The sequence below is a fragment of the Oculina patagonica genome, chromosome 2 (assembly GCF_052425735.1).
Source record: "Oculina patagonica isolate OP01 chromosome 2, crgOcupat, whole genome shotgun sequence".
Lineage (NCBI taxonomy): Eukaryota > Metazoa > Cnidaria > Anthozoa > Scleractinia > Oculinidae > Oculina > Oculina patagonica.
In genome coordinates, this window is record NC_135759.1 from 906,605 (window position 1) to 974,113 (window position 67,509).

Here is a 67,509-nt window from a genome sequence, read left to right on the forward strand (position 1 = left end):
GGAATAGACCTCTTTAGCTACGTATTTTAATTGTCCATTTCAGATCATGTGATGCTCTCCAGAGAATTGTACCTTTGTCCATCTGGAAATTTTTCATTCATTTCCACGTTGATTTGTTTGAAGTTTTAAAGAAATATTAAATTCTCAATGGTAGCATCACGTGGTCTGAAATGGGTCACAATCAAACGAAGCCAAAGAGATCTTCTAAAACAGGAAAAAAGGCTAGTTTCTCCTTAAGAGTTGAATACAAAGTGAAACGTTCAACAATAAAGTAACTTATGGTGAAGGGAAAATTGATGAAAATACAGTGCAAGCTAAAACTTGATGTAACAAAAAATCTCGAGGAATTAGTCTTAACCCAAATAAACGTTCTGATACCGAGAATGTTTGTGTATATCAGGTTTGCATTGTTCGATGAAGTTCTCCCCGTAAGTATAAAAAGAAATGTATGGAGGTAACTAAGGAGAATTTGCATTTAACATCAGAGGGTTAGGTAAAGGTTGAAAAGAGCAGTGCTTGCCATGGATATTTTAGAGGAATTACATAACTGTAAACAGATTCAAACTACTATAATAAAGGTGCTGTTTATTGGTGTGAGATATGTTTCTTTTTTCTACGTAAAGGTATATGACGTTATAAGAACGTTATAGACTAACCCGCTTTCAAAAATCTATAGTACGGTACGACATTTATTTTTAAACTTTTCATTTGAATAACGCCTTAAAATTCTCAAATGAATCAACCATTCGGTGGTTCTGTGGCACAACTGTCAGCCATTTATTCAATCTCTAAAACCCAAACACGTCGTAGCAATGATCCATGACGAGAGCTGGACTGTTCAAAAGAAGTTTCGTTCAATTCATTCAGCATACCCGGCAAAGTACCACACTGATCCAAATTGGTGAAATCAGTGGAGCACACCGACCGAAACCAGATTCAGTTGTTTTTAGCATGGAATTTTTTTCAGATTTTAGTTTCAGTAAACATGAGATTCAGTCTGCGTTTGGGCTTAGACACCCATTAGACGGGAGCTTATCCCGGTTTCTGTAGCATTAAGCGACTGGGAGTATTTATACTCCTTGCTGGATGGGATGCTAGCCAATCGTAGAGTTACCCCTAACATTAAGTTCGCCGCTACCTATTCACCCCCGAGTTGAGAGAGTCACTGTGAACACAACGCAGTGACTCCGGCCCAGGGCCGGGTTGTTCGAAAGGCAATTAACGCTAACCCAGGATTAAAAGATGACCGAAGTTTTAATTTCTCTTATTAAGAAGGGTTTTCCATAGTGAAGTTTGAGATTGGTCCACGTCAAAACTGGGGGAGAGATAATATAAACAGAAAGCCTCAAAGAAATGTTAAAAAATTGACCAAATTTCACGCTAATCTTGGATTAGCTTAATCGTGCTTTGAACAACCGGGCCCAGGTTACCACCTCCCACAAGCATGAAAACACGAATAGCCTGAATCGCCTCGATATATCGTAAGGAAGAAAGGTACGCATCTTTGAAAATAGGCGCCTCATTGCAAGCAGCCTCCTCTCTACTACTTACAGTGTACGCGTAATCTCATTGTTTTATTGAAAAGCAACGATTCTATAGCTTTTTGCTCCTATTGAAATTCAAAGACGACATAAACAACTTTCGTATTTTCCAGAACTTGATTGCATTTAATGCTCTTTCATTTTGCGTGGGAGTCATAATTAAAAAACAATTTTATGTCATTTGCATTTGAAAAATATTCCCTTCATTAGCTACATTAGCTTACATTACAATCTGATCCTTGTGCAACATTTTCAACGGCAATTTTTTATATTTAAAATTACCTTTTCGCTTCGTTTTCGAATTTTTTTTCACTGTTCCAACAATGATCCCATCAAGTCTCTTGTTTATAATTATTCGGCTTAACCATTGTTTTACTCAATGGCTTAATTTTCTCAGCGAGATTTAGGAGTAATAAAGACGCAATATTTTATAGTCTTTACCAAACACCGACGTTCTAAGTTAATTTCCCCCGAGACAATTACGGAACATTTATCATTGCTTTTGACAGGTTTTTAGAAAACAAACAAAAGGACCGCGATTTTCTGGATCATTAAGTCTTGAAAAGAGCGTAACCAAGGGTCGTTCATATTACGATTGCTTTTGTTGTTATCATTGAAATTCGCATTGTTTTTACGCAAAAACGGAGGCAAGATATTCCGACAAGTATTGTAATAACAAAATATTTCTCTTCCTGACGCGGCTAAAAGTTAAAGCGGAATTTTGTCATCATGAATAATTCGCTTGAAGTGACAAACATGGCGGACGGACCGGGGAAAAGTAAAATTCGAAAGACTAGTCTTCCACTCGCTACCACGCGAAGCTTTTTCGTCAAGAAACCGCCACAAGCTCCTCTCAACCAACAGCAAGGATATGAAGGTGTAAGGCTGAAGAGTGGAAGTTCTTTTCGAGACGAAGAGTTTTTAGAAGAGTTGGAGCACACAGGCCAAACGGATCAAAGCGTTGTGTTGGAAAATACGTATCGCGTTGGACCCGACCCACTAAAGAAATTCTCGTCAGGTTAGTTTAATACTCATTTAGTTCGTGTAGTTAAACGTATTTATACAGAATATTTGTCTGCAAATACAGATGGGGTTTGTTTGTTTTTCTCAAACTTGTTGTGTAAATTCGGTACTGAGTGGTGCTAAGAGGGCGATATTGGTTTTCCTACAGAATTAAGCTTCCGCAATTTCCTCATTAAATTGCTAATTATAACTTTGAGTTCCTCTTTCAAAGTTATAGCGCGGGTGGGAAAGATCACATGATTTTCCTTTGTTTAAACTCCTGCAAAATTCCGCTTTCGCAAAACAGATAAAGATGTAATTTAACGCGACGGATTTTAATACTTTCCTGCACTTTTGGGTGGTTGCCAAGGAGACCAAGAATTAATTTCTCCTTACAGTGTTAATACATTATCAAGAAGAAAGGTGCTGAGAATAAAAAAGTCATCAGCTAGAGGAGATTGTCTTGTTTAACATCCAAAGACTATGATTCGTGATCAGTAAGGAAAAGATGTATTTCGGGTTTGAACTGAAAAAGTCGAACCATCATTAAACAGTCGTATTTTTTTGCGAATACGCTCAGTCTTTGAACTAGAGGTCTGGAGCCAATGTCTAAACTGAGAGGTGCTTAGCGCCTTCGATAAGCGATTGATTAACGATTTTAGAGCAAACAATTCAAGGACTGTTTGGCAGTCTAAATGATCATTGACGACTCTCGTGCCCTCTTCCAAAATTGCTCCGAATATCCTGAGAGTACGTCTGAAACTGAGTTTTCGCTCCTTTGGCCGGTATAAAATCTTTCTTGCTTTCAGCTCTTTTGAGTCTATACCGGTCTCGTCCAATCTCATCTCTCGTCACTCCACTCGTTCTCGTGAGTCTGTCGGGGTTCTCGGAAGTCCTCGGAAGCTCTTCGTTAATCTTCGACGATCTACCGAATACAGCACTTGTTCAACCGAATGTAGTTTTCCATAATTATTTTTGTTTTCAATGCAATAAATTAAGGTTTCCTTTATAATACTGTCTCTCGTCATTCGTAGGTGCTGTTAAGAGAATCGCGGAGGAAATCTTGGTCAAAAGACTCACCGATGTAAGCTACGAGCCGAAGTTGTGCCGAGATCTAACTGTTCAAATCTCCGACGAAGTCAAGTCCCAAGTCAAGCTGCTCGGCTTCGATCGATACAAGATCGTGTGTGTGACGCACATCGGCCCGAAGATGGGTCAGGCCATTCGTATCGGAAGCATGTGCTGCTGGGATGAGAAAGCTGATAACTTTGCAGAATGTAGTTTCATAAACAACTCGCTGTTTGCAGTCGCTTTAATATTTGGCATATACCAAGAGTAAAAATAAATTTCTACTAAATTAATTGATATTAAGACGGTATCCACCAGGACTTCGAGTATTAAACAAAATTATGTAACAGAATTATTTCATGTTATCTCATCAAAAGAAATCAATTCTAATAACACCAAACAACGAAAGCAAATTTGAAAGTTCCACTGTATCGCTTCATTAAAAGACGATTTTACAAAATAGCTTCACGTGAGATTTAACCTATAGTTTACAGGGTTCTTGTGAACTTTGAAATTCATTTTCTCAGGCTCTGTTAAGAAATTGTTGTTGGTGTTATCACGGATAATTACTTACATCTTTTGCTTTTAAAAAGGGTAGAAAATAACGCAGTAGGATTTAAATTATTCTAATACTCGATTTTTGTCCATCTAGAAATTAATATTACTCGATTTCCTGATGGATTCCGTCAAAAACGCAATGAATAACGAATTGGAGTTTTGACTGTCTCGTTCCCAGGCGCGCGCATTTGGTCGGTAAAGAGCGGGAAACAGGGAGCGGGGAGATTGATGAGAAGGAGGTGTACGGCGTTCAGGTGACAGAAATATGCGACTCCAACAGGCGACCCTGCCAAACACGAGGCAGAATTTTTGTAATACTACTACTCTAGAATGTACTGGTATAAATTGTTAGTCTTGTAGAAAGTGGTAACATTTAAGGCATAACGTTTCGTTTTGACCACAGAACAAGATTAAATCAATCTTCGAGATCTTTTGCTAGTGACCAGTTTTCTTGTCCGCCTGGCGCGGACAATGGCCTTGGGAGCTACAGGATACGCAATGTAAAAATGGGTTTGTAAACTCCTTTAAAAAAATAGAAGTTAGAAGTTGACGCACGAATAAACATCTCAGACACCATATGAATGAAGACATTAATTTATTTTTGTCGACAAGAACGTTCCTCTACAAGAAACATCTTTGCACGTCGATGAATGCAGTGATCTACTTGTAACTAAAGGCGATGCCGAATAAATATTTTAGGTATATTTAATATTTTGTATACTGCTGTGTTCCCGATCAAACTTTGAAACTTCAAAATGTAATTCCCCTGCACGAGACGTCTGATGCTCTAAGTACTGTGTAAATCTATAGTTTCTCCGGAATGGGATCAAATATGTTTTGGACGATTTTTCCCTTAAAGTGTATATGACACGAAATCTTTTATTGGCTTTTTTCTTTCGTTGATATGCTTAGATAAAGGATTCATAGTTAAAATTTGTCCAAAAAAATTATTCCGTCATTTTTTCCTCCGTAATGTCGCACTCTTAGCCATCTTGAAAACAATTAGACGTCACAAAGGTGACGTGACGTACCTTTTGTCATAGCGGCGCGCGGCCAAAACGTACGTCACGTCACCTTTGTGACGTCTACTTGTTTGATGAATTTTCAAGATAGCTGAGAGTGCGACATTTCGGAGGCAAAAAATGACGGAAAAAAGTTTTAGACAAATTTTAACTATGAATCCTTTATCTAAGCATATCAACGAAAGAAAGAAGCCAATAAAAGATTTCGTGTCATATACACTTTAAAGAAGACGGCCTTCTTTTTGTCGTCACGTCATGGGGAAAAATAAGATTGCGTGACACACGTAGGGGTCATGAATGGTTCCTAAAAATGTCGCAGTGCTCGCAATGCTCGCAAAATTTTAGTGGGTGCTCGTTTGCTCGTGCTCGCATTTTTTCACAAGTGCTCACATGCTCGATTTTTAGTGGAGGTAGGTTTTTAAAAAGTGCTCGTTGCTCGCAAGGCTAATTTTTGTCAATGCTCGTGCTCGCAAAGAAAAACGCTGTGCTCGCATGCTCGCAAATGCTCGCAAAGACCATTTGATACCCCTACACGTTGCTGCAACTTCCTAAAGGGACCTGTAAAGGTCGGGACACACTAGGCGTCAGGTCACTGCGACAAGTCGCTTCGTGTGTACTGCTTCAAAACAAGTCGCTTTCTCGGAGCACACGCAGCAAATTTGGAAAAGTGGGAATGTGAAATAGTTTTCCAAATACATGACGCTCTCTCATTGGTTAATTTATATTTTGTCGCAGAAGTGCGCACACGCTGTGACAACGCTAGCTGCTTTCACTCATTTTGTCGCTGCGATCAGTCGCACGAATTCAAACTAGTTTGAATTTGTGCGACTGATCGCAGCGACAAAATTATATCGCAGCCACAAAGATTGTCGCGACTTGCCGCCTAGTGTGTCCCGACCTTAAGATGAACTAAGATAAATCAATCAACCTTTTTATTCGTTCAAAGGAAAGGGGATGTGAACTAAAGAAACCCCAGAAAATAAAGTTTCGATCTGATTGGCGCATTCTACAAGGTGTTTATTACATGTCCTATGAATCGTGCTGCAGTCCAGTAGGTGCATGCGCAGTTCACCATTTGTAACGATCAGGTAAATTGTTTAGCCATTCTTCCTCCTCAGGAGTGTTCTCTCTGCCCAGAAATTTGTTCCTCTGTGGAAAACGTCCAAACTTATCCACTACATCCTAAAAAAAAAAAAAAAAGAAAGAAGCCGGATTAAAATAATTTTCAGTTAAAAAAGCCGATTGCTCTTTCCTACTCCAGCACTCCTCTTGTTTCTTTGTGACTTGTTCCAGGCTCCCAGATTGTTTGCTTGAACTCTGGCGAAAAGGAACAATTGGATAGCAGACTGGGGCGAGAAAGTTCGAGAGCCAACCTCACCCACTTGCTCCTCATATTTTCCCCACCGGCCTAAAAAGGGTTTTCATTTGCAAGAGAGGTCTTAATATTTGTTTAATAAGTGATGCAGTGTTCACGCTCATGGGCCCATCACAGAAATATGCACACCTTGTGAAGAACAGCAAACCGATGCCAGCCTTTTCCACTGGCCTCCTCTTCACCGCCAACGGTGTCCTTCTCTAACTGTGCAAACAGTTGAAGGCTCATCTCCTGCAAAGGACAAAAAAAATTCAAACACGAAATTCAAGTTTATAAATGACGCATGATTTTTTGATTGAACTGATTAGAGTTAAGCGGTGACGTTCTCCGAAATAGAGCGGTTTTCACTTGAGTATCGAAATTAAAGTTATGTGCATTTGCTGTGGTTTTGAATTACTACACTATAACATTCCATCGCTTTCTCGTTCAATCCTGACTTGCTCGAGCACGTTTTCCCGCGCTTCGCGCCGGCTACGTGTATTTGCTTCGAGTTTGGATTGAATCACTGGATTGCTTGCGTCTATTGTGATTGGCCAGAGTGATAACTATGGTTTTGAACGTGCTTTTGATATAGAAAAAAACTACTCTTTGCTACCTGAAGGTTTATTAAGGAACGCATCAAGGTCACCATACCTGATTGTCTCTGTTCTCGCTGTGTTCAAACGGAAGGTAAATGAAAGCTCTGGCAGCTGGGCTGAACTTCAAGTGGTCATGGGTCTCGCGTTGTATAAACTTTCAAGGAACAAGAGTAATTAAGTAAATAAACAAAAGAAACAAACAAACGAACAGTGCGCTTCAGTGGTTAGATAATGTAGCGTAGTTGTGGACAGTGAATGGTTGAAAACCAGTGGCGGATCCAGACCTTCAGTTAAGGGGGAGAGGGAGAGGGCTTTTTTGTTTTTGTGTGTGTGAACCCAGTACATTTTAGCGGGAGGGGGAAGGGGGGGAAGGGAGTCATTAAAAAAAATGTATTTTAGAAAAACGAAGGAGGGGCTCGGGGCCCCTACCCTAGATCCGCCCCTGGAAACTAAAGTTAAGATTTTGAGTTCAAGGGGCATAATAACAAGAACTGCGCATGCCCGCCGTTTGACTTACCTTTTGAGAGAGCTCTACACAGTAAGGATCTCTGGAAGTCGAAACAGGGTTGCCCTAAAATATCCAAAGCAATGTTAACAGTCAATGAACAGTATCTATATTAAAAATACGAATAAAGCAGTGGCTAACTAGCAAACGTGCAATTTGATTGGCTAACAAACAGACACCCTACACCACTCACCGAACGAAACCTCGCATTTTCGAAAGCTTAGCTTTCTTGATGTAAGGAAAAATGACGCTTACCCGCCCACTATATAGCCCTTTACCTTCCTCGATGAGTCGTTTTCCCCCTTCTTCCATCCCATCCTTGTTCATTGTTTCCCCTCGCTCGTCCGTTCTTTGGTTCGTTGGTTGGTTGGTTGGTTCGTTTGTTTTTTGGTTCGTTGGTTCGTTTGTTCGGTCGGCGTCGGTCGTTTAGTCGGTATGATAAGACAGTCACTTTAACTTTCTTTTCTCACAAACCTTGTACAGACTGCGAAGGAACTGATCCTGTAATAAAATCAATGCTAGAGTTGCTTTTGGATCGTTCTCCCAGTGCTTGAGTTCGTCGTTTCTTGCTTTCTCTGCCTGTAAAGAAAATAAACAAAACATAAATATATGTGTCAATTTCAGGATTTCAGCACGTTTACAGCTATAAAATTCTTTATTCAGATATTTTCAGGTGATGAATTTTCCCATTCTACCAAGCTAAACTACAAGATGTCGAAAGTTAGCAAAACGACCCCATTTTGTGTGGCTCGTTCCTCCTGCGAAACTGTTTTGTGTGTGGAAGCGTGAAAACCTGCTTTTTGTGTGTGAAAGTGGAAAAATGCGAACGAGACAAGGTGAAAACAGTGCCCTGTTATCTGTCCTTCTTCGTAACCGGTTTCCCAGTTCAAGATTTTTACGCCAAGAGTAGAATGCGGAGGGGGATGATTTTTCATTTCCTATGAAAGATTTTTATCAGTATCAGCTATCCCAAGTCAGTTATGAAGTTTTACACTAAGCATTATAATCATTGGCTTGTCACGCAATTGGGGAGGAGGTCCGTGGAGAGGGCTATACCAAATGTAATCTCATGCGAACTATAACAAAACAACCAATCAGAACAGGCCATGTATAACTGTCATTTTATAGCGCACAATCTTCACTTACCAACGCTCCAAACTTGTCTCTAATTTCTTTAGCCGCTTCTTCACCGCCTCCGAACCAGCGTGGTCTCTTTGAACGGTCCCCGCCTCCAAACCAGTAGTTTAACACTTCATTTGCTTCTTTATAAGACATTGTAGCTTCAAAAGAAACGAAACGAAAAGAGCATGAATTGTGCTACTTCCTAGGAATCACAAAACGCGGTAAGTTTTTATGTGGCTTGCGTGAAACAACAACGTGATCGATGCGGCCGCCTGTCTATTTACTACGTTTTTAAATATTTGAGGCAATATACCAATTCGTGACATTTATATGGGTAAATGCACTGCAAGATTCTGCACTGTCACAGCGAAGGATTAGTATCTCATTGTCTTATTGCCTTGGGTCATTGTTATTGGCTTCAGTAAAAGCCTGTATCCTTGCTAACCCTCAAAAATCGATTCTAACTTTTTGTGAAAAACATAAAAGAAAAAGTTCACTGAAAGTAATGCATTATGACAAGTGATGTTGACAAGTAATAATTATTGAGTGTGCAGCAGGCGTTCGCCGCCAATAAATGCATTTCATGTTCTTAATTAAGATGCGATTTTATTCCTTCTTTGTAGGGTGTAGTTTCTCTGCAGCTCAGTAAATTATTTCTGGTATATTAGTCATCTTGATCTCAGAATGCCGACTATCTCCTGTCTTCTTATCAAATAACAAATTTACCACTGAAATGGATTCTTTAAATTAGCAAAATATTTTTGTCGGCACTCATGCATGCATCTCTTCCCACGTTTTCTTATAGAATACAATTCACCGTGTGAACTTCAAGAGGAAAGTGCTAATCTCAATTGGCCTGGGGATGAATAATTGAGATAGGCTTTCAAAATTGATTCCGCGAGATTTAAGCAAGAAACATTGCGTTTGTGAGCTTATACTGGTAAAACTAGTAAAGTACATCTGATCTGCATAATTAAAATGTGGTGTAGTCTTGTTTATATTACTTACAACTATATTCGTACATACAATTTACACGCACGAAAACTGTACAAATGTTCCGAATTACGAGGCATACACCGTAAAAAACTTTGTAGATCTCAATTATTATATATTTTAACAATATCAGTGGTAACTTTTTCTATTCAAAACGAGAAAACCAAACGCTTTTAATAAACAGGGCGGAAAGCCACAAGCTGGCAAACGCGTTCGAAATAATTATTTTGAATCTTTCAAAGCGACGAATTTAGCAGCCTTTTATAACAAAATTTCATCAATACCTTACCGAATTTTGGAAGTCCTTGAAGCTGCAAGTAACCTGTAGATATGTGAATTAAGTCATAAGATAACCGGCAAAGGAAACGCTTTATGTTATCACCGGCTGCCGTTCAATGTTTCATATGTCGATGGGCGCGAGAGGTTTCCTGGGTGTCACGCAAACATTGTCACACCGCGGGGTGTCACACACGCAAGGCAAGAATTTAAAACATGGCGTCCATAGATCATAAAAGAAGCTAAACGAGCGATACACGAAACCTTTCAAGCTTATGAACGTCAAAACATGGCGAGTAATCAAAAAGGGAGAGTGTTTTCGTGAAACGAGTTGCTGAACTAAGAAATATGCTGAACAAAAAAAGGAAATAAAATATCATCAATCAACTCTTCAAATTGTTCAATTAAGGGAAGGAATCAAATGGGATGGTGTAACCTGTGAATGAAAGGAAATTAATAAAGGGACTACAGTGGCGGATCCAGACCTTCAAATAAGAGGGGGGAGGCGATCATACAGACCCTAGAATAAGGGGGGCCCACTCTCTAAACTGTGTGAAGCCAATAAATGTTTGTATGTACTTAGGGGGCTTAAGAAGAAAGGGTATAATCAAGACGAAATTGAATTCCTTTTCAAAGCAATCGTCCTCTCCAAGGTTTTGTATGGCCTTCATATATACGGAGCAAGTGAAGTCGATCTGAAGACTATACAACTCTTTTTGAAAGGTGCTTTAAGAGACGCTACACTTCTACCTCGTAAAATGTTCATAAAATTTTAGAGCGGTATGACAGAAAACTTTTAAAAACAATAAGTAGCGACTCAGCTCACCCATTATATACCAATTTACCCTCGGAGAACCAGGGGCAGTGAGTCGGGCGACAGGCAGCTCTTTTTGTAAACTTTCGCCCGAAAATCCCGTCGCCCCGATGAGCTGCCCGTTGCCCCGACTTACTGCCCCTGGGTCTCCGAGGATGCCCCGGACTAAGCAGTCATTGATAAGGATATGGAGACGTGGTGGACAATTTCCGAAAATAAATACTAAACGTTATAAAAATACTTTTTTAATCGACTTACTTTTTAGATAAGATACAGTAATGCAGTATTTTAATCACTAGTCCATTTCCGAATTAACTTTTGCCTCATTTTCAAAACGAGTCATCGTGCAAAACCATTCAAATAAAAATGAGTTTGATTTCCATGAAAATGGACGGGTAATTGAAACACATTTACATATGAATAGTTCCGCAAGAAGACTCGTTTTTAAACAGAGAGGCAAAAGGTAACTCGGTTTAAATGTTCTAATTAATTCTACTTTGTAACTTTGTGACACGTATTTTTATCAAATGAATAAAGTTCATCATCATCATCATACTCACCTCCATCATCATCATTCTTGGTTCAGTGGTATTCTGTGCATGCGCAGTTCACCATTTGTAACGATCAGGTAAATTATCCAGCCATTCTTCCTCCTCAGGAGTGTTATCTCTGCCCAGAAATTTGTTCCTCTGTGGAAAACGTCCAAACTTATCCACTACTTCCTGGAAAATGAAGAAAGAAGCCGGATCAAACACCTATCAATCATAATGCCGATCCCCTTCATGCTCCAGCACTCCTCTTGTTCTTTAGTGACTTGTTCCAGGCTCCCAGATTTCTCGGGCGAAAAGGCACAGTAGAAGGGAAGACTGGGGCTAGAAAGTTCGAGTCCTTACTTTACCCAATGGCTTACACCGGCTTTAATAAGGTTTAATTTGCAAGGGAGTTCTTGATTTTTGTTAATTAAATAAGTGATGCAGTGTACCCACTCAATCACAGACATATGCGCACCTTATGAAGACCAGCAAACTGATGAAACTTTTTCCAAAAGGCCTCCTCTTCACTGCCAACGGTGTCCTTCTCTATCTGTGCAAACAGTTGAAGGCCAAGCTCCTACAAAAGACAAAAAAATTAAAAACCACTACTGCGCCAAAGGCCAGTTTAAGAAATGGCGCTCGAAATTTTCGGTGATTAGAGTTAAGCCCTGGCGTTCTCCCAGATGGAACGATTTTCACTTGAATGTAGAAAGAAATTTGCATTTGCTTTGGTTTTAAATATCTACGCTTTAAACTCCCGCCATTTTTTCGTTCAATCAGAAGAACCAATCGTAACTCGCTCGCGCACGTTTTCCCTTGCTCACGCCGGCTACATGTATTTGCGTTTAGTTTTGATTGGTTCAACGAGGATCGTAGAGCGGAGTCTTTGATACGGTTCACGGGCGGAAAATAGCGAATCACGGATCACGGATGTCAAAATTTCACTTTGCCGAATCACGAAAATAAGCAAGTAACGTGTTTCTTTTCCTGCTCTAACGCAAAGAAAAGTGGCAAAGGAGGAGCGTCTGAAAAAAGCAAAATAAAGAAAGTCAAAAGAAAGGCTTCATATTCCTTTATGCCGACTTTCTCATTTTCTTTTCTTCATTAATCTTCCGGAGTTCTGGCGACTCAAAATAACGTGAAATGGAATTATGAAATCACAAATAACAATTATTAATGAAAGTTCTTCTCGGGTCACACAGAACCTTTAGGCCACGGATCACGAAGAATAATTTATTCAATTCACGTTTCATGAAAATAATTTCAGCTCATCACGAATCACGAGATACCCCTGTACGACCCTCTTCAATGGATTGCTTGCGTCCTTTGCGTTTGGCCATAGTAGTTACTATGATTCTGGGCCGACTCTATCCACTCGTGTTAGGAATCTATAGAACTCAGGTTTTCCATGTTTGTCAATGGCATTCAAGGTTTTTTAACCCTTTCACTCCCGAATCCCCCCCTCAAAAAAAAAACTTTTTACACTGCAGCAACATTTTAATAAAGATTCCATGTAAAAATGTACAATATTTTTTTACTTTGGTGCGTGCGCATAAGCCAAAATTTGGACTTCTTTTTTTCTGAACCGTTCCAACTTGTTTTTGCTCAATCCTTTCGCTTCCGTTCTTTATCGGCTTTCTTATTTCGTTACTTTCTATCCTTCATATTCTTTCTTCTGGCTGAAAAAGTTTGGACGTTATCATTGGAAAACCCTGAAAAAAAAACCTTAATCAATTACAGGTGTATTGGCCTGTTTTAGCAACGATCGATTTTGCACCAATAAACGGATCGTGTTTTTCTTTGATTAGCCCTGTCAGAATGCAAACGATATTCAAAATGAACAGTCCTGTAAAAAGGTCAATCCAAGCTCTATCAGATACTTATCCCAAAAATTCACTGACGTGCTAATTGATGACGTCACAAGTGGTTCAATGTGCGTTTGGGAGTGAAAGGGTTAAGGAAGCATCAAGGTCACCCTACCTGATCGTCTCTGTTCTCACTGTGCTCAAATGGAAGGTAGATGAAAGCTCTGGCAGCAGGGCTGAATTTCAAGTGGTCGTGGGTCTCGCGTTGTATAAACTCAAACAAACAAACAACAAAGAAACAGTGCGCGTCAATGGCTAGATAATGTAGCGTGGTAGTGAACAGAAAAAGAGAGGACAACAACAACAACAACAACAACAACAACAACAACATATCAGAACTGCCTCGCCGTTTGACTTACCTTTCGAGAGAGCTCTAGACAGTAAGGATCTCTGGAATATGCAGCAGGGGTGCCCTATAATAACCAAAACAATAGTAAATTGAATAGGTAGGGCTTTCTACCAAAGCGCTAAAGAACGGTATCCACATTTAATTAAAAACCAGTGACTGACTGGCAAACTTGCAATTCGATTGTTGGCTAAAAAGGCACTACATATTATTGGCAGTGAAACTTCGTGCTCGTAATCAGATCTAAATGAGGACAACGATGGGCCTTTAACTTTTTTCGTTCGTTCGTTCGTTCGTTCGTTCGTTCGTTCGTTCGTTCTTTCTTTCTTTCTTTCTTTCTTTCGTTCATTCATTCGTTCGTTCGTTCCTTCGTTCGTTTGCTCGTTCTTTCGTTCGTTCCTTTGTTCGTTCGTTCGTTCGTTCGTTCGTTCGTTCGTTCGTTCGTTCGTTCGTTCGTTCGTTCGTTCGTTCGTTCGTTCGTTCGTTCGTTCGTTTGTTCGATCGCTCGTTTTGCTCGTTCGCTCCCTGGTTCTTTCGTTCGTTTGTTCGTTCGTTCGTTCGTTCGCTTTTCTCACAAACCTTGTACAGACTGCGAAGGAATTGATCCTGTAATAAAATCAATGCAAGGGTAGCTTTTGGATCGTTCTCCCAGTGCTTCAGTTCGTCGTTTCTCGCTTTCTCTACCTGTAAAAATATAAAGAAAATAAAAGAAAGAAACAAAAAAACAACAACAAATGCGTCAAATTCAGGTTTTCAGCGCGTTTAAAGGTAAAAGTAATCTTTATTGGAGAAATAATGAATCCCCCCTCCCTCTAACTAAACAACAGGACCCACGTTAGCGAAAAAATTACGCTATTTAGTGTGGCTGGTTCTTTCCGCAAAACTCTTCTTTTTGCGTGTGAAAGTGCAAAAAAGTGAACAGTGAAAACCTGTTATCTGTCCTTAATCGTAACCGGTTTCCCAGTACAAGATTTTGGCGCAAAAAGTAAGAATGATATATAGTAAAAATATATTTCTATATACCAATATTAAAGGGTAATGTATGTATTTTAAATCGCGTTTCATTCACTAAACCTGAAAATGGCTGGTGTTGGCCAGCCGAAATATTTTGTTTACGTCTTTTACAAGTTGTCTGAACAGTCTTCGCAGTTTTTCTATAGTTTCTCAAAACCCAAGTCAGTTGTTGAGTTTTACCCTAAGCATCACCTTAGCTTGTCACGCAAATGGGGAGGAGGTCCGAAACAAGGTGTGTTGGAGTAGGCTATACCAAATGTAATTTCACGCTGACTATAACAAAACAACCAATCAGAACAGGCCATGTATATCTGTCATTTTATAACACACAATCTTCACTTACCAACGCTCCAAACTTGTCTCTAATTTCTTGAGCAGCTTCTTCGCCGCCTTCGAACCAGCGTGGTCTCTTTGAACGGTCCCCACCTCCAAACCAGTAGTTTAACACTTCATTCGCTTCTTTGTAAGACATTGTAGCTTCAAAAGAAACGAAACAAAAAGAACGTAAAAAGTTAGAATTCCTAGGATTTAATTAATTAATTTATTTTTTTGCAGTTCGCCAGAAATAAAAACCTGATCACTGTGACAACCTGTCTATTATGTTTGAAAAAGTATTTGCTGCAAATAAACTTATTCGAGACAATCAAATGCTCTGCAAGAACTCGCTGTTAAAAAAGCCTGCGTTGTCGTGGTTATGTGCGCTGGGCATGGGGAAGGCGATGAAGCCGCGAGGGGCCTAGGGAGGAGATCTAGAAAGCGCCTATTGTTATCTCGAAGTTTCCAAATCCCAGTCTCAGATCTATTGTTTTTTGTTTGTGATTCCCAGTCTCAGTGACCCAAATCTCATTTTCCCAAATCCCAGTTCTCGTTTTACTCCTTCAGGCCCCTCTAGTTAATTTCAAGAGGAAAGCTTGCAAGTGCCAATCGGAACTGCGAAATGATAAAGATAGGCTTGCAAAATTGATTCCCGGAAGATCCATACAAGAAACATCGCGTTAAAGTACATCTGATCTGCATAATTAAAATGTGGTATAGTCTTTTGTTTACATTTAATCCAAATTCGTACATGAAAATTTACACGCTCGAAAACTGTACAAATGTTCCGAATTACGAGGTATACTCCATAAAGAAACTTCGTAGATCTCAGTTATTATTTATTTTAACAATATCAGCAGTAACTTTATATATTCAAAACGAATAAACCGAACACTTTCAATAAAGAGGGCGGATTGTCTCGAGCTGGCAGACGAGTCCACAATATTTATTTTGAATTTTTCAAAGCGACGAATTTGACAGTTTTAATAAAAAGATTTCATCAATACTTTACCGTATCTGGACGGATGTCCTTGAAGCTGCAAGTAGCCTGTTTTCTGCTAGAGATTTGAATGAAGTTATAAGATATATAACCGGCAAAGGAACCGCTTTATACACTGGCTTTCCTTGTTCAGTCGATGGGCGCGATCAAGTCGCGACAGGTTTCCTGGGTGTCACGCAAACATTGTCACACCGCGGGGTGTCACACACGCAAGGTAAGAATTAAACATGGCGTCCATAGTTGGTAAAAGAGCAATATTTACGAAGACTTTCAAGCTAATGAACGTCAAAACATGGTGAGTAATTAGAAAGAGAGAGTGTTAAAAAAATGATCCATTGTAAAGTCATCTTCTGTTAACGTGAATTCGAAATAGCCGGACTGCAAATTAGGCCCGGTTCAGACGCCGAACTTTTCATGAGCCGAACTCAATTTGAATTTGGACCAACCCAAATTGACAAAAGTACGCCTCTTGATTCAGACGCCGTACTTTTTGGCCGTTCCGAGGCCGTTCCTAATACAGTTTCAATAAAACCAGTCAAAATACATTATAATAATTTATGAATTAGGATCGGCACATGAAAAGTACGGCGTCTGAATCAAAGCCGTTCCAAAGGCGTTCCACAGGCGAAATTCTCGGCCAAGCCAGGCGGGAAGAACGGGTGAGCCGTTCCAAATTGAAATAGCCGTTCTAATTTGATTCAGACGCCGATCTTTTCATGTACTTAATTCAAGGAATTAGGTTCGGCTCATGAAAAGATCGGCGTCTGAACCGGGCCTTAGGAAAGCTTACTGGCCGCCCCAGGGTTTTCTCCCTTATAAGGGCTTATTTTGTCTTGAACGGGGTATATATTTCACCCATTTTTGTTCTTAATCACATGGACTAATGCCTTAAACAGGATAGGCTTATATGCCTGCAGAGGCGTATTAATTTTTTTACAAACTTAGCCACAAGATGAATTTTCACAAATTCTTCCGTATTGCTGACTATCGTTGACGATCTCAACAAAGCCAGTTAGGTACTTGTTTATGTCTAAGGCGGGGTAACAAAAATTGGCCAAAATCAGAGGTTCGTGTCCAAAACAGGGTCAGGGTTTAAGAGGCCCGGTCGCACTTGTGATTATGTCGAGTAATTTTAGAGCAGTATGACAGAAGACTTTTTAAAACAAAAAGTGGTGGACATTAAACACTGAACGTTATAATAATACTTTTTTAATAGACTTAGTTTTAGATATGAATCAGTAATATAGACTTCTCAATTTTATCTCATCTTATACAATTTAATGTAGTATTTCAGTCAATTTTTATATTGTAAGCGCTTATTGAGATATTCTAGTAAATTCTACTTTGTAACTTTTAATATGTATTTTAACCAAATGAATTAAGTCATCATCATCATCATCATCATCATTATCATCATCATTATCATCATCATCATCATCATCATCATCATCATCATCACGACTCGTGCTGCTGTTCAATGGTATTCTGTGCATGCGCAGTTCACCATTTGTAATGATCAGGTAAATTGTTTAGCCATTCTTCCTCCTCAGGTGTGTTCTCTCTGCTCAGAAATTTGTTCCGCTGTGGATAACGACCAAACTTATCCACTACTTCCTGAAAATGAAGAAAGGAGCCGGATTAAAAACCTGTCAATCACAATGCCGCTTCCTCTTCATGCTCCAGCACCCCTCTTGTTGCTTTGTGACTTTTTCCAGGCTCCAAGATTGCTCGGGCGGAAAGGCACAATCGGAAGGCAGACTGGGGCTAGAAAGTTCCAACCCTGTTAACTTTACCCAATTGCTTTTGTTCTCATTTCCCCGGCATCGGCTTCAATAAGGTTAAAATTTGCAAGGGAGTTCTCAGGTGAGTTCTTGATATTTGTTAGATAAGAGGCTGTTGGCAGCTCTCTATTTTTTCGTATTTTTTTTGATCAATGAGCGCGGGGAAAGAACGGCGAGAGAACTTGATGCCAGTTCGCTTGCTCCCGCCCCCTTCCCCGCGCTTTGCGCTCAAGCTCGCTTCGCTTTCCGATTCTCTCGCTTTTTGACGTTGAAAAATAGAGAGGCTGTGGAGAATCTACAGACATATGCGCACCTTATGAAGACCAGCAAATCGATGCCAACTTTTCCCAGTGGCCTCCTCTTCACCGCCTAACATGTCCTTCTCTAACTGTGCAAAAAGCTGAACACTCAGCTCCTTAAAAAGACAAGGAAAAAAGTTATTAAAAGTTAACCCTATACCGCGCCAAAGACAAGTTAAGAAATGGTGATCGAATGTTTGGTGAACTGATTAGAGTTAAGCCGTGACGTTCTTCCAAATAGAGCGGTTTTCAGTTCGCGTTTGCTTGGTTTTGCATTACTATAGTTATTGATATAAACTTGCGCCACTTTCTCGACCAATCAGAAGTAAAACCAAAGGCAATCGTCAATCACTCGCACACGTTTTCCCGCGCTTCGCACCGGCTACATGTATTTGCTTCGGGTTTTGATTGGTTCACTGGATTGTCTGTGTGTTTTGTGATTGGCCAGAGTGATTACTTTGGTTTTGGTTTTACGATACTTAATCACTGCAAAAATCACTCTTAACTCCCGCCACTTTCTCATCTAATCAGAAGTGAAACCAGAACCAATCGTGACTCGCTCGTACACGTTTTCCCGCGATTCACTGGCTACATGTATTTGCTTCGAGTTTTGATTGGTTCAACAATGGATTACTTGCGTCCTTTGTAATTGGCCAGAGTAATTAATAAATTACTATGATTTTGGTTTAACGACACTCAATTAAAAACTGCCGGCTCCATCCACTCGTGTAAGCAATTTATGGAAACAGTGCACAGGTTTACCATGTTTCTAAATAGCATTTAAACGTGCGTTTGGCAAAAAAAGAAAAGAAAAACGTGTTTGCATCCTCAAACTGCTCTCAAGGTTTATTATAAAGGAACGCATCAAGTTCACACTATATACCTGATTGTCTCTGTTCTCACTGTGTTCAATTGGTAGGTAAATGAAAAGTCGAGCAGCATGGCTGAATTTCAAGTGGTCGTGGGTCTCGCGTTGTAGAAACTTTCAAGAAGAAAAAAAATAAACATATAAATAGGTCTAAATAAACAAACAGTGCGCGTCAGTGGTTGGATAATGTAGCGTGATTGTGGACAGCCATGCACTACATTTTATTTTTATTCTTCTTTGTATTGTAAATATAATTTAATTTAGGGGTGCCGATGATAAAGAAAATGGCTGCAACAAAAAGGGAAACAACAAAGGCAAAATATCAGAGCTGTCTCGCCGTTTGACTTACCTTTCGAGAGAGCTCTAAACAGTAAGGATCTCTTGAAAATGCAGCAGGGGTGCCCTAAAATAACCAAAATAATGCTCAATTTAACAGGTGGAGCTTTTCACCACAGCGCTAAAGAACAGTATATATATTTTGTTGAAAAAAGGTGGCTGAGTGGCAAACTTGCAATCCAATTATTAGCTAAATAGGCATCACATTGATCAATAGAAACTTCGCTCTCGTTATCAGAACAACGAGGGGCTTTTTTTCTTTTTTTCGTTCGTTCGTTCGTTCGTTCGTTCGTTCGTTCGTTCGTTCTTTCGTTCGTTCGTTCGTTCGTTCGTTCGTTCGTTCGTTCGTTCGTTCTAATTCGTTCGCTCGCTCGCTCGCTCGCCGCTTCTTTCGTTCGTTCGCTTTTCTCACAAACCTTGTACAGACTGCGAAGGAATTGATCCTGTAATAAAATCAATGCAAGGGTACGTAGCTTTTGGATCGTTCTGCCAGTGCTTGAGTTCGTCGTTTCTTGCCTTCTCGACCTGTTAAAAAAAAAGAAAAAGAAAAACAATACGTCAAATTCAGGTTTTCATCACGTTAATAGGTATAAGAAATCTTTATTTGAGAATTAACAAATTTCCCCCTGTCCCTAAGTTAGTTAAAATGACCCCATTTAGTGGGGCTCGTTCTGTCCGCGAAACTCTTCCTTTTGCGCGTTTAAGTGAAAAAAAAAGAAGAAAAACGAACAATAAAAACAGTGTCCTGTTATCTGTCCTTATCTGTTATTCTTCTTCCAAAGGAAAAAAATTATATATATTTTTTATCTCCTAATGAGGGCACATGTATGGTTGTTTTTCAAAACATAAGTCAGTTGTGGAGTTCTTCACTAAGGATTATATTGGCTTGTCACGCAATTGGCGAGGAAGTCCACAACAAGGTCTGTGTTGGAAAAGGCTATGCCAAATGCAATCTCACAAGAACTATAAAAAACAACCAATCAGAACTTACCAACGCTCCAAACTTGTCTCTAATTTCTTGAGCCGCTTCTTCACCGCCTCCACACCAGCGTGGCCTCTTTGAACGATCCCCGCCTCCAAACCAGTAGTTTAACACTCCATTTGCTTCCTTATATGACATTTTAGCCTAAAAAGGAACGAAATAAAACGCGCGTGAATAGTTAAAACTCCTAGTTTTTTTGCGGTTCGCGTGAAATATACCTGATCACTGTGGCGACCTGTCTATTTATATGATTAAAAAAGTATTTGCGCAAATATAATTATTCAAGACAATTGTATGTAAATGCACCTACAAAAACAGTTTGGATGCAGGGGACCACGCAACGAAGAAAAAAAAAAACTGCTTGGCTTGTCTGCTGCCGGATCTCTTGTTCAAGAAATGCTCGTACCAGACGTCACTCTAAGTGCTAATAAAACCAGATTGATTGCAAAGCTGGTACAACGGCAGGAGGGCAAGATTTATTGGCCAATATTTCAACTAGCAGAGCTAGTCTTCTTCAGGGCCAGTACTATAATCAAAGGAAAATGTACCAGCCTTGCAATCAATCTGGTTTTAAATGCACTGCAAGAACTTGCTGTCATAGCGAAAGATTATTTAAGTCTCTCATTTAGCCTGCGTAGCTGGCGGTTTTGTTGGGGTTACTTGCGCACCTTGGTTCGTGCGCGCGGAGTAAGGGAGGAACTTGCCGTGAGGGACACATCCCTCTGTGCTCGCCTACTTGCCTTCTGGCAAGTAGGCGAGCACAGAGGGATGTCTGAAATTCAGGCTAGTGCCAATCGGAATTGCGAATGAATGATAAAGATAGGCTTGAAAAATTGATTCCCGCAAGATCCATTCAAGAAACATCAGGTTTGCGAGCTTAATACTACATCTGATCTGCATAATTAAAATGTGGTATAGTCTTGTTTACATTTAAATCTAAATTCGTACATACAATTTACACGCTCGAAACCTGTACAAATGTTCAAATTACGAGGCATACTCCGTAAAGAAACCTTGTAGATGTCAGTCCTTAGCGTTAACTTTTAATATTCCAAACGAGAAAACAAAACGTTTTTACTAAAGAGAGCGGAAAGTCTCAAGCTGGCAGACGCGTCCAGAATATTTATTTTGAAATTTTCAAAGCGACAAATTTAGCAGCTTTGTAATAACAAGGTTTCATCAATACCTTACCGAATTTTGGAAGTCCTTGTAGCTGCAAGTAGTCTGTTTCCTGTTAGTGATTTGACTAAAATTACAAGATAACTGGAAAAGGAACCCCTTTATATATTATCTGCCGTTCAATGTTTGAATGTTTGCTTGCGATTGATCGGGCGCGAGAGGTTTCCTGGGTGTCACGCAAACATTTTGTCACTCCGCGGGGTGTCACACACGCAAGACAAGAATTAAACATGGCGGCGGCGTCCATGGTTGGTAAAAGAGCGATGTACACGAAGCCTTTCAAGCTTATGAACGTCAAAACATGGTGAGTAATCAGAAAGAGAGAGTGTTAATAAATAGTCCCGTTGTGAAGTCATCTTCTGCTAACGTTGAATTCTAAATGGAAGTGCTGGACTGTAAGTTAGGTAAGCTTACTGACCGTGCTCTTGTCCAAATATTTTGTCATTTAAGACATAACTTAAAAGTTATAAACTTAAATGTTGCTTATTTCTTTAAGATAGTGCCATATTTTCTTGAATAACGCATTTATGTAAGTTAAACTATAATAATAGCCGGAGGGCCTCACGAACTACAGTAGTTAAAATATATACTGACATGTAGTTCAATTAGAACTCAGTGTTTATGGACCATTCCATTTTATATCCCCCCTATGAGGTAATTTAAAATTTCCCCCTTAAGAAAAATAAAAAGAACAAAGTGCCAACATGGTGCCACTATTAAAAATAACCCGATTTTTCTAAACCCAGATTTTTCAAAAGCCATGCAACTTTTACCTAAACCCCTCAGAAACATTCAAAAGATCAAAGAATGCAGACATGCAGGGCTTAACCCCCTCAGAAATGACTTTCTCAGCCCCTGTAGAGGAGTGGGGGAAAGGGGTGGGGGGAGGGGTGGGGCTTAAAATGGAATGGCCCCATGGGGTACACTCTTTGTGTGACCTCTCACGCGAAAACGTTCCTTAGGACTTGCCATTTTGACATGGATAGCTGCGTGTTCGCCGTAGCCATGTGAACGGGATGGGATGCCGTTCAAGCCGTGCAAGCTATTATCTGTGCAGAAAAATTTGTCAGCCGTTCAAGTCGTGTAAGCGTTTTGTACAAACAAATTCGGCAACCATTCGAGCCGCACAACCTGCCATTTTCGTTTCTGTTGAGCGTACGTTTCTATCTTGTTAAAAATAATAATAAAAATGCCATGTTTGCAAATTATTATTACATTTTCAGGGTTACATGTGGCAGTGCTGCAAGGATAATTTTAAGGTCCCTATGTTCTGGTGATGCCTCAGACCAGTGGAAAAGTGTCCTTGATTACTGGTTTAGTCCAGGAGCGGAAAAGAAGTGGTTTCATGGTGGACTAGAAGTTGATGAGGAAATAAGGAAGAAGTTTGGAACTATGGTGAGTGAATTACAGTTAGATTAATTTGAATACATTTGTGAACTGTTTTTCTTAGGGGAGGGGGGGGAGGTCGAGGGGTACTCCCTATATACTTATATGGTGCAGGCAAGCATGTTAGCTAGTAACATGTTTCTTTACGAGTATACCACTTATTTTAGGGTGTTCCATTTCAATGCCTGTTATGATCTGGCACTTTGTGAGTGAGCGAGCGACCTTCTTTTGGAAATTTTCTAAGCCTATTGAAAAAAAGAGATAATTGCTAGGGGGTAACCTTACATTATAGCACATTATAATATTTATCTTTGCCGCTTAGAATTTTTAGCTTTTGTTTTTGTAAACAATTAATAATCTGAGTGATTCAATTTGCAGGTTGAACAAGCTGTCCAAGGAGAGCTGAAGGAGTGGGAGGCTGAACCTAAACCATCTTTAGCTTTAATAATACTCACTGATCAATTTACCAGAAGTATTTTTAGGGTATGTTCAATATTTTATTAATGGCATTTATAACATTTTTTCTTTTGCTATCCTCTGGATGATGAATGATGGAATATGCAAGCAAACAATTTTTATATTAATTATATAGCTGTCAGTAAATCCTATATTGTCAGCGCAGCTATTTTCCCTTAATTTCTGAGAACTGTCCAATTTGGGATTAAATTTGGATAGTTTCGAATAGGACTTTCAGGTAAAATGCACAAACTGTCCAATTTAAGAAAAATTGGACAGTTTTGTCTCAGCCAATCAAATCAAAGGAAAAGCGACATGTGACGGATATCAGCCAATTAGCATTAAGAATAGCGTCAGCCCGGTAAACTTGTCGCATTGTTAGTCGACAATGGCGGAATTTTTAAGGCAAGTTTGCTACGTTTTTCCATTCCTTTTGAGCTTTCCAGCAATAGTAACAACAAAGAGAAATTTTCTACGTTGTCAGAGGAGGAGCTAGCTACACTAAGAAGCAAAAACTAAGAGCAAAACGCCTCTAATAGTACAAAACTTGGGTGAACGTTAGTGCAGCGAAGGGAAGCAAGAAATCTGTCAGATATTCATCGCCACGAGCTGGATGCAATTCTTTGTCGTTTATGCTGAAATTCGAAAAGAAAACACGGCCATGAAGTATGAACGAAATAGTGGAAAGGAGTATGTCAGATTCAAGAAGTTGTAAAGCTCTTCGGACACTTTGTTTACGACTTTCGTTGATTGATGCAGTGTTTTCACTCACTTTGTAGCAAGCTTCGCAAACTCAGGTGAATAAAATTGCACTGTTTTGTTTAATTTTTATTCGTGAAGACAATGCTTTGAGTGAGTTGCATGTGCTGTGTTATGCCTACTATTGTTGAATGCTTTTCCTGTTCTGGACATAAGTTTATTGTTTACGCTGGATTGACTGACTACAAGCTATATAATTAATATGTAACCGGACTACATGCTTGTCCAATTTGGAAATAATTAGATTCAAAAAATTCCTCTGACAGCCAAATTGGACTCGGCCTCTGGCCTCGTCCAATTTTGGCTGCCCTCGGAATTTTTTTCATCAAATTATTTCCAAATTGGACAGCATGTAGTCCAATTACGTATACTAATTTGTACATTTGTACACACAGCCTGAATATGAAAATGTTTACATGCTTGCTAGCCTCAACATTTTAAGGCATATTTTAAGGCTGAACAGTGGCTGATACAGAGATGATTATAGGGGCTGGGGGAAGGGGGCGGGGTATCCAGAGGCAGAGTGCAGGTGGACCCATTTTTCGCCCAATAAGGGGTGTGGAAGGCCCAGAAAATATTGTGCCCTTTAATTTTACAGCAAATTTAAGAGGGGAGAGGGTTGGGAGGTATGAAACCACTGGGTCTCTTGCCTAAAACCACCACTGTATAGACAAATCACAATAATTTATTTTTAATAGGAAAATTTGCCAGGAAAATGATTTAATTGTTATGAAATAACAGTAAATATAGATTCATATTCCTTTTAAACAGAATACTGCCAAAGCTTTCTCTGGAGATGTTAGGGCCAGGACCATTGCTAGAAAAGTGAGTCACTTTGTTAAGTCCTGCAATTTGAGTTATTTCTGCAGGCATCTTGTAAAAAATGTGGAACTTTTCTTTTGAAGACTCACCTACAAGTGGCAAGACAAATCTTACAAATTATTAAGTATGGAGCTTTTACTTTTGGGCAACACCATACATATCATCCTCAGAGACCCAGGCCGGCAAAAAATCGGTGAAGATCGCTCTTGACTTTTCTTCGCCGATTTTTTCGCCCATATACTAGGCTTTTCCCTGCCCCCACTAACTGCCCCTGGGTCTCTGAGGATGTGTACATATTGTCATGAAAGATCTGTTGATTAACAGACTCTAACCACAACTTGGGGTGATGCAAAAAGATTTCAATACACCATACAATTTTTATCAGACCCTAGCCACACTACACCATATAATTTTTATAATTTGATGGCATCGAAAATGGTGGATCTCACAGATTTCAAGATGTGGCTGCATGGCTATATAGCTAGGGTCCTTTAATGCCCTACAATTAAATCACACATTTTTAAGTGCCTTAGTGGGAGCAACTGAATTATTTCTTTCACATTAAATTTTGTTTTAGTTTATTGAAGGAAAAACTCACAACCATTTGGATCTACCTTATGCTGAAAGAAGCTTTACCTATCTGCCATTTGAACACAGTGAGGACAAGAGAGATCAGGTGAGTGGTGTTACTGTGCAACTGATGGACACCCCACAGGGAACCCACCATGGTTTTGGTGGAATGCAGGACTGCTGCTGGGAAATACTGTTGCCCAAAGAGATTCTTCACAACTATCATGTTTTCCAAAACTTGTGTAGAATTTTTATACATGCACTGGTGTACCTGATGGGAAGTTTTTCCTTATTATAGGAAATTAACCCTTGTGTTAATTAAGGTATCTGAAATTAACGGGACTTAAATTAACGCGAATCGAAAGAAAAATTACTTCCCAATAAACACGAAAGAGGAGGTAACATTTCAATATGAAGGAAACGTACACAACAAAAAACATTTGTTGAGACAACAGGAACAAGTTTATCTCAACACTTGGCGTATACCCTTTACCCAAGCGTAGGGGGAATCTGACCGCTTTGATCATTCTTCGCAGTTTCGGTGATACTGGTAGATTTTCACCATGATGAAATAATGCCTTTTCCTAGAACGGTCTGTTCTATATCAAGAAACTGGAGTCAAAATAATGGAAATTAAGGTCACGGAAATGTATGCTTCACTTAATTAACAGCGTGGGGATTAACGTTAACAAAAATTAACGCGAATTTAAAAAATTCGCGTTAATTTCATGGAATGTTAATTTCCTATAATAAGTTGTACAAATTCTACACAGTTTGGAATGGCCAAATGTTAGTCTGGGATGATATGACTCATAGTTGATTTCTTATTTTCTGGCCCTTATAAATTTCAATGAAAATGCACTTCCCGAGATTAAAGCCATGACTTATTATTCCTTTAGGAATTGTCAGTGAGTTTAACATCCAGTTTGGTAGAAGACTTCAAGGGCACAGATCATGAAGAAATGGCCAAGATGAACCTGGAGTTTGCCATAAGACACAAGGTAAACAAATCAGTTGTTCATAAATTAAATTTCAATTGATTTAGTGGTAATGAATGGGATAAAAAAATAACTTGTGCATTTCTGGTCATGGGTGGGGTAAAAAAAAGTGGTATACCGTAAATTCTGGTTATAAGCTCCCCCCCCCCCTGCTTATAAGCCCCTCTGGTTATAAGCCCATCTACCTGGAAACAAAAGAATACATCCCATTATAAGCACCCCCCCCCCCCCGGATATAAGCCCCCCTCTCCCAGATGACAGTACTAAACTAAACAGGGCTAAATGTTGCTTTATTATTCCTTTTTAACTTAAAAACGTATTTCGATCAACACTCCCGAGGTTCGTTTCGAAACGTTTTTTTCATTCCACTTATAAGCCCTCCCGGATATATGCCCCTCCGCTTATAAGCCCACCCAAAAACTGTTATGGAGTTGTATAAGCCCAGGGCTTATAACCGGAATTCTATGGTATTTTTAAGTAGTTCAGATATGGCATTATTTTTATTTATATACCTGATGAAATGTCTTGTCTTGTCTAGCTGTTTTTCATGTAGGTCTTGGGCAAAATGGAGTAACCTCCCTTCCACCTTGACTTCCAAAGCACTGATGCTCTGCAAATGACCGAAACCACTTACAGTCCTGTGCATGATGAATTTGACAATAAATTGCCAAATTTCTACGTTTTGGTGTGCTCTCCTACAGTGTATGGGCCAATAAATTATTTTGTCTCGTGGGTGTAAAACCCGGTCACAGTAGACCCAGTCCATAGGGTGGGGCCTGACTGCTGGCATTTTCAGTAATTGTGCCTGGTTCTTAGACTTTCTCAAAGACGCTTTATCAAAAATGTTCTTCTTGACAGGAAGTCATAGACAAGTTTGGAAGATATCCACAGCGGAACAAACCTTTAGGAAGAGAAAACACGGCAGAGGAGGAAGAATTTCTTAATAACATTCCTGATCGATACAAGTGGTAAACACAGACAGACGGTGAACATTACATGTAAGGCAAATTTATGTACAGGACACCACGGTGAACAGTAGCCATATATTATACAGGACACCTTGCTGCTGGATACCCTGTTTTGCAAAGAGACCCTGCTTTTATGAACACTGAAGTCCTGGTGGCTTTCATGTAACAGGACGGTGATCATGCAGTTTATTTAATAAATTGTATTTTATGTACTGTATATAAAAACATTGAATAAATTGCTGCAAAATTGTATTCACTTTAGTAATAAAAGATTGGTCCAAAAGAATAGACATGGTTATATAGTGGACAATAGTTATCATTGGAATTTTTTTGCCAAAGGAACAGAAGCCTTACTTTGTTCCCAAAAACGTTATTACAGTATTACAGTGGAACCCCGATATAAAGATATGCTAAGGGAGCAGTAAAATATATCGTTATATCGAAGTATCGTTATATCGAAACTCCCGATATAACGATATGGCCGTGTAATAGCCGAAAATATCGTTTTATCGGGGTAAAACTAACATGTACTTTTTCACTGGATACAGAGGTTTAGAATAAAGTATCATTTTTGTATACCATCGTACAAAGCTGTTATCAGAAACGTTAGAGATTACTCGATTACTGTTATGCTACTGGATTAAGTTCGATGTTTTGCTAAATTGTTGACTGTGTACTGATAATATCGTTATATCGGGGAAGATTTTCCGTTCGGTACGCTAAATTCTCATCGTTATATCGGGAATATCGTTATATCGAAGATCGTTTTATCGCGGTTTTGTCCCATACATTTTACTGTAACTTTTGCCGGGACATAGAATATTCATCGTTGTATCGGGAATATCGTTATAGCGAGGATCGTTATATCGGGGTTCCACTGTAGTACTGAACAGAATATAAATAAAAAATTATACATCAGAATTTTCTAAATTCTCTTGAGTGTTGCCGTGTAATGTGAAAATATTTTTTCACCCATGAATACCATTCCCACAGCCAAAGGAGGTCTGTATTCTCATAAGAGGTTGTAATTTTTGCAGATATTTTCAGCTGTGTTTTGAGGTGAGCAGCAGTACTAACAATGGGCTGCATGGCGGGTGGTGGGGAGAAATGTAGGGAGAGTGTAGCCTGCTCTCAGAACTAAAATCCCACAAGTAAACAAAAGTGAACTGCTAGTATGTAATCAGCTTATACACAAGGATTGCATGCCAAACTCAAAACTTGATAAATGTACCGCAATTGGTTATTGTATGATAAAGACACACACAGATACAGGCAGACACTCAGACAAAATTATATAAGTTGAAAGAAAAAATACTTGGGTCATTAAAATCTTGGTAAAGTTGGAAAAGGACAATTTTGAAAAGGTTTCCAAAACTAAGACGGAGGGTCCGACAGACAGACAGACATAATGATTCTGTTCCTGCTTCATTTATTTGGATGGTTTCAAGCTCCTACACGATTTATAAACAGTCCTTCAATCTGTTGTTTAATTTATAATTTACCTCTCTTAACATACTAGAGTCTGACAATAGAAAATATCAGTAAAGTTAAAGTTTATCATTATTAATTTTTTTGTTCAAAACAATGTTTCAGCAACTGTTTCCAGGAGGATTTGCTGGAAACTGTCTCTTCAACACCAACTTGAAATAAATAAATATCCTCACTCTCTCATCAATCAGTCAAGGAACAATTTTTGTAGTCAAATCCTTGCAGAGAAGATAACTAAGCAATTTCATCCAATTAGTGAATAGTTTGAGCATTCACAAAATGTCCTACTAGAAGATTTTTTTCTGGCTTGTTGTCATGAGATGTTATGCGACACTTAGCAACTCCTTACATAGAATTATGTTCAAGCACTGTTCGGTGACTGAAATGCTAGATAATAGATAATAGCTAGGTTTACTCTAATTTGATCTTTTATAAAATGTAGCTTGGCTTTTTGCTCTTGAAAAAATAAAATTGATAGTTACTACTTGTTATGTGACGAAATCTACAACCATGCTATGTAATACAGAACAGATGATCAACGTCCAAGATGAGTATGTCTATTTAGCCAGAAGTGACTGCCCGTCCATCTCCTCTGGAATGGGAAGTCCCATGACATCTAACACAGTATTTGCTACATCACAAAGTGCCGCGTTGTGAGTTATTTCCTTAAACTTGAGTCCACCAGTCATGATGAAAGGAACTAACAAAAAACAGAACAAATCAAAGTGATGCACTGTGTATCACATGAAAGCAACTACAAGTTTAAGTTTAAGTTTAATAATACTTTGTCATGCTAATACAAGGTAAATTAATTACAGAAAAAAAAATAAAAAAGTGCACGACTGGAAAAAAATTGGGAGAAACTAAATTCCACTACAAAGAATATTCTCCAATATTAAATATACTAAAAATTAAGAAGTATGATTTAAACACCTTATTCACGCCAAATAGTGTGAGGAGAACATCGTCAACTATTTTTGATTCTTAACATTCTGTTTCTGCTATACAGGTGCAACTACGCACATTTTGCTGTGTTTTTTTTTTGTGGGAGGGGGAGGGGAGGTCAACAAGCAATAACATATTCACTGACACACAAAAATGTACCTCCTATTAACACCCCTCAACAACAATTAAAACACAATCACTGTACTATACCTCTGTTAGTAGTGTGTGCTGTATGAGGACCACCTTCTTCACTGATCATCTGTTCAGCATTGCCATGGTCAGATGTTACCATCAGTACATAACCCATCTCTTCACAGGCTTTGAAGACTTCACCAATTGCTTTATCTAAGAAACAAACAGGAAATGAGCTGGTTAATCGATTTCCTCAAACTCTGAAAAAGAATAATTCTCTGTGGCTTCCAGGTGTCCCCACCCCACAAGAGTGTCTCCCACACCACTGCATTCTGCCTTCATGAAAACCTCCTAAAAATCTCATCATTTCCTATTAAATTTTGAGCAAAAATTTCTGCTCAAACATTATAAAATGTCCTAAAGTTTCCAGTAGTGAATGGAACCATATTTTCCAGTTGACTGCACTGTACTGGAAAATGTTTCTGAAATTTTAAAAAAAAACAAAAACAGACAACCTCTTGCTCAAGATTTACGCAGTTTTTTGAAAATTTATTTTTGGAAATTTGTGCTCCATTTGAGATTGCTCCTGGAATTTCTGGTTAAAGGGTTTGAATCTCAGAAATTCAACATTTTTTTGGGTTTTCTGGAAACTTCCCAGGACATTTTTGAACCATTTGCTCTTGTTCCAAAATTTCCAGAACTTTATGTAACTGTAAGTAACTGCTGACTTACCTGTTGCTTCACAGCCCTTGATTGCTGGCTCGTATTTTCCAGTGTGACCGACCATGTCAGGTGGAGCAAAGTTACACATTACAAATGGGTACTGACCACTCCTTATGGCTTTACAAACCTGTAACAATACATTCAAAAAAAAATTATTGCAATGTGTAAAAGCCTGTTTCAGCTGGAGAGCAGCATGTAAAAAGGTGTGGTAGCCTACAGCGTGGTAAGTCTAGAAGTGTGACCTGTGCTAATGGTAGTTCAGTTGGTCAGGCAATCGGCCGGTTGGTCGGTCAGTCTTTATATTACAAAGGTGACATTCGACAGTCATTAAGAGATAAGACAAGATAAGATAGATATAAAGTTACTTCATTTATACTCAAAACAGATGAACCCATGGCCCTTAAAATACACAAATAGCCAAAGTAAGAAAATATAAAAAAATAATAATAAAAGCGCACACAGAGAGGTCACAACATTATTAAAATTTTAGGTCAAGTTGGCTCACTATCCCCCCACAAGAAAAACTTGCATAAAATTGCATAATTATATTGGTCATTGTAAAGAACAGCTTGACAGTTTCATCAGTTACCCATATATTTAGGAAATTACCTCTTCACCGACACTGCCCGCGCTCATCTCAGGTTTCAGGTCATATGTTGCTACTTTAGGTGACGGCACCATGAATCTAGTTTCCCCTTCAAACTGCTTCTCCACTCCACCATTGAAAAAGAATGTTACATGTGCATACTTCTCAGTTTCTGTCACAAAAATAATATAGTGGGATGAGGGATCTTACTATATAGAGGGGGGATCTGAGGGACCCCCCTTCAATTACAGTACTAACTAGTGGATGTATAGGAAAGCAGTATAACATTAAAAAAGTCAGTGGCAGATCTAGAGGTGCTCAAGAAGGGATAGGCCCTTGTGAAAAAGGTGTTGGGGGGGGGGGAGGCTTTTCTTGCTCCAAAACAGCAAGGGGAGGGGTGTAGGGGAACCTCCCGTAGATCTGCCAATGGAAGTTATTATTTTTTCAAAGCAACACCTACCAGCACAGTGGAACTGAGGGACACTGTGAACAGATAGCCATTCTGCTAGGACATTCTTTGGAGTAACAGGAGGGAACAGAAGAGGGAAGGGAAATTCCTTCTTGTACTGCGTCATGGTTATATGGTGCTGAAAAACAGAACAAACCCATACCTTAATATAAGCCAAAGTAATATTACAGCTGTGAAAGGAAGACACAAAAGAACAATGGATTTTTTAGTTCACCAATCAATGACACTCGAAGAAAGGTACACATACTAAGGGACGAACCATTATTTTTTTGGAGGGGGGGGGGGGGATGAAAAATATTGAAAAAATTGTTTGCAGGGCCTGGAAAGACAAAATAAATTGTTTGCAAAAACGATATGTATAACAAAAAATAGTAAGAATTTCAGAAAAAAATGTTTGCAGAGGTGTATAAACTAAAAAAATGAGTTTGCAGAGGAAAATTTTTCATCACCCCCCTCCAAGAAAATAATGGTCCGTCCCTAAGAGGGGTCTGAAGGGGTAAAATGGGAACTGGGATTTGGGCAAATTTTTATTAGGAAAATGGGATAAACTTGGGTTAATGGGACTTCGATTGGGTCACTGGGAATGGGAATCAAAGACAGAAAAACAATAAAACTGGGACGGGTAATTTGAAAATTTGGGAAAATAATAGGCTGGGAAATGGGATTTGGGCAAAATTTGGGCTGGAAAATCACAGGTTTGTGTCTTAAACTGGGTCAGGGTTTAGGAGGCCGGGATACACCCCTCTACCCATTGGTTGGACTTAACATAATTATTCCCACCTTCCGTTTGATACTTACAAGATCTTTGGGAATAACATCTGTTGGAAAGGGGGGCTTTATTCCAAAAGCTTCATTGATTTGTCTCATTCTATCAGCACGGAAGTCAATAAAGCAGAGAACATCTCCATCTGTGGAAATTAATAATATTTAAAATCACAAACATGCAATACATGTAGTTGATGATGTCCTTTATTCACAACACTTTTATTCTTGATGACATTTATTAAAAATATATTAAGAGATTAATAATAATAATAGATTTGGGTCACTGTTAGCACAAACCTTTGATTCTTCCTTCAGGATCAACAATGATAGGTTTAAGAAATTCATCTGTCTCATGCTTGTCTCCCTTGGCTTCATATCGACCCTTGATAACCTGTTGATTGACAAATGACAAAAAGAATTAATTCTGTTAAGAAAGCCCAGGGATTTTGTTAAAAATACTATTTAATTTGTGGGTTTTTTATTCTTGGATTGGGGTTGTGGGTAGAGGGTGGGGGGGGGGGGGGGCTTGGAAGGAATTCTAGGCTTCAAAATATTTAGGTTTATATTTTATAAAATTTTGGAAAGGATGTTGCATCTAAAAAATTTAGGTGTTAACATGTACATGTACAAGAATTACTGCAAAGTGAAGAAAACATAAAATACCGGTACACTACTGGCTTTTTAAATAAGGAGCTTATAAATCCAAATCTTAATCTTAATCTGAATAGGGGGAGGGGGGAGGTTAATAAGAATTTCACAGCAAATGAGAAATTTACAAATACCAATTTATTATACATGTCAAGGTGCCAACATGTATGTACACTGTACTACACTGTTAAATCAAACACTGATGTTAAAACATACATGTACCTCAATAACTTTGTCTTGTGTTGTTACTTCACCCTTTCCCTGAACCAATGCTTCAAATGCAATCTTGATTCTCTCCCAGCGCTTGTCACGGTCCATGGCATAATAACGGCCAACAACAGTTGCAAGTGAGCCATAATTGACCTCTTTAAGCTTTTTCAAGACCTGGTCCACATATGTAACTGCAACATACCATTGTCATTAGTTTAAGGACTCTATTTCAGCTTCAAAAACAAATTACCATTATTTTGAATTGCTAGCGGTTTATTAACTGCAATTACACAATTACACTAGCTATAGACACTGTAGAAACCCCTTTTTTTCTTTGGTTAATGGGGGTATGTAAACACTTTTCTTTGGGTTTGTACATCGTCGTCGTCGCACGCGCCCGCGAACCATACCGCTAGCCATGATGACCAAGAAAAACCAAAAACATGGGTCTGTTAATTTTCAATGGGTATGGGGCTCTGCTCTGCGGCCCTTCGGGCTGCTGGGAGCTCCGCTATGATAATAAATTTGAGACTCAAGTAAAATATAATTTTCAGTCTAACATGTTTTTCTCATAAGGGCGAATGCTACCTTTCAGTAGTTTACAGTAAACAAGAACACATGATTAATGTTATTCACCTCCACTGGTTGGTGATGTATCTCGCCCATCAGAGAAAAACTGAATGTAACACTTTGGAACACCAAGTTCTTTAGCTGCGTCAATTAATGATTCTAAATGTGTAATATGCGAGTGGACACCGCCATCACTCACCTGTGAATATTAAACAAAAATGTTACAGTTAAACCTTAGTAAAGAATCTTCTCTCATTGCAATGATATCTAAACTAAAATCAAGATTTTGCAGCAGGAAACATACACCATGTACATGTGATAAAGTATTGATTATTATTATTATCATTAACCACCGTACTGTTGCACTGATGCAACCCTTTAGAAAAAATTGTAAATGTGACGTGGCCTCACTGTACCTAGGCCAGATGGGTTGATGAGCTATGAGCCATCCAGCCCTGGAGATGTCAACAATTCATTTTTGATGTGCAATAGCCCTTATGCGTGTTAACGTCAGACTAGCTAGTTTCACCACCAAGCCTCGCTTTCGAAGTGCAAACTTGTAAATTTTATCATGAACCTACAGTATATTCCCAAAGCAGCAAAGTTGAAAAGAATACCCACGTAAAAACTGCATGAAGGTGGCACAGGGTTGAGAATAATTCGCGTAAACGAGGCTTGGTGGTGAATTTTGAGCATATGACGCTATCATGCATAAGGCCTATTCAGAACTTCACAATGTTCACCAGGACATTTTTAGAACTTTTTAACAAATTCAAGCTTCATAAATGTGTCATGATAGAAATACTTATTGACTGAGCTGGAGCTCTTAATGGGACAATATTTGGCTTGAGGTCATGTTGAACAGACCTTGCTGCTCTCAGTCTGTACACAATAATCTCAAGTCAAATATTTCTCTGTTCCACCTTTCTTCTTGGTCAATAAGATCATAGCATTCCCAACAGGTTGCACAAGTATACTGGACTCTGAATCAATAGGTCTGGATTTAAGCCACATGCAACATTGCCCTTGGATAGTTTTCTTGGGCAAGAATCTACTTTACTCTCACAGTGCTTCTCTCAAGACCTAGTTGCTTCATGCCACAGCACCTGGATTGTACTGTATTGACTTACCGTATTTACTCGAATAAGCGCCGGGACGCTTATTAAATTTTTCGCGCCTCAAGTGCGGCGCTTATTCGAGGGCGGCGCTTATTTCAGGGCGGAGCTTATTTAAAATTTGGACACCACAGCGAATCTCATCTTTTTACAGTAATTGAAAATAGCCTCTTTTGATTGTCGGTATTCGTCTTTTGCTGAATAGAGATGTGGCGCTAGCTGTCTTGGAAAAGTTCGCGGCCATTACAACATTTACAGCACTTATACGTATTGTAAGAATGTTGGATATAAAACTAATGAACGAGCGGTAAAACAGTCACTTTGAACTGCAAAACATCGCTTTTGATAGAAATTAAGAATGTCCAAGTTTGTTTTAGAGTTGCTTTGTAGTGCTGTTTTAAGTTAAAAGGAATACCTCGAATAAGCGCCACATCGGGACTGTGGCGCTTATTCGGGGGCGGCGCTTATTAAGTTTTTTGTTCCAAATGCGGCGCTTATTCGAGGGCGGCGCTTATTCGAGTAAATACGGTAAGCACTGAAACTGGCGAACATCCAGCTTCTTTGATTACTATAAAAATGGAATGGACTCAAATCTGATAACAGCATGTCACACTGACTCACCAAACCAAGGAAATGAAGCCTTCCATTGGTAGCTTTTGCCTTTTCTGCTGCTTCAGCAAGAGTTTTGTTTTTTGCAAACTCCTTCTTTTCTGAGGTCATGTTAATTCTTACAATATCCTGTGCAAAAAGACAAGCAAGACTAATTTAGAATGACCCATTACTAATCTCATACATGTACGTGGCCTCAGTTGTGGTCATGCTGACTGTGACCATATAATTTTAAAATGTAATTATATACATCTACAAGCAGTCCAGGTCCAAAGATTGTGCCGTTTTCTTGAGAAAGTCACTTTTAATTGTACTCACGCAGCGCCTCTCTACAGACTGTACATCCAGGATTTTAAATGGGTACTCGTCTGGTATATTTTAAGGGCTAACTGATAATAAAAGTGCTGAGAGTAACCTGCATGCGATGGACTACAATCTTGGACAAAACTGTTGAAACACTTAGGAAATTTCCACTTATTTAGCTAACAGAGTTGCAACCCTCTCCCTCCATTTCAATGTTGTTAATGCTGACGGTATTTTCAAAACAAAGCCTGTCGAACCGCAAACCTCAAGAAACAACATTGAGTAGGGGGAGAGGGGGATAAAGTCTTTTTACCCGCTTGAAGGTCTGGACATTTGTGAAAAATGCATGAAATGTGTTTGTTTCAACTAGTTTTGTCCAAGATTGTAGCATCCAATCCAGGGGGAGTAGCAATACATCAGTTGCTTCATGCTATGCAAACTGGGATAAGTTTCGGTGCTGTGAGCCACTTTGGTTCGGTGCAGGCTATACGATTTGATATAATACATGTAGGTAATCTATGTTGTTTTCACCTGGTAAACAACTCTTCCAGCTCCAATATTCAAATGTCCTACTTCACTATTACCCATAAGTCCTGCAGGTAAACCAACTGACAAACCAGACGCATCAAGGGTGGTGTAAGCGTTCTTTTCTCCAGCACAGAAGGCATCCATAACTGGAACTGTGGCATTGGCAATGGCATTACCTGTAGCAGCAGGGGATTGATAAATGAAGGTATTCTGCCATGTCTCAGAGACACTTAAATTTAATAACTCAACACGTCATTACAAAGTTTTGCCCCTACTCAATCCTTCAGAATCCTAACATCTGAAAACTACAAAAAGTACTGATACACCTGTTTGACTCATATCAACCATGTGGGAATCTAGTTCCAACATTCTTGGTTCAACTCCAATGTTCCGTTGCATATGTACGACATAAGTAACGATAATTCCTTCTTTCACAGGTCAGGAAAGGTGTTTTGACTTCCAGCCAATTATTACAATCTATTTTTTTTTTCAATTTGAATTTCGATTCATCGCATTTAAAAGAAAATGCACACAAATTTACAGGTATTTGGCAATTTCCTTTTTGGATACAACATGAACAGTCACCCTTATCAATAATGTCGTCACCATAAACAGGTGAAAGGTGCTGATGTACATAACCTCAAGCAGTGACTAAGGGATGGACCATTATTTTTTTTGAGGGGGGGGGGGGGATTTTTCTCGGCAAGATATTTTTTTCACCTTCAGGTTGTGCAATATTTTTTGTAAAATATTTATCTTATCTTGCGCGATTTTTTTTGTGCAGGATTTTTTTTGTGCAGGATTTTTTTTGGAAATTGCCTACCCCCCCCCCCCCCCCCCCTCAAAAAAAAATTAATAATGGTCCGTCCCAGTCCTTATTATTCAAACTTCTTTCGATGTTCGTGACCTCGTAACAAGAGGTGTCACGCAACGCTACGACTGTGATATTACTCAAGCTACTACTTTGCAAACAAAAATGAACCAGAAGACGTAACTATTTTAACTATCGCTACAAATGTTAAAAAAGTTGAAAAGATAAATTAGCAGGTTTTCTGACATTTTGGTGCAAGGTGGCAATATCACAGATCATTTAAGAACGTGACATTTTCGATCGACTGCGGACATCAATGAGATTTACCGCAATAACATGCTTAAAAGTAATGAAGGACGATAATAATTTCTTGAAAAGCATGTTCTGCGATTAAACAACATTTGATCAACAACAAAATTTAGTTTAAGAGGAACATTAACCCTAAGCTTATTTTAAACAGATGCAGAATAGGAAATAATTTATTAGTAATGACAGTGCGATCCACAAACAATCATTGTTTTGCTGTGAAATATAATCAAATTACCTTCTTTGTTTTCAGAGATGCCCCAGCCATCAATGACAATCAAACAGACCTTTTTCTGTACCTGAGCCATGGCAAATTAAAAGTTAATTCACAAAATCCTTCTCTTACACAATCTTTTCCGAAGTTCAAGGGCCGGCCGGTATCTCCGCAGTGCATGATGGTTAATGACACGCGCGCACACTGGGAACGAGGTTGCGCGTCGGTTGCGCACAGACCTCTGGGGAGTTCGCATTTTCCGCCAATTTTCCGACATCAGTTTTAAAAAATACACCTGATTTTTAAAACATTAGCATTCTGCAAACTAAAGACAGCTGGCAAGCTATTTTACCAATTAATCAAATGCCGGGACCGTAGTTTATCCTTTCTCGGCCTGAAATCCTCAAAATTAATTCCGTCAGGAAGAGGCCTCATATCTCAGGGGGGGGGGGGGGGGGGGGGGGTACTCCGGCCAACCTCGTTCCCAGGGCTTTTCCCTTGGTGTTTGAAATTTTCGATTCCGGGATTTTTTTAGGTTGGAAAATTTGGCAAGTATTTTTTGGGTGACTTGATTTAAATAGGGGATTTTTGGGGGGTATTAAAAAACGAACTTGGCGCGGCCTTGGCGTAATTATGGTATGATGAATAAACAAACGCGAGCGTTCAATCATGTTCAATTTTTTATGGTTTTCTTTGTGTTATTGCTCCTCCTGGCAATTTAGGTGTAATTTGACAAGGGTTTTTTTTTTGGGGGGGGGGGGGGTCATTTTTGGTCCAGGGATTGTTTTGGGTAATGTCGGAAGACTAAGGGATTTTTTTGGGTCCTGAGTTTTGCCTCCATTCGATCATCCCCGTCATTTAGAAGCCGGCCTACCCCCCCCCCCCCCCTCTGGGCCCTCATATGATCGTCCATAAGCGATATCGGAGTTTTGAAAAAACACATGTGCGTCGATCGGAATAAAATCGAATATTCATATGCGGGAACAAAGAAAAGATCATGAATTATTATCTTGATTGATTAACCCTATTTTGCATATACCAGACGATCGGGGCGATCATATAAGAACCCCGGATCGCTTCCAATCGCTTCGATCGCCTACGATCGCCTCAGAATTTGCAAACGACAGAAGAGACAGAGACGATCGGGGCGATCATATGAGAACCAGCCTTTAGCTTACGTCCTCGTTCTTCGAGTCACGTTTGATCTGTTAATCAGCATATTTTTTTTTAAAAAAACTTATCTAATCTGGCAATGTAGAGACCTTAATAGCCAGCAACTTTGCCATTTAGTGACCGAATTAAATATGAGAGAAATACGTTGAAAACTTAACAAATATTGTTATATAAAAACGTCAAATTTAATAACGTTTGTGTGGTTGTGTTAGGGTTGCCACCCAAACATACAAACTATCTTGAACGGGCTTTGAATCACGTGGTCTGCCAAAGCCTGTCAGAATGTGATAAATCACAGGGAGCCCAGACAAACTGTTTGTGTATGGACTGTGCACATTTACATTTTTATAGAGAATGTATGGAATTTACCGAATGGTTTGTAAAATTGCGTAAAATGGTGCAAAACATTAACAAATTTGTGCTGAATAAATGTTAAGTTTCCTACCTTTTGTGTAGTGTCGTTCTTTTGGCTCGAAATGGCGAATTTGAGTCGATTGAAGGGTATTTTGCTTTCGCTGTTTACTATACATCTAATTATATGGAAAGGGTGGAAACTCCAACAGCTCCAAAGTAGAACACTTCCAGCGCCGAGCCGATTTTCGACCTGATAATCCCATCGCACAGCTTTCAAACTACGCACCAGAAAAGAGGAAGGCTTGACGAATCTTCACGTATCATTTGATCGAAAATTTATCCAAACGGTCCGGAACAAGCCCTCAAACGAAAACGGGTATCCAAAAATTTTAAGCCGTCCGAATGCGTAGCACCAATTTGTGGTGCCGAAGGGAAACGCTATTCCCCAACCTCTTTGTGATTGGATACAATTGAACAATGGTCGTTCAAGATTTTGTCTCGTGGATAGGGAGGCAAAGGCAAAACCAATACTCAATAGTATAGGGAGTGATATCAATAGTGCGACGCAACCTTAGGACCCTCGCTCAAAATATGGCAATTACGATGGCGATGCCGGAAGCGATGCAGTATCATTTAAATATGCGTCATTGTAACTTGTATGCGTCGAAGTAAAAGGAGTGCGCCATTGACGTCTGTTTATTTACTTCCAAATACACTCTTCCCGAAACACAGCTCCCACAAACAATGAAAACCTTTTTCCCTTGCTTTAGCAGTCAACTGTTGATAGCCCTCACCACAAAAGATTTCCCTGTTCCTCCCTCTCCAGTTACAAGAATATTGTGCCCAGCTTCGGCTATGTGTAGGATTTCAGATTGTTCAGAAGTTAAGGTTTCGAACCTAGAAAATGAGGACTATTTCGGTGATTGCAGCCATAAATGTTTAAAACATCAAAAACAAAAAGAAAAATAAAGGAACTCAAACACGAGTACCTTGCCATATTCGTATGTCGCGAAAAAATCCCACTTTTCCGCAAACTCGCGATCGCCTACATTTTCTGCGCTACGAAAGTCGTGATGGAACTTCGCGGGGTTTTCCCCATACAGCTGGACCTTAACAAAAGAATAGCAAATCACAACAACGGTTTTGCACGAGAGTTTCACATGTGGGTGTATTGTTTTGCAATCTCTGTAAAACAACTAGGTGAGATGACTAAAGCCTGATATTTTTTAGGGCTGTAAAATATTTTTTTTCGTTGAAAAATGAACGCTGACTTCTATTTGAAGCTAGCTAGCTTTAAAAATGAACTCATACCGACTAGATGTAGGTACTTACTCGTTTCTTAAGTCAGTATGAATATTTCATAATTACTTCGCCACACTGACAAGTTACAACGACGCATATTTAAATGTTAATGCGTCGCTTTCGGCATCGCCGTCATAATTGCCATATTTTGAGCGAGGGTCCTAAGGTTGCGTCGCACAATTGACGTCACTCCCTATACTATTGAGTATTGGTTTTGCCTTTACCTCCCTATCCACGAAACAAAATCTTGAACGACCATTGTTCAATTGTATCCAATCACAAAGAGGTTGGGGAATAGCGTTTCCCTTCGGCACCACAAATTGGTGCTACGCATTCGGACGGCTTAAAATTTTTGGATACCCGTTTTCGTTTGAGGGCTTGTTCCGGACCGTTTGGATAAATTTTCGATCAAATGATACGTGAAGATTTGTCAAGCCTTCCTCTTTTCTGGTGCGTAGTTTGAAAGCTGTGCGATGGGATTATCAGGTCGAAAATCGGCTCGGCGCTGGAAGTGTTCTACTTTGGAGCTGTTGGAGTTTCCACCCTTTCCATATAATTAGATGTATAGTAAACAGCGAAAGCAAAATACCCTTCAATCGACTCAAATTCGCCATTTCGAGCCAAAAGAACGACACTACACAAAAGGTAGGAAACTTAACATTTATTCAGCACAAATTTGTTAATGTTTTGCACCATTTTACGCAATTTTACAAACCATTCGGTAAATTCCATACATTCTCTATAAAAATGTAAATGTGCACAGTCCATACACAAACAGTTTGTCTGGGCTCCCTGTGGATAAATCTGATGATTTGAGCCGTCATTTGCAACGATATAGCATGCAGGGAATCCACAAAATTTGAAAATGTATAAGATAAGTTAAGGTACTTTATTTACGTGAAATATGCTAAGCTATACGGCTAGTTTACAGATATTCCACAAATATATCCAGGTTTGTATCTGCTACAGCTACAATAGAAGGTGACAGACGATGCCAATTTTCTAAACCACTGCAGGGGTTAGAAAATTATATATGTTGGGTAACTAATAAATTATAAAACAGGCACGGCGAGAAGGAACATGAACAAAGAAAGAGGTCAAAACTTTCACATAGCAATGGTAAAATCGCGAAATTAAGTACACTTTCATTCACTTTTCAGTTTCTGACACCACGCCAATTTATACTTGCGAAATACAGCTCCGGAATTTTCGTCAAGTTTTTAGTGCACTCGAACGTAAAAAGAATAAGGAATATATTGACTGGAAAGTTGTTTACTTAAAAGAGTGTCAGCATACTTAATGTTTACTCAGTGTTTAGAAAAAATAGGTGTGAATTATTTAATAGGACTTTTCAAGGGGAGCTTTGAGTTAATTGAGAAAAAGCTAATCATAGGATTGCCATAAAAGAACTCTCAAGGGGGTTATAATCATTGCTTAAATTATTATCAATTATTCATCTTAATTCGAGATCAAAATTTACCCACGTAATTCAGTTGACTTCAGTCTGTACATAATCCTTAACAAAGTTCAGTTAGAGGATGTACATGTATGCACTTGTAGCGTTTTCCCTTGCAAACTATGTGCAAGGCTCAAATCGTATCACGGAGCCTCACTTCAAAGCAATCAATTTTGCAGAGGCTGTAGGTGGCCGAAAACTCGATGGGAACGTCATAAAAAACTTGGAAGTGACATCCGAAAAATCTTGTCAATTTGAATGCGTCAAAGAAACTCGTTGTTTGTCGTACAACTTTCATTCCATCCAAGGGAAATGCCAGCTAAGTGACTCGGATCGTTTTGTTGGTCACGTGAACTTTACACAGGAAGACGGAGCGTTATACAGAGGAACACAGGTAAAATATTAAGATTTACAGGTTTAAGAAGATGGGGAAGTAAGATTTACATAACGCTTTGGACCTTGAGGAAAAAGGGGAACAAGATTGCACATTATTACAAAGTATTTGGTATAACTCGATATAACTCGAGGACTATTTACATATCTAGATGTAACTTAACTGAGCTACTAAAAAAGACTATTCCTATTATTGTCCTGCAAAGAGTAAAAATAATAGTGTCTTGTGCAAATCATGTTGGGTTTTAAAATGGAAAACATGAAGTTATGTTTTATTTTTCTGTTTAGAGCATCTGCGAAAGAGACAATCCGTGCAAAGAGAATGAAGTATGCACTGCGGACTACGAAGCAGGCACTCACTTCTGCAAGTGCTTTAAAGGTAGGTTTGCGCGGACATTTTCACGAGTAGGTTTCTACACTTGAAGCTTCAGTGTACGGAAATCTAATGAGTAAAGACGCGTACTGAACAAATGAAGATGTTTTGAAAGAATGTTTGAAGATTTTATACCGAAACCTAGCAATTCAGTTTATTTGATTAAATATTGTAGGTAAGTTTTTGGAGAAAGTTGTATTACAAATTCAACCAATTTTTAACATGCATAATTAATACAGTCATTGTTTTGGTATTTATTTAGAATGCCCCAGAAACAATTATAAACATTATAAAGGCAATGTCTTGGTATTCTTTTTTTTCCGTGTTAGAATGCTCTAGAAACTGTCGTGATCATTACCAAAACGGTTCCACATTTGACGGTGTATATTGGGTTTATCCTGACAAACAAGAACCCATTCAAGTGCTGTGTGACATGACAACTGACGGTGGTGGTTGGACAACTTTTCAAAGGCGTATGGATGGATCCGTGGACTTCTTTCTCGACTGGGCATCGTACAAACAAGGTTTTGGAAATCTTAATGGAGAGTTCTGGCTCGGAAATGATAATCTTTACCGCCTGACCGCGTCTGCTAACATGATGCTTCGAGTTGATATGGAGGATTACGATGGTGACCGAAGATATGCCGAGTACACGACCTTCTCCGTTGCCGACGAGAGTGATAATTATCGGGTGACGATCGACGGATACCAAGGCACGGCGGGAGACTCGCTGATATCTTTAAATAAGCCCATCAGGTATGTTACGAGCATATCACTGTTTAGTCAGCAGTGTATAATCCAGTTATTAAATGGAAAAGATAAGCTTATTGAAAGAATGATAAAAGGTCGATTTGGGTTTGATCGTGATGTGGGATGAATGATGGGCCGCTATTGGGCCGATGTTGGATCGACTTGGGGTCAATGTAAATATTCTGTTTATAAATTTCATGGAGCGTTGATTTCTTCCGGTAGTGGAAATATGATTTGTAGAATAATGCATGGGTGTGAAGAGAAATGAAATTTCTTGAGTGTTCAACTCGATATCTCACGAGTGAGCGCAGCGGACAAGTGAGACATAGCGTTGAACACTCGAAGAGAAATTTCATATCTCCAAGCAAACATGTATTATTTTGCTTAATTTATAGAATTACTGATTATGAAGCTTTTGGTGACTTTCCCAAGATTTCCGAAGATTCTATGAATAATGTCTGAAGGTAATACAAACGTTTCCGGACATTTTGAGTAAAACTTCCGAAGATTACAGAAGATCACCTAAATTTCCGAAGTTTTGTCGAAGACTTTCGAGGAAGTTCCAAAGATATTTAATCTATAGACCGACAAATTTAAGTAAAGGGTAAAACATGGCATCAAACATAATTAAAGTAATCGATATCACCACAGTAAAATTACAGTAGAATCTCGATTTCTCGAACCCTCAGTTTCTCGAAACTCCCGATTTCTCTGAACAATTTTCGTTCCCCTTGGATAGTACATCTTTGTTATTTTACCCCCGATTTCCCAAGGCAATTTTCGTTTCCACTTGATATTCGAGAAATCGGGATTCGACTGTCTATTTTTTTACCTGTGTTCAAATTAGGGTTTTTCTTAGGGCTGGAAATCTTTGCATTACACAGCAGTAAATATACCATGGATGTACAATATCCACGACGTTTCGAACTCATCTTGAGTTCATTATCAAGTAGATAAGAATAAAATAACCGTTATTTTATTTTTATCTACTTGATAATGAACTCAAGATGAGTTCGAAACGTCGTGGCTTATTTTCGCTTATTTTTATACTTAATTGTATATCGAAATGTTCTCTCATTAGAATGTACAATATCAAAGATCTTAGTCATTTACATCACACATTTCTGGTTATCCAAGGAGGAACAAGATTGTCTCCCCCTGGTTGGGTTGCCTTGGGACTCCCCTCCCCCTCCCCGAGAGTCTGTAGGCGCGGGCGGGCGTACGCCACCAAATTTTTTGGCTTCATGGGTTTACCAAAAATCCTTACCCGTGGTGCTCCGCTGGCGCGCATCGCGCGCAGGAGCTCCACGGATAAGAAATGTTTACCGTTTCCCCTTTTATGTTGTTTCAGTAATATGCAGTTCACAACCAAGGACAGAGACAACGACGTTAATAGTAATGCCAACTGTGCAGTGAATAATTATGGAGGCTGGTGGTATAATGGATGCCATAACGCCAATCCCAATGGTTTGTATCAAGGAGGAGGACATGCACAAGGAATCACATGGTCGTCATTCAGAGGCCAGGAATACTCCTTAAAACATATTGAGATCAAAGTTCGACCACAGTGACTGACTTTGTTAAAGCATTTAGTACAGTAAAAACCCGCGAGTAACAACCCCACATTTAAGAACCTGTTAGGCTAAAATTTTCCAATTAGAAGAACCTCTTTAGCCTAAAATTTGGACACAGGTTCTTATTTTCTAGAATGGATAAAAAATGTTTACTTTAAGGGAAATGAGACAATTAAGCCAAGATCCTGGATCCTCTTTGAGGACGCCTAGGTGCCTTATCACTCCAGTTGCAATGTAAATGCCAATGTTGAAAACCATAAAATATTATTATTGATACAATGACATAAATATAAATAAAATAATTTGCAATTTTAATATAAGGGAAAGGCTGAATAACACTAACAATTCTATTAGCAACAATGAAAATGTTTCTTCAGAAAATAAGAACGTATTAAGACACTGCATTGGCCTAAAATTGTGTTATTACTATTTATGCAAGAACCTGTTTAGGCTAACCTGGAAAAATTGGGTTCCTACCGCGGGTTTTTGCTGAACTGTACTGAACTGGGCAACATATATTTCAAAAGCAAACTGCCTCCAGCTATTATTGCTAGTGTAGGTAATTGCATTGTTTCGCGAGCATAACTAAGAAAATTCTATATATGATTAACAGGGTACAAGAATTGACTTGTACGTTTAAAATAAAGCCTTCCTTAATAACTTGGGAAGAAGGCTTTTTCAGTTGGCAAATCGTCGTTAAAATATGGCCAACGAGTTTTTAATTGTAATTGTCAAATTAGGACAAGCACAAGCACTAAGCATAACGTCAAATCACATGATGTCATGTTACTAGGCAACACGTCTGCAGCCGATTCTTCCCAACTCATCATTTTACAACATACTCCGCAATCTGAGAATACAGTTTATCAACGATACAAGAAATGTACTGGACCGTAAATATGCAGAGTTTTAACTTTGCAAGTCAACACCCGCATGAAAGGAAGTGGATCAATGGAATATATTGTAGAGAAAAAGAACATAACTTTGTGTTGTTATCTTTATTCCACAAGCTTCTTTTAATACCAATTTAGAACTCTAAAACCTGTGGCTTTAGAGCCAATACAGTTGTTTTCCGAAATCATCTCTGAATAATATAAACATAAATATAAACATAAATATAAGTACAAGCATAAACATATGCTTTTATTCAAGATGAAACAAAAAGTACACAATGTTTAAAATTCACCTTGAAAAGGATAACACGAGGTTGACCCTATAATGTTTCCCTATACAGAAATTTTCAAAATCATGGAATTCTATATACACTTTTAAAAATAACAGAAACTTTGTACAAAACATTTGTACAAAGTTACTTTTTGGTTAAATAACTTTAATCTCATTTAAAGACTCGCATTCTTGGACAAGCTCTTATTTAGAAAACGTCCATTGGATTCAACTTAACTTTCCTTTTTATATTAACAAGCTGTTATTTATTATAACTGTACTAGTAACCAAGAGTTTTTATTGTAAGTTCATGATTTTAGTCCACTTACATGTACAAGTGAATCTCGATAACTCGAACCCTCAGTAACTCGAACCCCCCGCTAACTCGAACCTTTTTCGATTCCCCTTCAGGTCATTTTCTTACTAATTACCCTCGACAACTCGAACTCCCGATAACTCGAACCTTTTTCAATTTCCCTTGAAAGAAGGTTCGAGTTATCGTGATTCAACTGTATATTCTATGTACTTTTATAACTTTTTTAGATCGTATTTTTTAAGCAGAGCCCATGTTGATATCAGTTTCTTTTTATAACTGAAGTGGTTTCACTGTATAAAGAAGGACTTTTATCTTCATATTATTATGATTTGAAGAACGCAAATTTACAGACATTGTATGGTTGTGTGTCAAGGGTTCAACAACTGTCTGTAAAGACTCCAAAATTATTGTGTTGATATACCGATCACTTGCTGCGCGCAAATGAGTTACTTAACTTATTTACAAAATCAATTTTAACCGCCGGAATGTCAATTCTTTGAAGGCCAACTAGAAAAGGTTTCTAGTCACTAGAACCAAACCATACAAATTATTAACTAACTAATAACATTCTGCAAGAATAAAGTTATACACCAAACACTTGTAAATGATACCTCAATATATTCTAAAACGGAATATTCACAAAACTATTTTCAGCCTAAAACCGGTCGATAAATAAGAATTTTCAGCATGAGCCATTTTAACTCAGATCCGGACGACATAGCGGAAAGAGAACCCATACAAATTGAAAATGTATCTGCTAAAGCTACAATAGGAAGTTATAGATGATGCCAGGCTTGCAGTGGTTAGAATGTTGTTTATATTGGGTACTATAATCAGTTAATTAAAACACCGCGAGGAGCAAAATTTGCAAAGAAAGAGATGAAAACTTTTAATTAAAGCTGTAGCAAAATCGCGAAATTAAAAAAAATCGCGAAATACAGCTTCCGAATGTTACCAAAGAATATGGTATGTATTAACTGGATGAATGTTTACTTACAAGAGTATCAGCATACATAATGTTTCATAATGTTAACTAGGTGTTTAGAAGAGAAAGGTGTGAATTATTTAATGGGACCTTTCAAGAGGAGCTTTAAGTTAATCAAGAAAAAGCTAATCACAGGATTGCCAAAAAAGAGCTCTCAAGGGGGTAATTATCATTGCATTATCAAGGGGGTAATTATCAATTATTCATCTAACACCGAAAACAAAACTTACCCACATATTTCATTTGACTTCAGTTTGTAAATTATCCTCAACAAAGCTCTGTCAGTTAGAGGATGTACATGTATGTACTTCTATCGTTTTCCCTTGCAAACTATGTGCAAGGTTCAAGTCGTTTTACGGATCCTGACTTCAAAGCAATCAATTTTGCAGAACCTGTAAAAGGCAGTAAACTCGAAGGGAACGTCATTAAAGACTTGGAAGTGTCATCCGAAACATCTTGTCAATTTGAGTGCGTCAAAGAAACTCGTTGTTTGTCGTACAACTTTCATTCCATCCAAGGGAAATGCCAGCTAAGTGACTCGGATCGTTTTGTTGGACACGTTAATTTTACAAAGGTAGACGGTGCGTTATACAGTGGAATACAGGTAAGAAATTGGGATGTAGATGTTTAAGCTTCGCCAGGGAAGAGATGCGGTAGAACGAAAAAGGAATTGAACCTAAAGGAAAAAAAAAAACGATCAGGACGGTACATTTTACAAAGTGCTCGATACAACTGCAGTACAATCCCGATTTCTGGAGCCCTCGGTTCCTCGAGGTACTTCTCTGTAACCTTACACACGATTTCTCGAAGAAATTTTCGTTTCTCCTGGAGGTTCGACGTAAAATCAGGATTCTACTGTACTCGAAGAATTCTCATATTGTTTAGATGACAGAGCTGGTAAAAAGATTATTCTTTTTATTTTCCTGCCAACTGAAGTCAAGTAATGACAATGTTTTGTGCAAATCATGTTGGGTTTAAAATTGAAAAAATGAAAAAAGTTATGGTAATCATTTTAGCTGCCTTTTTCTTTTTCTGCTCAGAGCATCTGCGAAAGAGACAATCCGTGCAAAGAAAATGAAGTATGCATTGCTGACTACAAAGCAGGCACTCACTTCTGCAAATGCTTCAAAGGTACAAGAACTTGTTATAACCTGTCAGGTTTCCACAGCCATTTTCAAGCTAAAGTGTCTGGAAAATTAAATATTAAAGATGCCTTCATAAGATGTTTCGAAAAAAGGTTTGAAGATGTTATAGTAAATCCCAGCAATTTAGTTTAATTCGGTATCACTCTTTCAACATATTTCAGGGAAGTTTTCGAGAAAGTTGTATTACAAATTCAACCAATTTTTTAACATGCATAATTAATACAGTCAATGTTTTGGTATTTATTTAGAATGCCCCAGAAACTGTTATAAATACTTTAAAGGCAATGTTAAGTATTCTTTGTTTATTTTTTATTTTTTATCTCAGAATGCCCTAGAAACTGTCGTGAGCATTACCAAAACGGTTCCACAACTGACGGTGTATATTGGGTTTATCCTGACGAACAAGAACCCATTCAAGTGCTGTGTGACATGACAACTGAGGGAGGTGGTTGGACAACATTTCAAAGGCGTATGGATGGATCCGTGGACTTCTTTCTCGACTGGGCATCGTACAAAAAAGGTTTTGGAAATCTGAATGGAGAGTTCTGGCTGGGAAACGATAATCTTCACCGCCTGACCGCGTCTGCTAACATGGTGCTTCGATTTGATATGGAGGATTACGAAGGTGACCGAAGATATGCCGAGTACGTGACTTTCTCCGTGGCCGACGAAAGCGACAACTATCGGGTGACGATCGACGGATACCAAGGCACGGCGGGAGACTCGCTGTTATCTTTAAGTAAGCCCATCAGGTATGTAGCAAGCATATCATCTCTCAATTAGTTTGCAGTGTATAATCAATAAATGAAAGGAAAAGATAAGCTTAGTGAAAAATCTGTGAAGGGTCGATTTGGGTTAGTGTTGGACTTACGTAAGGCCGACATTGGGTTGATGTAAACTGAGTTTAATAGGCCTTATCATGGTTTTCGACGCCATCTTGACGAGTAGGCAAAGTGGTTAATAATTTTTCCCGAGAACCGCTTCTATCATGCGAAAAAAAATACAGACAAATGTATGGGAAATTAAAAACGTAACTGAACGCTTTCTAGCCAAGCTTCATCCTTCAAACTCGGCGAATAAAACTTTTGCCTAGTATCTTAACTTTACAATTCAGAAGCTGTCCAGAATTCAATTTTTGTAAAAGATATTTGCCGTCGGATTCCCATACAAACACTGTAATTTCTACCCGCTTTGCCTACTCGTCAAGATGGCGTCGAAAACCGTAATAAGGCCTATTGCGGAGCGTTGATTTCCTTCAATAAAGCTAAGTGGAATGTGATAGATAAATTGTTTATTAACAAAGTGAATATATGAAAGACATACATGTGATCTGCGGATAAATAATGAAATGAATGAAATGATCCTCGCAGTGTGTGAGCAATTTAAGCAATTGCTTTTTTTAGCCTGAAAAAAAAAAAATGGCTAAAAAATGCAATTGCTTAAAGTGCTAACACACTGCGAGGATCATTTCATTCATTTCATCATTTATCTGCAGTTCGCATGTATGTCTTTCATATATTCACTTTGTCATCTACCCCACATACGGGACATAAGCACCCACAATTAACCAGCTCCCAACATATCAAGGCTTCATAGCTCAGTTGGTAGAGCAACGCACCGGTATCGCGGAGGTCATGGGTTCAAATCCGTTGTGGCCTTGAGTTTTTTTATGCTAAAAAATGCAATTTAATTGCTTACACACTGCGAGGATCATTTCGTTCATTTCAAAATGTTTATTATTTCCTCTTTTTTACCGTTTTAGTAATATGCAGTTCACGACCAAAGATAGAGACAACGATGTAAATGGTAATGGCAACTGCGCATTCCATTTTAAAGGAGGCTGGTGGTACAATGGCTGTCATAATGTCAATCCCAATGGTTTGTATCAAGGAGGAGGATATGGAGAAGGAATCACATGGACATCATTTAGAGGCCAGGAGTACTCCTTAAAAAACATGGAGATCAAAGTTCGACCCCAGTGACACTCTGTAAATGCAATGCTTTTTAGTATTGTAGTGAACTAAGCAAATGAAAAGTTGTCTTAACGATTATAACTATCACAATTAATCACATTGTCCCGTGATAACTTTAAAGTAATTAATGAACATAATAAGATTCTTGAAAGTCTAACAAAATCGCACAAACTCACCGAGTGAAATTTAAAATAAATTTCCAGTTGCAGTTAATTTACACTTTGAAGTTTTTGAAAAATTTATGAGATCAAAGGAAATTATTTCCTGAACTATTTTACTAGCTATTGGTAATAAAAAAGAAGAAGACAGGGGAAAATGATTAATCACAAGCAATTTGTAAATGCCTTCGTGTTGCAACTTTACACTGATGTTTCACCTTTTTACTGGCACTCACGTAAGGAATGTCTAATCAGAACTAACACGAACACTTTGCAAGTTGTTACGTCAGATTACATTATGTTACTTAGCAACAACTTCGCATAAAACGACTTTTTCTAGACTGCTCTTGTCTACAGAGCATAAGTGAAGAAATACGGATTGAATCTTTCAGAGGAAAAAGAAATTAAACCATATTTATTATTATTATATTTGTTTACACCAAAGTAAAATTTGCATGACACTATTCAGTTTAGTGTTGTTTCATCTCTAATGCAACTAAAATGCAGCTAAAACAACTAAAATGTAAAGCCCTATATTTCGGTTTGCAATTCAAACCTTCCTTAGGGGCTGGGCGGAAAAAAAGAAGAAGGAAGGTTTGTATTGCAGACCGAAATATACGCCGGTTTTTTCTTTACATTTTAGCTGTTTTATCTATTCTGTTTATTTTTGACCGCTTACGCCGTTAGGATCAGTTTGCCGTCTATATTTTCCATCTATAACAGGTATTATTATACAACTCCGCTTCGTCGAGTACAAATTAAGGGCGAAACGACTACAAATAGGTTTCAAAGGTCCCGTATTCTCCTTGACTGCGCGTATTATTCAACAAAGGTGGATAGGCAGCATTTTGGAAAAAGAAACCGTTGAATAACAAATCTCTTTTTAGACTTTTTTGTGTGTGGTATCGCTGCTCATTTTTACTCTTCATTTGCATTTTGAATTGTTTTTTGGGCTCGGCGCCAAAATACTGCAAGACTCGTAAAAATATACAGCGATACTACATACCAAAATGGCTAATAAAATATATAAATCTGATAATTTCAGAAATCAAAATCTTCAGATAATTAAACCTCGCTTTTAAACATAACATAACATCAACTTAATTGTGTGTCGAATTTTAGAGTAGTTAACAAATATCAGTAGCTAATACACTGTATCTTTGAGAAATACACTTAAATTGACTAAAGGGAATATATAAATATTACACAATTTACAAAGAAAAAAATGTATAAATAAGCAAAAGCGTCTAAAGGAAGGTAGAGCTCTCGAAGCTGCTCTTGAACTCAGTCACTTGTTCTGATAAAGTTTGGCTGTGCGTTCCATTGTTTGGCTGAAAAGAAAGAAAACGAGTAGTTGAGTCCATTGCCAGTTGTTTTCGGCTTACTAAGTGACAAAATGTAATTGCCTTGAAGATCATTGGAAGAGCACAACAGTAGGTAGGTTAAGAAAATTTTTTTTTATTCAAAACAATTCCCGTTTGAGCACAACAGCAAGTTGAGTCTGGTGTAGTTTTGCTCGTCTGTATGTGCTCAAAAAAAAATAAATTAGAAACTGTATTGTTATATCTTGTTGGCATTCATATCGTCGACTTTGACAGAAAACGTGACTGAAATTTTTTTTATGAAGTCGCTTCGTTGTAACGAAGCCTAAACTGATGTAAAATAAAACGAGTAGAATTTCTATTGAATAACAGCAGAAACCCATAAGGGTTGAAACGTGTAACGCGCGCACACAGCGTTTGAATATTCATTTTGCTTAGTACCATATCTGGAAACACGAAAACTTTGTATGCGAATGCTTTATACACGTAATGACACACGCAACATAATTTTTGATTTTGCGGTAAGTTGCTAGAATTTCGACCTAAACGCGGTATATTTCTTACAGAAACTTAAGAAATACATTGAGTGTATGGAAGCGAAGTTCTCCAGACTACTTCATGAAGATGAAACAGGAGAATTTAACCAAATGTAACTTTATTCAACCGAACTTCTTCAAAAACAAGATTACACCATCGAGCGCGAGCTATAGTGCGCGCTGTGAATTTAATTTAATCTAAATATAGCAATTTGAAGTGTAAATGAATGTGCAAACGCTTTGTACAATGCGAATCATAGGGAGTTACACGTTTCAACCCTTATAATTATGGGTTTCTGATAACAGTAAAATTGAGCATAGCAAATATTGCAATATCGCCTTGATTATGACGTCATGTGGAGAAAGTGAAGGAATAATTTAAATGGATTTTTTAACTTCATAGACATGACCTTTTTTAGGACTCGATTCAATCTTTTATTAATAGTTATTTTCTTTTTCATTCTTTATAAAATGTGATGTAGGACTGGCACGCCTAGATTAGCCACTGCTACCTGCGGGCTGTCAACTAGATATTGTTAACATTACAAAGAAAAATAAAGTTTAAGTGTCTTGGAGTACTCGGTGTATTGTTTTCTCCAGTACAAACAGATACTGAAATCCTAAAGGGTGACCTTTCGTACACGTCAATATTTACATAGTTACTCAACAAACCTATTCAAGGAGCATGAAGAATTTCATGCAAGTTAATTACTTTCAAGGTGTCCGGCACAGTAAATCCACATCTCGGTCAAGTTCATATCTCGCGCTACAAGTCAAAATCTCGCGTTATAATCAAGATTTTTCTTATAAGTCGAGATAACGCGTTATTAATCCTAATCTGGCAGATTAAGTCGGGAAGTTGCGTTAAAGACAAGGTTTTTAAATAGACATTGGTCGAAGTATTTTGGTTAAAAAGAATAAATTCAAATTTTTAAAGACGGCCCTTAAGGAACACAATACAATTCATTGAAAGGAAATAGTAATTGATTTATAATAAGAACTTTCCTGAAGGAGAAAATTTAATTAAAATGATCTTTGTTAAGATACCTCCAGGGAATTATCGTTCTGGCTTGATTAAATATTAACGTTATGTAGAAATTTAGTTTTCTTCACGTCCGTCTTAAACAAGATTGCAAATAATACATAGCAACACTTAATGAAAAAGATGTACATGTCTGTAATTCTTGCGTTTGTTCTTGCAAACTACGTACATGGTTCAAATCGTTGTTCGGAGCCTGACCTTGAAGCCATTAATTTTGCGAAGGCGATAAGGGGTAAAAAACTTAACGGAAGCGTCATAAAAGACTTGGAAGTGACCTCCGAGATTTCTTGTCAATACGAATGCGTCAAGGAAACTCGTTGTTTGTCGTACAACTTTCATTCCATCCAAGGGAAATGCCAGCTAAGTGACTCGGATCGTTTTGTTGGCCACTTGAACTTTACAAAGGAAGACGGAGCGTTATACAGAGGAATACAGGTAAAAATACTTTAGACAGAAAACGCAAGCTTTTTAAGTCCAAACATTTCCGTTTCTTAATTAATTCAAGCAACAAAACCTTTACAACAACGAAACCCAAATGACAACAGATAAGGAGAAAAAATGCGAGTAACCGGGTACGATGTGTCATTGTGGACTTTTAATTATATTTTTTGGCATGTTTTTAAATTTCTATAAGTTTTATAAATTCATTATAATTTTATAAAGATGATCTAAAAGCTTTCACTACCTGAAAGTAGTGTGAAAACTGAGGTGTATAAAAGATAAGGACAACTTTCTTGTGAAATTAAAGTTTAGGAAAACCCGAAGTAGCTGTAAAAACGCAGCATTACTCTGAAATTTCCCATGTAATAAAACATGGGAAAGACTTCCACTTCCTTATAAACAAAGAAATGGCGTTTGGAGGAAAAAAATATGGAAACGAAAAAGACAGTTTGTTTTACCGTGATAACAATATCGTACTAATTGTTTCAAGGCTGCCTATAATTCTTTAATTATTATTGTAATTTGAATTTGTTTGAGTTATACTGACTTTGAATTGCACGTGTTGTGCACACAACTATGTCAAGCTTTAGAATGAAAAGTTTAAGACGGAATCCGCCAGGACTTCGAGTATTAACTGGACAAAATTATGTACCAAAATTATTTTCATTTTATTGCCAATTTTTGTATTAATGTTTCAAATATCTTATCAAAAGAAATCATTTCAACAACACCAAACATCGAAAATAAATTTCGAAGCTCTTCTGAATTCCAACGATTGATGTTTAAAAGACGATTTTAAACTTTCATGTTTTTAACGATTGTAAACTTTGAAATTCGTTTTCTCAGGCTCTGAAAAGAAATTGCAGAAAATAACGTAATAAGATTTTAAATTATTCTAGTATTCAATTTTTGTCCTATTTAAATTAATACTACTCGATTTCCTGATGGATTCCGTCTTAGTGTTGCTTTTTAATTCTTTTTCTCTCCGGCAGAGCACATGCGAGAGAGACAATCCGTGCGACGAGAATGAAGTATGTATTGCTGACTACAAAGCAGGCTCTCATATCTGCAAGTGCTTCAAAGGTAGACGAACTTCAAATATACAGTTCAGCGACAATTTTGATGACTAGGTAGATATAGTTCAATTAAAGCTACTCTGTGTGGGAAACAGGGCAGAAGACGCCTTCAATTTCGAACGTAGTGTTTGTTTTAAAAACCTGCAAATCCCCTCATAATGTTTTTGAAATATATGCATGGAAGGGACCTCAGCTCGTAACTTTTTAGTAGGGACTCTCAGTATTGCAATTGATCAACGACTTGACACGTTTACTTGCAGCCTTGTCTATGAGTTTCCAATGGGATGTATAATAACGACTTACATATAAAGAAAGTGGTAATTTCTTAGTGTTTTTTGACAATTTCTCTTTGTTGGAAAAACTTTATTTTCTTAGTTTTATAAAAGCAATTTGCTCTTGAATCGTCTTCAAACTAACTTCAGTGGTATTAAATGAGAAATGAGGTTAATCAATTTAAAAGCTTGGTTAAAGGTCTCCTACCCTATTTTACATTTTAATACGAGTTCGATTTGCTGAAGATGAGGAAATATAAATGTAACAATATAAATGTCTTGGTATACTTTTTGTTCACTTTAGAATGTTCCAAAAACTGTCGTGATCATTACCAAAATGGTTTCACAACTGACGGTGTTTACTGGGTTTATCCTGACAAACAAGAACCCATTCAAGTGCTGTGTGACATGACAACTGAGGGCGGTGGTTGGACAACTTTCCAAAGGCGCATGGATGGATCTGTGGACTTCTTTCTCGACTGGGCATCGTACAAAAAAGGTTTTGGAAATCTAAGTGGAGAGTTCTGGCTTGGAAACGATAATCTTCACCGCCTGACCGCGTCTGCTAACATGATGCTTCGATTTGATATGGCAGATTACGAAGGAGAGCGAAGATATGCCGAGTACACGACCTTTTCCGTGGCTGACGAGGGCGACAACTATCGGTTGACGATCGACGGATACCGAGGCACGGCGGAAGACACATTGGCAGATGTTAGTAAGTCCATCAGGTATGAAAAAGGCACATTGCTGCTTTATAATAATTTTTTGTTTAAACTTGTTGATCTCCTGTTGGGCCTTTACCTTTGGATCTGATCATTACAAAAGATTACCGTGTACCTTCTTAAAATGCGATGAATTGTATCCATGGAGCTGGAGAGAAGCAATGTCTTTAAGTCGCTTCATGCGATGACCTGGAAAAAGCTCCGATCGTCTGGGCTATTTGGCCCGAAGACAGACTCACCTTACTTTCTTTATAAAGACACTGTAATGTAATTTCGTGCAACTGTACATCTCTTATCAAGACTTTTTCTGACGTGGCGACGTGAGTTCTAATGTTTGGAGCTATGCCAAAATCAAAATAGCAACGGCATAAATAGTAGCCGCACAACAGTTGTTATTCAGGGGGAAGCCAAAAAATATCTTTCGAATTCCTTCGAAACCATTTCAATCACCCTGTAAAGTTGTAATATCTCTATCAGATACCTGTTACTTGTTCTATAAATAGCCGGGCTCTGTTGATTGAAGAAAAATATATTTTTTTCCACACGATGGGACAGGATACCTAGGAAAGGTCACTTATTTAATCCAGGCTCTCATAAATCTATGACGGGTGGAGTTGTTGAAGGCAATTCCAGGATTTTGTTGAAATATGATTGTTTCTCTTAAATATTGCGCACATTATTGCATGCAATATTTCGAAATGGTCACAAGGCTCAAAGAAATTCACTGCGCTGAAAAACTACTGTGTGTTCCGGCCACATTGATTCACTTCAAATTTAACGTAATACAGTTTGATGCATACTAAAGATTTACCAAAACTGTGCGCGCCATAGCCATTAACTACCATTATGACGGTCTTTTGGTAATTAAAATGCAATAGTAGGTTCACTGTTTGCTCATTTCTTGTCGTTTTAGAAATATGATGTTCACGACCAAAGATAGAGACAACGACGTAAATGACAATTTCAACTGTGCATCGCAGTTCAAGGGGGGCTGGTGGTATCAAAATTGCCATAACGCTAATCCCAATGGTTTGTATGAAGGAGGAGGAAATGCACAAGGCGTCACATGGTCGAAATTCAGAGGCCAAGCATACTCCTTAAAACACATGGAGATCAAAATTCGACCTATGTAATACCTTATTACATGAAATTTTTGCGACATGTTAATTTCGCGATTTTGAGGTGCACATATTTCGCGACACTTAAATTTCGCGATTTTGCGAAAATTTTGTGTTTTAAATCACTTTGACACAATTTACATTTCCTTGGCAATATCATTTCACATGCCCTTGAATGAAATAAAAACGACTTCATTAATGAAAAAATAACATCAAAATTAACAAAGAAGCAAGAGTGGGATTAAATCTCGGCAATAGCTTCAACAGAGCAGTTAATGTCTACAAGTAGGTTATGCTTGTACGTGCATGAGTTACTGTTTTTGAGTCAAATGACGACACCATCCGTTTAAATTGATAATTCCTTCCTTCAGTTGCACTAAACTTATTTTTTCTTAATTATTAACATAATGTGAGTCACTTAATTTTCGCGTCACTTATTGTTCGCGTCACCTTAATTTCGCGATTTTTTTGGAATCGCGAAATTCGCGAAATTAACGTGTCGCGAAAATTTCATGTAATAAGGTACCTTGCAAAAGATGAGTCGTGGCAAACCGGGTATCGAGACTTTCTTTATAACTATGACCTTATAAAAGTAGATAAATGTTTATATAGGAGAACATAAACAATCATGTAAAAAATTTATTCAACCGTTAAAAATGCCAATATGTGAATTATTTAATAGGGCCTTTCTGCTACAGTAGCTGAAACAGATGTTACAGATCTAGATACTAGGCTTGTAGGGTTATAGCAAAAGTAAAAACAGTTAAAATAAGGATCGCGAGGGACAAAATTTTTAAAGAGATCAGAACTACTATAAAAACCAGTAGAATTAGTTATGGAACAAGTCACTTCTGCATAAATTTATTTGTCTCTTGTTAAAAACGTAGTTTGAATGAAGCTGCGATTGTTCCACTTTCCTTAGCTACTCTAGGTAATTTTCACAGGTACTTTGTTTTGCACCTCTTAAACAACCAAAATTAAATACCATTTAAGAAAATATTAACAATACATTAATTCTAAACTGAATGTTGCAAGTTAATTGCTTGGTGATAACTGTTCTGAATTTAAATTGTTACTTTCTGTCCTTATAAAAATATCTTTCTGGTCTTGTTTTCGACAACAACCTTCTTTTGATTTAGTGTACAGTACCCAGATTTTTAATTTATACAACTCTAAGAACATTTGTTATTTATTTACGCGGGACCCTTAGATCAGGGTTTGGGAGATTAAAACAATTAACAGCAAAATCGCGAAATTAAATACTGCAGTTTCCTTTTCTTCCGATCGCGAAAATTAATAATCACAAACTACTTGGAAACATATTAACGCTAAGGTATATAATATTGGGTAGCATGATTACTCAGTCTTCAGGAAAAATACATCTGAATTATTTAATAGAACCTTAATTTAGGACCTTAAAGCTAAGTCACAATTAACAGCAAAATCGCGAAATTAAATACTGCAGTTAATAATCACAAACTACTTGGAAACATATTAACACTAAGGTATATAATATTAGGTAGGCTTATTACTCAGTCTTCAGGAAAGATGCATCTGAATTATTTAATAGAACCTTAATTTAGGACCTTAAAGCTAAGTCACGGGGATCGATTTCGCAGATTTTTGGTCTAACCTGTTTTGAAATTAGTGGTACGAAGGCAATGAAAATATTATAACAAAGGAAAACATAACCATAATTTGCGATAGAAATCAAACATCGGCTATAAATATCGATTTTTTTTAAGACGCGCCGAAACAACTTGATAAGTTTAGTCTCAATGTTCAAGTTGTATTCCATTCCCGTCCTAGCCATTCGCAGCCTAAGATGCTTGTTAACAGTTTCAGTGCTCTAGTACAGCAATTGTTAATAAAAATGGACCATCAGTTTTAGGTTTCCTAGGACACAAATATAAATTTTAGCTGTTCAAAAATCTGTTGAAATCCGTGACAAAACTTAAGCCCCTCTTATGATGAGGGTAACCATAGGGTAACCGTGAACAGAGCTCTAAAAGCGGCGAATTAGCACAGCTTAAGGGCCCACTGACGTATATATTTGGACCCGTTGCTACGGACATTCACGGTTATATAGTTTTAGCAATTTTTCTTGTTTAGTTATGGTTGAATCTTTTACTCAGTCCATAACGTAAATATGACGTCATCGGGCCACGCCCATGATCACGTGACCAATAAAGAAAAAGTCTAAAATTTTTGATGTTTTGCATGTTATCAGAAAATCATTCATGGTGTCATGATCTTTATTTGTTTTTGTATCTTGGTAAGTATGGGTTTCATCTCATTATGGAAAATAATTTTTTTAGAGAGATTTAAAATATTGATTTGTCCATAAAATTTTTATTAAAAATGATTTAAGCAAATGAATACTTAGTTATGTTCCCGACCCAGGTTGGAAAAATATAACGTCGAAAAAAAGTGAATCAAATTAAAGACCGCCAAGTATTTAGATTTTTTCTGCAAACCGGAAATCATTTTGTTAACGCATGCGTAATTCATCTGACAAGAGAACAGTGCGCGCGCTAGTTGTACGCGTACGCTTTTGAGATTATTTGCATGTGTAAAAAAAACTGCTTTTCCTGGTTCAATTTAATCTGACTGATTCTCAGATGTGAAGTCAACTATTAGTCAGGAAGTTTTTCGGTAGTTCTTATTGTTTCATCTTAATATTTGGCGAGTTTGAAGAAGTGCTCGAAAGGAAATTTTTTTGCACATCTGGCGCGTACAGATAGCGTGAGTAACCCGTACACGCAATACAGCGCGCGCTCTTTTAGCACCTTAGCAACGCGCGAGAAATCCGTCAGTGGGCCCTTAAAGTATTATCAGTTATTAATTTAACACAGAATACCATTATTATTTGGTTTACTTCAGTCTGTAAATAGTCATTAACTACGTTGAGTGAAGGATGTACATGTATGTACTTCTGGCGTTTTCCCTTGTAAACTGTGTACAAGGTTCAAATCGTATTACGGAATCTCAATTCAAAGCAATCAATTTTGCTGAGGCTGTAGAAGGCCGAAAACTCGAAGGGAACGTCATAAAAGACTTGGAACGGACATCCGAAATATCTTGTCAATTTGAATGCGTGAAAGAAACTCGTTGTTTGTCGTACAACTTTCTTTCCATCCAAGGGAAATGCCAGCTAAGTGACTCGGATCGTTTTGTTGGACACGTAAATTTTAAAAAGGAAGACGGAGCGTTATACAGAGGAATTCAGGTAAAATTTATTGGGGAATAAGAGGTTTGTATCTTATAATTATAGGATGAAGAGATGGGGAAAACGAGCACACTGAAAGGAAATTGAATTTAAAACAAGAAGATAACAATTGTTTTGTAGAAGCATTGATATACCTTGCAAACTATTTTTCAATATTTTACAATGTAAAAGCCTTTAGAAATCTCATCTCAGTGCAATATTTCTAGTTCACTCTTGCTTTCAGAAGAGCGGTTTTCGACATCTTTTTTTTTTAACTACAGCCGAAATATATTTAGAGACATCCCTTATCGCGTAATTTTTTTTTTTTCATCGATTTTAAAATTTGGCCCCGTTTTCCCCTTAAAATTTAAGTCCCGTTAATTTCAAAGACCACATTTTACTGGAGCGTCAATTTCCTATAATAAGACTATTATCTTCAATGTTATGCGAAGAGTAATATTAACCATCTTTTTGCAAGGAACAGTCGGGTTTGCTAATGAAAAGTGAAGAAATCTGTTCAGCATCTTAGCTTTTCGTTTGTGAGGGAAGAAACTACGGGAACAATATGTATATATTAAAAAAGAATAATTTTAGTTTTAACGTAGTTTTCAGTTAAGTTAACTGTATAACTTTGGAGTTTTGTTGCGGATCATAACTGTAATAGGCGTAACTGTGTAACTGTAACATGCACTAGCTTTCTGATTAACTGTTATCCACCTGCATCGTGTTAAAAGTAATCAATTTCAATAGTCTTATAAATGATTGTTTACACCTTGTAATTAGGTTTATTCTAGTTAATACTGTAATCTAGCATCGCGTCTTGTGTTCGTCTTTTCAATAAAGTTGTTAGGGTATTGTGAAATATTCTTGGTTAAGAATTAAAGTCTGGAATGGAGCCAAGTTCTATCTGCTACTCTTGACCTCTCCGAAGATTGCACTTACAGACGCAACTCTCTCGAAGCGAGTGACTATTTCCCCAGGTTTGCAATGCTGTCCTAAAATTGAGAAAAAAATGACCAGCCTAACAACCTATTATCACACTTTCATTTTTCTGCTCAGAGCATCTGCGAAAGAGACAATCCATGCAAAGAAAATGAAGTATGCACTGCTGACTACAAAGCAGGCACTCACTTCTGCAAAGGTAGGTGAACGTTTTAGGTTTCCGCAGCCATTTTGACGACTGTAGATATTTAACAACTATTCATCGAAGTGGAGATGGTTAGTGGTGGATTAGGTAAATATCCAGCTCTAGCCACCGACACTGAGGTGAATAGTTGTTTTAGCATATACCGTAAAATTCCGGTTTAAAGCCCACCCCCGATTATAACCCCCCCCCCCCCCCGGTTATAGACTCATCTACCTGGAAACAAAAAAAATACATCCGATTATAAGCCCCTCCAGATATAAGCCCCCCTTTCCGGATGACAGTACTGAACAGGGAACTTAGAACTTATGCGTTTCTAACTTAAAAACGTATTACGATCAACACTCCCGTGGCTCTTTTCGACACGTTTTTTTCATTCCGCTTATAAGCCCTCCCGGATATAAGCCCCTCCGCTTATAAGCCCACCCAAAACCGCTTACAAAGTTGTATAAGCCCAGGGCTTATAACCGGAATTCTACGGTACTCAAACAGTGAGATCATATAGCCCGAAAGGATGATTTTTGACTAGTTTATTCCTGTCAACAAGTGCAGTTTTCGCGCGTTAGTTGCTCGTAGGTGAACAGCAAAGGATATACGGAGTTTGAGAGACCAATCAACGCGCGCCAAAAACGCTATCCACTGTTTGAGTATATACAAATATAAAATATACTTGAAGGTACAAAATTCAATGACTAAAGACGCCTATCAATTAAAAAATGGAATGACGTTTAAAGACCGTATACTTAAACCCAGAAATTTTTTTCAAGTTCATTCCGACCTCTATTAAGCGGCCGACTATTAAGCGGCCACCCTCCATTAAGAGGCCACTTTCCAAAATCCCGATTTATTTGTCACTGAACTGCTGTATTTGATACCTCTATTCAACGGCGCGCCACCTCTATTTAGCGGCCGCGGCCACCTTTGTGCTGTCGCAAGTATATTATTTATATGGGTTTTACCTCCATTAAGCGGTCAGCAAATAATCGTTCCAAGCGAAAGGGTGACGGATGATACATATCATACTAACTGTTGATGCAAAAAGGATTTAGAAACTTGTCAACGATGTTTTGCATATTTTTCTGTACATTTTCAACCAGAAGAAATACTGTACATTTCAACTACGCGCCCTCTGTGTTAGAGCTAGAACTATGCATAGGCTGGAAATACACTTGATGTTTTGTTACAATGAATTTTGAATCTATCTGCATATATGCTCCCTTTTAAAAAGCAGTTTGCTAAATATAGTCAATAAAATCATGTTTACTGCCATTCCTATCCGATTTATATTGTACCTCTATTAAGCGGCCACTTTTCAAAGTCCCGAGGGTGGCCGCTTAAGTTCCAAACTTTGGCATTTTCGGGAAAGAAACATATTTAAATTAAACAAATCTTTTAAAATTCATAATTCAAACAGACTTTTTTTTCATTTTAGAATGCCCCAGAAACTGTCGTGATCATTACAAAAAAGGCTTCACAACTGACGGTGTCTATTTGGTTTGTCCTGACAAACAAGAACCCATTCAAGTGCTGTGTGACATGACAACTGAGGGCGGTGGTTGGACAACTTTTCAAAGGCGTATGGATGGATCCGTGGACTTCTTTCTCGACTGGGCATCGTACAAAAAAGGTTTTGGAAATCTGAATGGAGAGTTCTGGCTCGGAAACGATAATCTTCACCGCCTGACCGCGTCTGCTAACATGATGCTTCGTTTCGATATGGAAGATAACGAAGGTGACCGAAGATATGCCGAGTACACGACCTTTTCCGTGGCCGACGAGAATGATAACTATCGAGTGACGATCGACGGATACCAAGGCACGGCGGGAGACTCGCTGGTATCTCTTTATCAACCCATCAAGTATGTTATAAGCATTTTGTTTCACAATAATTTGCAGTGTCCATTACAGCGGATTCAGGTTGTGCGTTTAACGGTCTAAGTTGTCGTGTTCGTTGTCACGGTTGATTAATTGCGTTTCGAGGCAAAATGTTGACGTTGCTACGTGGGAATGACAAAGCACGTTGTCACTTGTCCAGCGACTGTTACTATAAGGGATATTCGTGTCTTTGGCCATTATGGCGATTGAAATCAAGATAAAATACTCCAACTATTCTACAAAAAGAACAACTCCAGTATTTTTCACAACCCGCTTTTTCCTAGACAGAACAGTGTCATTTTGCCTCGGAACGTAATCAATCAACCGTGACAACAAAAGCGACAACTGAGATCGTTAAACGCTGAACCTGAATCTAATCAGTAAATATTTAGCAATTATTGGACGAGGCTTGGATACGGCGGATAACACTCACCGAGATCTGCATCATTCTTCATTTCATACGAAAATGGAATCCAATAATTGTTTTATTATTCATTCAAAATATTTCCAGAGCTCTAACGAAGAAATTTATTTTGAATAAATGAGCATTGCAGAATCACTAAGAAACGATGGAGCTAGACTGAGTCGTGTAGTATCTCTCGTAAGCTTGTTATTCTACTGGTCCGTTAGTGTTGCAGTGACTATTGGTTCGGGCATGGTTATTATGGTTCGGGGGATGGAGGCATTATCTCTGTTATTTTTTATCGTTCTCTCTATGGGCAGCGAGCCATTCATGTAGCAGCACCTACACCCCTTAATAGATTTACTTTTTCCTCATTTTTGCCCTTTTAGTAAAATGAAGTTCTCGACTATAGACAGAGACAATGACGGCAGTGCAACCAACTGCGCTTTGGGTTATAAAGGAGCCTGGTGGTATAGAGCATGTCATGATGCTAATCCCAATGGTCTGTATCAAGGGGGAAGAAAAGGAGAAGGAATCACATGGTTGTCATTTAGAGGCCAAGATTATTCCTTAAAGTACATGGAGATCAAAGTTCGACCAATTTAACACTTTCGGTACTGAGTGTTTTAGTATACAGCTTTTTCAATTATTGAACGTTGTCAGATCCAAGCCAAAAGCTTAAAGACAAGACAGAATAGTGGTGTGGGTATCATGACTGGAATTTTGCATATCGTTCTAAAGAAAATATACAATTTTGTATTTTTGCACGCGAATAATTCTTGAATTTGTTGAGTTTAGAAAAGTCTTCTAAAATTGAGTGAGACATAAAGTTCTTTGTTTTTACATGTCTGCAGAAGAAGAATAAGTGCAAATTGCGGTCTTGTCTTTAAGCTTTGGTTGGACAACGTTAATTGAAATATACGAGCTGTATAGTAGAGCTCCGGACCTTGTAGATAACTTTCTAAAGCAAAGCTAACCCAACTATTGACTCCAAATCGTGCCAAAAAGGGCCAATGGTCCTTGTACCACTTTTTACGACATTTTTTGTATAATTAGCTGTTACGTATTGCTTCGTACTTTAGTATGAAAACATGAACTTCCTTCTTCAAAGAAAGCGTTGGCCGCACAACAGAGTGCCTTTTGGGAAACCACGTATTGCAGATCTAATGTTTACGACCTTTTTAATTGTCATTTAAAAATTTAATTCTTGATAAAGGTTTAAAGTTTTCCAAAAGTCCTTCAAAAAAGACCTGAAACTATTGTAAAAGGGTCTTATAAGAAAAATGGAATATTAAACGATTTTAGAACTATGCGTGTTAGGCCATTGTAAGGTACTGTATAAGTAATTTAGATATCAAAATATTTGGATAATTTAGTATCACTTTTGAAACCCACCTCTGTGAGTCCTCCGCTGTCAAAGGTTTTTAAATTGTTTTACAATTAGCTTGTAGTTTTAGGTATCTATGTAACCTTACTTAATTATTATGTTGTTTTTTTTGTGGTACCATAGTTAACGTGTTTTTCATGTATGTGTTACCTCGTTTCGGTCATGTAGTAACTACAATATAGTACAGGACCAACCTTAAAGACTAAGAGACAGTCTTGGTGGAACAAAGTGGCCACCCCTGGGCATTACGTGAAGGACATTAAAGGGACTGTGTCACGGATTTAAGCCAAATTAAGGCATGAGAAATAAGCATCAAATTTAGAGAAAATATAAAAATAACCTCTAAAAACAGTGAAGGAACATTTCAATGACACAGCAAATGCAAAAGAAGGTACGGATGGCCAAAAGTGACGAAGATGGAAACGGATTGCGATATGGGACTTTGAAATGTTGTTGGGCTGAACAGTTTTCAATGTTAATCTCGTTTGCTTGTAACTTTATTATATATAATTCCCGGGAGGCACATTTTTTTTGCGATGAAGCTATCGTTTTGTCATTGGCATCCACAGGGGTAATTCCTTTGCAAGCATTAAGTTTGCAATAATAAACTTAACTTTAAATTATAATGCCGGGAGGCACCTTTGGTTGCAATGAAGCTGTAGTTTTGTCATTTAGATCCAGATTCTTTTCAAAAGGTAAGTTTTATAGCAAATTTGTGGCAAAACTTTATAAAATAAACTTTACTCAGCCATGACACAGTCCCTTTAAAGGCTGTGCCAATTGGCACTGATTATGAAAGAGAAATATCGTATCCATGCACGTGAAGAAACTATGAAAAAGTTCACATAGTTACACATATCTTTTAAAGTAAATTTTTTGGGGGAATGAATGAGTCAAATTACTCAGAAAATAACATTTTATTTCGTATTTTCTGTGTTATTTGACTTGTGAACGCTTCTGAACGCTATGCGGGTGAATGTGTGATGTAATTTGGGTCAGATGATATTTTTTATTAAGGGCGTATTTATTTGCAACATACGCGTATAGCCGTTTCATTTACCCTTTGAATTTTTTTTATTTTCGCGCTAAACCGCAAAAAAAATTTCAACGGGAAAATGCGACGATTACGCGTATGTTGCAAATAAATCCACCCCAAAAATGCTGTGTAAAATTTTTTTTTTCACTCAGTTGTGCACCTAGGTACCTTTTTTTCTGTATTAAAATTAATTTTAATAAATCTCGAACTCTTTTTCTTTTACACCTAACATAAGAAACGAAACCGATAAAGAAGACTCTCGCGGTATAAGAAGGTCAAGAGATGGCAAACCAAAGTTGTAACTCGTTGCCATCAAAGATAGAAATAAAGCTTCCGTTTATTGTTTTTGGACTAGTCTATTTTTCCAACGCCAACATCAATTCAAAAATTTCTTTTAGTTCCTTTTTTTTTCAAACATTTCCTTTACTTCTTAGCTTGGGTAGGCTCTAATTTTGTCAGAGTCTTTAGGGTCCTCGGTCAGCGTCTTGTACCGAAGAGGCCGAGGACTGGTTACGAAATTGGGTAGCCTCAGTTGCAAGCGGAGGGTGATTCTATGGGCCAGAAGAGAATGATCGCGGGCGCAACGAAACAAACAAGGCTACTTGTTATGAGAATCTGACTTATGATCAAAGAATATTTTGTGAAATTAACAGGTCCTTCTTGTGATAACCTGCTGACTGAATTTATTATTTGTAAAGGATTGAACATAAGAATGAACATTCACAATACAACGCTAAAAAAGGAACGGATTCCAATTGATTATAATTCATTTTACTTAACGTCACGGCTGGTGTATTGGTGTTTCTAAACAATGAAACTTCCTTCTTTTGGAAAATTAGTGCTTTCTTCTGAAAACATTTTACATTGTTTCAGAAAACCAATATGGCCGCCGTCAAAACTTTGTTTCTTGCACTGTTGATTTGCTAGTGCTGACACTTAGCATTTATACAACCTTTTTTCACGTGCTTTTTTGTCTTTGTAAATAAATTTCGACTTTTACGTTAACCACGGGCGTATTTATGTTATCTTATTCGTTTTTGGTTTTAAATAAAAAG

General features: G+C 38.1%; 10 protein-coding genes across 14 annotated transcripts; 6 read left to right on the plus strand and 4 right to left on the minus strand.

Annotated features, from left to right (window-relative positions):
• The first annotated feature begins 2,249 nt into the window (after positions 1–2,249).
• LOC144642501 (dynein light chain Tctex-type 5-like) lies at positions 2,250–4,745 on the plus strand. The gene is made up of 2 exons (XM_078501464.1): positions 2,250–2,559; positions 3,578–4,745. The coding sequence occupies exons 1-2, from the start codon at positions 2,271–2,273 to the stop codon at positions 3,880–3,882; spliced, it is 594 nt and encodes a 197-aa protein (XP_078357590.1). The 5' UTR covers positions 2,250–2,270; the 3' UTR covers positions 3,883–4,745.
• Positions 4,746–4,747: 2 nt separating this feature from the next.
• On the minus strand, positions 4,748–21,501 carry LOC144642500 (uncharacterized). Of its 3 annotated transcripts, none has more exons than XM_078501461.1 (8): positions 21,385–21,501; positions 8,796–8,929; positions 8,124–8,228; positions 7,662–7,715; positions 7,200–7,298; positions 6,696–6,797; positions 5,412–6,373; positions 4,748–5,021 (listed from the first exon to the last, which is right to left on the minus strand). In XM_078501461.1, exons 2-7 carry the CDS (start codon positions 8,922–8,924, stop codon positions 6,260–6,262), a joined length of 603 nt encoding a protein of 200 aa, XP_078357587.1. In that variant the 5' UTR covers positions 8,925–8,929; positions 21,385–21,501; the 3' UTR covers positions 4,748–5,021; positions 5,412–6,259. The 3 variants fall into 3 exon arrangements, with proteins under 3 accessions (XP_078357587.1, XP_078357586.1, XP_078357589.1); XM_078501460.1 differs by lacking the exon at positions 21,385–21,501 and adding an exon at positions 10,054–10,210; XM_078501463.1 differs by lacking the exon at positions 21,385–21,501 and adding an exon at positions 10,054–10,210 and having other exon boundaries at positions 8,124–8,224; positions 8,792–8,929.
• Positions 11,084–14,272, minus strand: LOC144642502 (uncharacterized). Its single transcript, XM_078501465.1, has 4 exons — positions 14,178–14,272; positions 13,368–13,665; positions 11,863–11,964; positions 11,084–11,576 (listed from the first exon to the last, which is right to left on the minus strand). Exons 2-4 carry the CDS (start codon positions 13,581–13,583, stop codon positions 11,463–11,465), a joined length of 432 nt encoding a protein of 143 aa, XP_078357591.1. The 5' UTR covers positions 13,584–13,665; positions 14,178–14,272; the 3' UTR covers positions 11,084–11,462.
• LOC144642499 (uncharacterized) lies at positions 13,372–16,292 on the minus strand. Its single transcript, XM_078501459.1, has 5 exons — positions 15,940–16,292; positions 14,956–15,089; positions 14,143–14,282; positions 13,612–14,057; positions 13,372–13,466 (listed from the first exon to the last, which is right to left on the minus strand). Exons 2-4 carry the CDS (start codon positions 15,082–15,084, stop codon positions 13,709–13,711), a joined length of 618 nt encoding a protein of 205 aa, XP_078357585.1. The 5' UTR covers positions 15,085–15,089; positions 15,940–16,292; the 3' UTR covers positions 13,372–13,466; positions 13,612–13,708.
• Positions 16,155–27,907, plus strand: LOC144642497 (uncharacterized). Of its 2 annotated transcripts, none has more exons than XM_078501458.1 (7): positions 16,155–16,222; positions 22,596–22,767; positions 23,137–23,241; positions 24,745–24,798; positions 25,373–25,471; positions 26,265–26,366; positions 27,222–27,907. In XM_078501458.1, the coding sequence occupies exons 1-7, from the start codon at positions 16,155–16,157 to the stop codon at positions 27,333–27,335; spliced, it is 714 nt and encodes a 237-aa protein (XP_078357584.1). In that variant the 3' UTR covers positions 27,336–27,907. The 2 variants fall into 2 exon arrangements, with proteins under 2 accessions (XP_078357584.1, XP_078357583.1); XM_078501457.1 differs by lacking the exon at positions 16,155–16,222 and adding an exon at positions 21,529–21,676.
• An 836-nt stretch (positions 27,908–28,743) lies between these two features.
• On the minus strand, positions 28,744–37,923 carry LOC144642496 (2,3-bisphosphoglycerate-independent phosphoglycerate mutase-like). The gene is made up of 12 exons (XM_078501456.1): positions 37,778–37,923; positions 36,426–36,598; positions 35,604–35,720; positions 33,934–34,066; positions 33,310–33,488; positions 32,737–32,830; positions 32,473–32,582; positions 31,666–31,792; positions 31,229–31,377; positions 30,629–30,746; positions 29,975–30,109; positions 28,744–29,519 (listed from the first exon to the last, which is right to left on the minus strand). The coding sequence occupies exons 1-12, from the start codon at positions 37,845–37,847 to the stop codon at positions 29,377–29,379; spliced, it is 1,548 nt and encodes a 515-aa protein (XP_078357582.1). The 5' UTR covers positions 37,848–37,923; the 3' UTR covers positions 28,744–29,376.
• A 4,067-nt stretch (positions 37,924–41,990) lies between these two features.
• Positions 41,991–46,231, plus strand: LOC144642503 (ficolin-2-like). Its single transcript, XM_078501466.1, has 4 exons — positions 41,991–42,432; positions 42,720–42,810; positions 43,134–43,560; positions 44,906–46,231. The coding sequence occupies exons 1-4, from the start codon at positions 42,121–42,123 to the stop codon at positions 45,123–45,125; spliced, it is 1,050 nt and encodes a 349-aa protein (XP_078357592.1). The 5' UTR covers positions 41,991–42,120; the 3' UTR covers positions 45,126–46,231.
• Positions 46,232–47,593: 1,362 nt separating this feature from the next.
• Positions 47,594–51,398, plus strand: LOC144642504 (ficolin-2-like). Of its 2 annotated transcripts, none has more exons than XM_078501467.1 (4): positions 47,594–48,197; positions 48,634–48,724; positions 49,064–49,490; positions 50,501–51,398. In XM_078501467.1, the coding sequence occupies exons 1-4, from the start codon at positions 47,886–47,888 to the stop codon at positions 50,718–50,720; spliced, it is 1,050 nt and encodes a 349-aa protein (XP_078357593.1). In that variant the 5' UTR covers positions 47,594–47,885; the 3' UTR covers positions 50,721–51,398. The 2 variants fall into 2 exon arrangements, with proteins under 2 accessions (XP_078357593.1, XP_078357594.1); XM_078501468.1 differs by having other exon boundaries at positions 49,064–49,477; positions 50,501–50,669.
• Positions 51,399–53,884: 2,486 nt separating this feature from the next.
• LOC144642505 (ficolin-1-like) lies at positions 53,885–57,463 on the plus strand. The gene is made up of 4 exons (XM_078501469.1): positions 53,885–54,204; positions 55,203–55,293; positions 55,863–56,289; positions 57,197–57,463. Exons 1-4 carry the CDS (start codon positions 53,893–53,895, stop codon positions 57,414–57,416), a joined length of 1,050 nt encoding a protein of 349 aa, XP_078357595.1. The 5' UTR covers positions 53,885–53,892; the 3' UTR covers positions 57,417–57,463.
• A 2,766-nt stretch (positions 57,464–60,229) lies between these two features.
• Positions 60,230–64,679, plus strand: LOC144642506 (microfibril-associated glycoprotein 4-like). The gene is made up of 4 exons (XM_078501470.1): positions 60,230–60,630; positions 61,669–61,750; positions 63,186–63,612; positions 64,421–64,679. The coding sequence occupies exons 1-4, from the start codon at positions 60,319–60,321 to the stop codon at positions 64,635–64,637; spliced, it is 1,038 nt and encodes a 345-aa protein (XP_078357596.1). The 5' UTR covers positions 60,230–60,318; the 3' UTR covers positions 64,638–64,679.
• The last annotated feature ends 2,830 nt before the right edge of the window (positions 64,680–67,509 follow it).

What these genes read in the sequence shown, in the direction of transcription:
- LOC144642499 (XM_078501459.1), bottom strand. Translation starts at nt 15,084, where the DNA reads ATGTCTTACAAAGAAGCGAATGAAGTGTTAAACTACTGGTTTGGAGGT. An exon ending in GAGACAAGTTTGGAGCGTTG is followed by an intron (nt 14,283 to 14,955) that starts GTAAGTGAAGAT and finishes ATATTTTTACAG; the next exon opens with GTAGAGAAAGCGAGAAACGA. An exon ending in GAACGAACGAACGAACGAAC is followed by an intron (nt 14,058 to 14,142) that starts AAACGAACGAAA and finishes GAACGAACGAAC; the next exon opens with GAACGAACGAACGAACGAAC.
- LOC144642506 (XM_078501470.1), top strand. Translation starts at nt 60,319, where the DNA reads ATGTACATGTATGTACTTCTGGCGTTTTCCCTTGTAAACTGTGTACAA. An exon ending in CGTTATACAGAGGAATTCAG is followed by an intron (nt 60,631 to 61,668) that starts GTAAAATTTATT and finishes TTTTCTGCTCAG; the next exon opens with AGCATCTGCGAAAGAGACAA. An exon ending in TCTCTTTATCAACCCATCAA is followed by an intron (nt 63,613 to 64,420) that starts GTATGTTATAAG and finishes TTGCCCTTTTAG; the next exon opens with TAAAATGAAGTTCTCGACTA.
- LOC144642503 (XM_078501466.1), top strand. Translation starts at nt 42,121, where the DNA reads ATGTACATGTATGCACTTGTAGCGTTTTCCCTTGCAAACTATGTGCAA. An exon ending in CGTTATACAGAGGAACACAG is followed by an intron (nt 42,433 to 42,719) that starts GTAAAATATTAA and finishes TTTTCTGTTTAG; the next exon opens with AGCATCTGCGAAAGAGACAA. An exon ending in CTTCTGCAAGTGCTTTAAAG is followed by an intron (nt 42,811 to 43,133) that starts GTAGGTTTGCGC and finishes TTTCCGTGTTAG; the next exon opens with AATGCTCTAGAAACTGTCGT.
- LOC144642502 (XM_078501465.1), bottom strand. Translation starts at nt 13,583, where the DNA reads ATGTTGTTGTTGTTGTTGTTGTTGTTGTTGTTGTTGTCCTCTCTTTTT. An exon ending in GTGAGAACAGAGACGATCAG is followed by an intron (nt 11,965 to 13,367) that starts GTAGGGTGACCT and finishes TGTCTTTTGTAG; the next exon opens with GAGCTTGGCCTTCAACTGTT. An exon ending in AGTTTGCTGGTCTTCATAAG is followed by an intron (nt 11,577 to 11,862) that starts GTGCGCATATGT and finishes TTCATTTTCCAG; the next exon opens with GAAGTAGTGGATAAGTTTGG.
- LOC144642496 (XM_078501456.1), bottom strand. Translation starts at nt 37,847, where the DNA reads ATGGCTCAGGTACAGAAAAAGGTCTGTTTGATTGTCATTGATGGCTGG. An exon ending in GGCTTCATTTCCTTGGTTTG is followed by an intron (nt 34,067 to 35,603) that starts GTGAGTCAGTGT and finishes TAATATTCACAG; the next exon opens with GTGAGTGATGGCGGTGTCCA. An exon ending in CAAGGGCTGTGAAGCAACAG is followed by an intron (nt 30,110 to 30,628) that starts GTAAGTCAGCAG and finishes TTTGTTTCTTAG; the next exon opens with ATAAAGCAATTGGTGAAGTC.
- LOC144642505 (XM_078501469.1), top strand. Translation starts at nt 53,893, where the DNA reads ATGTACATGTCTGTAATTCTTGCGTTTGTTCTTGCAAACTACGTACAT. An exon ending in CGTTATACAGAGGAATACAG is followed by an intron (nt 54,205 to 55,202) that starts GTAAAAATACTT and finishes TCTCTCCGGCAG; the next exon opens with AGCACATGCGAGAGAGACAA. An exon ending in TATCTGCAAGTGCTTCAAAG is followed by an intron (nt 55,294 to 55,862) that starts GTAGACGAACTT and finishes TGTTCACTTTAG; the next exon opens with AATGTTCCAAAAACTGTCGT.
- LOC144642504 (XM_078501467.1), top strand. Translation starts at nt 47,886, where the DNA reads ATGTACATGTATGTACTTCTATCGTTTTCCCTTGCAAACTATGTGCAA. An exon ending in CGTTATACAGTGGAATACAG is followed by an intron (nt 48,198 to 48,633) that starts GTAAGAAATTGG and finishes TTTTCTGCTCAG; the next exon opens with AGCATCTGCGAAAGAGACAA. An exon ending in CTTCTGCAAATGCTTCAAAG is followed by an intron (nt 48,725 to 49,063) that starts GTACAAGAACTT and finishes TTTTTATCTCAG; the next exon opens with AATGCCCTAGAAACTGTCGT.
- LOC144642497 (XM_078501457.1), top strand. Translation starts at nt 21,603, where the DNA reads ATGGCGGCGGCGTCCATGGTTGGTAAAAGAGCGATGTACACGAAGCCT. An exon ending in TTACCAGAAGTATTTTTAGG is followed by an intron (nt 23,242 to 24,744) that starts GTATGTTCAATA and finishes CCTTTTAAACAG; the next exon opens with AATACTGCCAAAGCTTTCTC. An exon ending in AGTTTGCCATAAGACACAAG is followed by an intron (nt 26,367 to 27,221) that starts GTAAACAAATCA and finishes TCTTCTTGACAG; the next exon opens with GAAGTCATAGACAAGTTTGG.
- LOC144642500 (XM_078501461.1), bottom strand. Translation starts at nt 8,924, where the DNA reads ATGTCTTATAAAGAAGCAAATGAAGTGTTAAACTACTGGTTTGGAGGC. An exon ending in GAGACAAGTTTGGAGCGTTG is followed by an intron (nt 8,229 to 8,795) that starts GTAAGTGAAGAT and finishes TTTTCTTTACAG; the next exon opens with GCAGAGAAAGCAAGAAACGA. An exon ending in TCCTTCGCAGTCTGTACAAG is followed by an intron (nt 7,716 to 8,123) that starts GTTTGTGAGAAA and finishes TGGATATTTTAG; the next exon opens with GGCAACCCTGTTTCGACTTC.
- LOC144642501 (XM_078501464.1), top strand. Translation starts at nt 2,271, where the DNA reads ATGAATAATTCGCTTGAAGTGACAAACATGGCGGACGGACCGGGGAAA. An exon ending in ACTAAAGAAATTCTCGTCAG is followed by an intron (nt 2,560 to 3,577) that starts GTTAGTTTAATA and finishes CGTCATTCGTAG; the next exon opens with GTGCTGTTAAGAGAATCGCG.